Source organism: Cetorhinus maximus, chromosome 10, assembly GCF_964194155.1.
Source record: "Cetorhinus maximus chromosome 10, sCetMax3.hap1.1, whole genome shotgun sequence".
Taxonomy (NCBI): Eukaryota; Metazoa; Chordata; class Chondrichthyes; order Lamniformes; family Cetorhinidae; genus Cetorhinus; species Cetorhinus maximus.
Window position 1 is genome coordinate 24,621,736 of NC_135888.1, and position 69,444 is coordinate 24,691,179.

Genomic DNA, 69,444 nt, shown 5'->3' on the forward strand with positions numbered 1-69,444 from the left:
GAGGGAGTGCCGCACTGTCGGAGGGTCAGTACTGAGGGAGTGCTGCACTGTCGGAGGGTCAGTACTGAGGGAGTGCTGCACTGTCGGAGGGTCAGTACTGAGGGAGTGCTGCACTGTCGGAGGGTTAGTACTGAGGGAGTGCTGCACTGTCGGTGGGTCAGTATTGAGGGAGTGCTGCACTGTCGGAGGGTCAATACTGAGGGAGTGCAGCACTGTCGGAGGATCAGTACTGAGGGAGTGCAGCACTGTCGGAGGGTCAGTACTGAGGGAGTGCTGCACTGTCGGAGGGTCAGTACTGAGGGAGTGCAGCACTGTCGGAGGGTCAGTACTGAGGGAGTGCTGCACTGTCGGAGCGTCAGCACTGAGGGAGTGCTGCACTGTCGGAGGGTCAATACTGAGGGAGTGCAGCACTGTCGGAGGGTCAGTACTGAGGGAGTGCTGCACTGTCGGAGGGTCAGTACTGAGGGAGTGCTGCACTGTCGGAGGGTCAGTACTGAGGGAGTGCTGCAGTGTTTTGCATGCAATTTGCGCACGGGAAGATCCCACAAAAAAGCGACATTATGGTAAAGGATTACGTTACTTTTTATTGATGGGAGACCCTCCCCCCGCGTCTTGTTTGCAATGAACCTCACGATCCTTTAATAATAATGAAAATAGAAAATGCTGGAAATACTCTGCAGGTCTGGTTAACGTTTCGAATCTGTATGACTCTTCGTCAGAGGCTCCTTCATCCGGCAAGGGGCTTTGTTTAAATTCTCACCTGGGTCACCTAAACTGAAGGCACTGAGGCCAGCTGCAGTCAGCACAGCCTCAGGTATGGTCACTGCCTCTCCCGGTGCCGCTAGCCCCGCTCCCCGGGCCTACTCGCTGCCCGCCCGAGGAAGCCGACAATTCTCAACCGGGCCCGTCAACTGGCTGCAACCAAACCTGCGCCGCCCTGAATTCCCGCCTCAGCTCGCAGTTGATTGGTGGTTTGGCTGAAGGCTGACTAATCCCGCCATCTGAATGGCTAGCTGGGATGTCAATCTAACGTGATAGAATCGCCTCTCAAGCTCGGTTGAGCGGTGGGCAGCCAGCCAATAGAAGGAGCCATACTGGGGCATGTGATAGATCACCGCCATCTTAGTAAGGTCAAGCCTTCTTGTTAAAGGAGAACATCAACAAGGGTGGGAAGAATAGGGTTATTATGCCCAAATCTGCAAAAGGTTGGAAAACTTTGGGACAAAAGCACATAACTGTCTTTTAGCTCATGTGAATAACTTGAATTCAGAAGTGGTCAAACCAGGAAGGCCACTAGATCCAGAAGTTACAGACTGTACTACAGACCAGTGAGTCTCATGTCAGTGGTAGGGAAACTATTGGAGAAAATTCTGAAGGAGAGAATCTATCTCCATTTGGAGAGGCAAGGTTTGATCAGGGATAGTCAGCATGGCTTTGTCAGAGGGAGGTCATGTCTAACAAATTTGATTGAATTTTTTGAGGAGGTGACCCGGTGTGTAGATGAGGGTAGTGCAGTTGATGTAGTTTATATGGGTTTCAGCAAAGCCTTTGACAAGGTCCCACATGGGAGACTTATAAAGGCACATGTGATACATGGTAATTTGATAAGGTGGATTCAAAATTGACTTAGTTGTAGGAGACAAGGTGATGACAGAAGGCTGCTTTAGTGACTGGAAGCCAGTGTCTAGTGGCGTATCACAGGGATCTATGCTGGGTCCCCTATTATTCGTCATTTATATAAACAACATAGATGACTATGTGGGGTAGGATTTGTAAGTTTGTGGATGACACAAAGATTGGCCGGGTGGTTAACAGTGAGGCTGAGTGTCTTGGGCTACAGGAAGATATAGACGGGATGGTCAAATGGGCAGATAAGTAGCAGATCGAATTTAACCCTGAAAAGTGTGAGGTGATACAATTTGGAAGGAGTAATTTGACAAGGAAGTATTCAATGAATGGCATGACAATAGGAAGTCCGAAGGAACAAAGGGACCTTGGCGTGTGTGTCCATAGATCTCTGAAGGCGGAGGGGCATGTTAGTTGGGTGGTGAAAAAGGCATATGGGAAACTTGCCTTTATCAATCGAGGCATAGATTACAAAAGTAGGGTGGTCATGTTGGAGTTGTATAGAACCTTGTTGAGGCCACAGCTGGAGTACTGTGTGCGGTTCTGGTCACCACATTATGGGGAGAATGCGATTGCACTGGAGGGAGTGCAGAGGAGATTCACCAGGATGTTGCCTGGGTGAAACATTTAAGCTATGAGGAGAGGTTGGATAGACTTGGGTTGTTTTCGTTGGAGCAGAGAAGACTGAGGGGCGACCTGATCGAGGTGTACAAGATTATGAGGGGCATGGACAGGGTGGATAGGGAGCAGCTGTTCCCCTTAGTTGAATGTCAGTCACGAGGTGCATAAGTTCAAGGTGAGGGGCAGGAGGCTTAGGGGGATGTGAGGGAAAACTTTTTTACCCAGAGCGTAGTGACAGTCTGGAATGCGCTGCCTGGGATGGGGGTGGAGGCGGGTTGCCTCACCTCCTTTATAAAGTATCTGGATGAGCACTTGGCACATCATAACATTCAAGGCTATGGGCCAAGTGCTGGTAAATGGGATTAGGTAGGTAGGTCAGATGTTTCCCACGTGTCGGTGCAGACTTGATGGGCCGAAGGGCCTCTTCTGCACTATGTGATTCTGTGTATTGGACAAGATCCATCAGTGGGCAGAACAAAGGCAGATTAAATTGAAGGGCAGGGCATTGAATGTAATGTGCTAAATTGAGCAAGAAAACAGACGACAACTTACATTTATTCAATGCCTTTCACAAACTTGGGCGTTCCAAAGTTGTTCAGACACTGAAGTACTTTTAACGAGTGGTCACTTTGAAATATAGTAAGTGTGTAGTGGTACATTTTGGCAGGAAGGAGCTGTTTTCAAGCTGTTCCAGAACAGCTACAACACTGGCATCAACCTGGCTATGTGGAAAATTGCTGTCGAGGTCGGGCTATATGACTCACAATGAACTTATGCATTGAATACTAAATGTGTCATAATTGTACTGAAGCACCTCAGAGTGCAACATAATGTATGTCGATAACTCCAATATCATTGCACTGTCTGATTGTCTGTAATGACCTTATTGAAATGACTGTAATATTCATTGATTGTATTGAAGCACCTTGTGATCCATATGTAAAAGTTGAATTTGAGTACACTTTTTGTGATAACCATTTAGAAATGTTTTGTAATGTTCTTTCAGATATTTTATGAATAAAGTATATTTTTCCCCCAAAACAATTGCCCTCGAGGTGGCTGTGGTGGGGAAGAGACCGTTGTTCACCTCCTTGTGGAATGTGCCTTTGCAAAGAAGGTCTGACGGGAGATGCAGTGGTGTCTGTCCAGGTTCATCCTGAGCAGTGCTGTGACACAGGACTCTGTGCTCTACGGGCTGTTCCTAGGGACACACACCGAGACAAACACCAACTGCAGCTGGACGATCATCAACTCGGTGAAAGACGCTCTCTGGTCTGCCCGAAACTTGTTGGTCTTCCAGTGCAAAGAGTTGTCCCCAACTCAATGTTGCAGACTGGCACGTTCCAAGGTCCAGGACTACGTGCTGAGGGATGCACTAAAGCTTGGGGCAGCCGCCGCAAAGGCACAATGGGGATGGGTCGCTGTCTTAGATCTTTCTGCCATAGTGCACCGAGGGGCTGGGAATTGTATAGACCCCTCGGGCTGTCTGACGCTCAATGAATGTATACAGTGAATATTAAATGTATCATAATTGTATTAAAGCACCTCAGAGTGCAACATGATCTATGTTGATAACTTGAATACCATTGCACTGTTTGACTGTATGTAATGACCATGTTGAAATGTGTGTAATGTTCATTGATTGTATTGAAGCACCCCGTGATCTATGTGGAAAAGTTGAATATGAGTGCAGTTTTTGTGATGGCCATTTTGAAATGTTTTGTAATGTTCTTTCAGATATTTTATGAATAAAGCATATTTTTCCAAAAAAACAATTGCCCACGTAAGCCCTGTCCACAAAAAGCAGGACAAATCCAACCTGGCCAATTACAGTTATAACAAAAGCAAAATACTGTGTATGCTGGAAATCTGAAATAAAAACAGAAAATACTGGAAAAACTCAGCAGGTCTGGCAACATCTGCGGAGAGAGAAACAGAGTTAACGTTTCGTGTCTGTATGATTCTTCTTCACAGTTTAAGAGAGGTAGAAATGTGATGGATTTTATACTGTTTAACAGGGGTGGAGCAGATGGAGCAAAATAGAAGGTCAGGAATGGGTGGGAGTTCAGGAGAGATTTATTTAACAAAATTTCATTTGACAAATTTATTAGAATTCTTTGAGGAGGTAACAAGCAGGATAGATAAAGGAACCAGCAGATGTAATATATTTGGATTTCCAAAAGGCGTTCGATAAGGTATTACACCATAAGGTTACTTAATAAGATAAGAGCCCATGGTGTTGGGAGTAGTATATCAGCATGGATAGAGGATGGCTAACTAATACAATAGAGTTGGGATACAGGGGGCATTTTCAGGAATGCAACCTGTAACTAGTGGAGTGCCACAGGGATCAGTGCTGGGGCCACAGTTATTTACAATATATATTAATGACTTAGATGAGAGAAATGAATGTACTATCGCCAAGTTTGCAGATGACACAAAAATAGGTGGGAAGACAAGTGGTGAGGATGACACAAAGAGTCTACAAAGGGATATAAATAGGTTGAGTGAGTGGGCAAAAACTTGGCAGGTGGAATATAATGGGGGAAAATGTGAGGGGTTATGCACTTTGGCAGGAAGAATAGAGGAGCTGAATATTATTTAAATTGAGAAAGACTGCAGAAAGCTGCAGCACAGGGGGATTTGGGGGTCCTCTTGCATGAATCCCAAAAAGCTAGCATAAAAGTTCAGCAGGTAATAGGTAAGGCAAATGGAATGTTGACCTTTATTTCAAAAGGAATGGAGTATAAAAATAGGGAAGTCTTGCTAAAACTATACAAGGCACTAGTTAGACCACACCTAGAATACTGTGAACAGTTTTGGTCCCCTTATCTAAGAAAAGATATACTGGCATTAGAGGCAGTCCAGAGAAGGTTCACTAGGTTGATCCCAGGTATGGAGGGATTTTCTTATGAAGAGAGGTTGAGTAGGTTGGGTCTGTGCTCATTGGAGTTTAGAAGAGTGAGAGGTGACCTTATTGAAACACATAAGATCCTTTGGGGGCTTGACATGGTGACTGAGAGGTTGTTTCCTCTGTGGGAGAGTCTAGGACCAGAGGGCATAATCTCAGAGTAAGGGGGCGCCCATTTAAAAGAAAGATGAGGAAGAATTTCTTTTTTCAGAGGGAAGTCAATCTGTGGAATTCTTTACCGCAAAGGGCTGTAGAGGCTGGGTCGTTAAGTATATTCAAGGCAGAGATAGACAGATTTTTAATCAGTAAGGGGATCAAGGGTTATAGGGAAAAGGCAGGAAAGTGGAGTTGAAAATGATCAGTTCAGCCACGATCTCATTGAATGGCGGAGCAGACGCGATGGGCCGAATGGCCTACTTCTGCTCCTAGGTCTTATGTGACAAAGATGTCATGGGCACAAGACAAAGTGTTAGAATCATATCTCAAAACTGTTTTTCTCTTTTAGAAAATGGAAGGATTTAGCATGATCTTCACATTTAGATGTTAACCTGGGATTTTTTTTTTAAAAAGGTCATAAGTTCATCTTGGAACTGTCAGCTTGTAGTCCTCTTCCAAGAAATCACCTGACCTTTATGGTACTTGAGGAAGGTCTGGTTGTTTGTTTTAAACTGCAATCATTTTAATTGATGGAGGCAAAAAGCTGAAAAGGAAGGGTGATAACTTGCTGGAAATCACACGGGAGAAAGGAAAATAACCTTAAGTTGTGAACCTGCTTGTTTTGAAGGCAGTCTTGTTGGAGAACAAGCTAAGGAAAGAAGGCTACCTTGACTGGCTCCCTCTCTCTACCTTGCCTAAAATTGTGTGTGGCTATCAACCTGTAGCCAGAGAACCCTCATTTGAGTGTAACTGGTCTGCATTTGGACCTGCAAAGCTGAGCCAAGCTGGTGGGAATTTCCAGGCGTCCACTGGGACCTTCTTCACATGAGAGAACTCCAGTCGACAGCGTCGAGACCCTGCGGACTTTATCCTTTATTTTATAACACCCAACCTCTAGAGCCCATCTCTGCAGAGAGACTCTGTCTATTTGTCCTTTGTTTGTCTGTCTGTCTGTACGCTGGGGGAATTCTTTAGGAAGAGACAGATAGTTATACTTCCCAATTACAATTGTGTGTTAACCAGTACATGCAACTTGTTAAAAGAAGTTTTGCTTTAAAATAAATTAATCATTCTGAGTGTTTGGAAGAAGCCTGGTCTGAGTCTCTTCTGGGTATGAGAGGTATAGGTACACAATTGGCCATTTCAGTGAGAAAATCAAACATTTAAATTAATGGTACAGCCTGCGGAGTAGTGGGTCTTGATAATTGCAAACTCCTCCCATCCTGGTCGTAACAAAAGAAAGTGTTAATGGTTGTGTTAAAGACTAAATAAGGTGCTGACAGTGGCATAAAGGTAAGAGCAGAATGTATTAATAGCAGACCAGGTGTCAGCACTCTTGTGAAAGCAAAACATAAGAGCAAGTGACAGATGGCTCTGTAGGGGAGGTTGGGGGAAAAAAATTGGATAAAGAACGAGGTAAAGATGGAGGAGAGAGTTCATGTTCTGAAGTTGTTCAACTAATGTTAAGTCCAGAAGGCTGTAAAGTGCCTAATCGGAAGATGAGGTGCTGTTCCTCCAGTTTGCATTGAGCTTCACTGGAACATTGCAGCAGGCCAAGGACAGACATGTGAGCATGAGAGCAGGGTGGTGTGTTGAAATGGCAAGTGACAGGAAGATCTGGGTCATGCTTGCGGACTGAGCAAAGAGGGGTTTGGTGGTGGCATTGTTCTGGAGTTGGTGGAAATGGTGGAGGATGATCCTGTGAATCTGGTGGGGTGAAAAGTAAGGATGAGGGGGACCCTATCATGGCTCTGGGTAGGAGGGGAAGGTGTGAGGACAGAGGTGAGGGAGATGGATCAGGCACAGTTGAGGGCCCTGTCAACCACAGTGCGGGGGAAACCTTGGTTAAGGAAGAAAGAAGACATGTCAGAAGCGCTGTTTTGGAAGGCAGCACCATTAGAACAGATGCAGTGGAGGCGAAGGAACTGAGAGAGTGGGATGGAGTCCTTACAGGAAGCAGGGTGTGAGGTGCCGTAGTCGAGGTAGCTGTGGGAGTCGGTAGGCTTGCAATGAATATTGGTGGACAGCCTATAAACAGAAATGGAAACAGAGGTCAAGGAAGGGAAGGGAAGTGTTGGAGATGGACCATGTGAAAGTGAGAGAGTGGTGGAAATTGGAAGCTACATCGATAAATTTTTCCAGGTCCAGACGAGTGCAGGAGGCGGTACCGAAACAGTCATTTATGTACCGGAGAAAGGGTTCTGGCAGGGGGGGTGGGGGGTGGCCTGAGTAGGGTTGGAACAAGGAATGTTCCACATACCCCATAAAGAGACAGGCATAACTGGGGCCCATGCAGGCACGCAGAGCCACACCTTTTATTTGGAAGAAGTGAGACAAGTTAAAGCAGAAATTGTTCAGTGAGAGAACAAGTTCAGCCAGGCAGAGGAAGTGGTGGTGGATGGGGATTGTTCAGACCTCTGTTCGAGGAAGAAGCGGAGAGCCCTCAGATCATCCTGGTGGGGGATGGAGGTGTAGAGGGATTGGGCGTCCACAGTGAAGAGGAGGTGGTGAGGGCCAGGGAGCTGGAAATTGTTGATATGATGTAGGGCATCAGAGGAATCGCAGATGTAGGTGGGAAGAGACTGGACGAGGAGAGAGAGAATGGAGTCAAGATAGGAAGAAGTGAGTTACGTGGGGTAGGAGCAGGCTGACACGATGGGTCTACCAGGACAGTCCTGTTTGTGGATTTTGGGAAGAAGGTAGAAGCAGGTTGTGTGGGGTTGGAAGACTATGAGCTTGGAAGCTGTGGAAGGAAGATCTCCTGAGGAGATGAGGTCACTGACAGTCCTGGAAACAATGGCTTGATGTTCGATGGTGGGGTCATGGTCCAGCGGGACGTAGAACGAACTGTCTGAGAGTTGGCGCACAGCCTCTGCGAGGTAGAGGTCAGTACGCCAAACAACAACAGCACCACCCGTCAGCAGGTTTGATAACAAAGTCAGGGTTGGACCTGAGAGTCAGGGTTGGACCTGAGAGAACGGAGTGCAGCAAGTTCAGATGGAGTGGGTGAGGGGAGCAGAGAAATTAAGATGGCCGATGTCACGTTGATAGTTCTAAATGAAAAGATCAAGAGCAGGTAAGAGGCCGGGGGCGGGGGGAGGGTGTGGTCCAGGTAGAGGGAGAATACAGGAGGCGGGACACAGGATCTGTTGAATGGGGGAGGACTGCTATCCAAAGAAGCAAGCACAGAGATGAAGGCGGCAGAAGAAGAGTTCAGCATTGTGACTAGCCCAAAATTCATTGAAGTGAGGGTACAATGGGATGAAACTGAGTCCGTTGGTGAGTACAGGATGTTCAGCCTCAGAGAGGTGAATATCAGAGGATACAGTGAATACATGGCAAGGCCTGGGATTAGGAGAAGGGATGGGATCAGAGGGACAGGAAGGAGTGGAGGGTCCCGGATTGGCATTGGAATCATTGCATTCCTTATCACCTGAAAGGAAGAGAAAAAGTTTCTTGTTAAGGCGGGTGAGTTGAAGAATGAGATGGAACGGGAGACAAGGACAGCTTTGAGATAGGGTGAGTCAGCGTTGCTGGAGAGAGAGGTCGAATGTGGTCAATGGTAAACTGAAGTCAATGGGAATCTGGGGGAAACCTTTCCACTGGTTGGAGTCATACCTATCACAAAGGTTGATAGTTATGGTTATTAGAGGTCAATCATCTCAATCCCAGGACTTGGCTGCAGGATTTCCACAGGGTAGTGTCCTAGGCCAATTACTACCCCATCAGTCTACTCTCAACCATCAGCAAAGTGACTCGACAGTGCTATCAAGCGGCACTTAGATAGCAATAACCTGCTCACAGATGCTCAGTTTGAGTTCCACCAGGGCCACTCAGCTTCTGACCTCATTATAGCCTTCGTCCAAACATGGACAAAAGAACTGAACTCAAGGTGCAGTGAGAGTGACTGCCCTTGACATCAAGGCAGCCATAAGACCATAAGACGTAGGAGCAGGAGTAGGCCATTCAGCCCATCGAGTCTGCTCCACCATTCAATGAGATCATGGCTGATCTGATAATCCTCAACTCCACTTTCCTACCTTTTCCCCATAACCCTCAATTCCCTTGCTGATTAAAAATCTGTCTATCTCAGCCTTGAATACACTTAACGACCCAGCCTCTACAGCCCTCTGCGGTAAAGAATTCCATAGATTCACTACCCTCTGAGCGAAGAGATTCCTCCTCATCTCTGTCTTAAATTGGCGACCCCCTTACTCTGAGATTATGTCCTCTGGTCCTAGACTCTCCTACACGAGGAAACAGCCTCTCAGCATCTACCCTGTCAAGCCCTCTAAGAATCTTATAAGGTCACTTCTCATTCTTCTAAACTCCAGTGAGTACAGGCCCAACCTACTCAACCTCTCCTCATAAGAAAATCCCTCCATACTTGGGATCAACCTAGTGAACTGGACTGCCTCCAATGCCACTATATCTTTCCTTAGCATTTGACCAAGTGTGGCATTAAGGAGCCCTAGCAAAACTGAAGTCAATGGGAATCAGGGGGGAAGCTCTCCACTGGTTGGAGTCATGCCTAGCACAAAGGAAGATGGTTGTGGTTGTTGGAGGTCTGTCATCTCAGCTCCAGGACATCACTGCAGGAGTTCCACAGGGTAGTGTCCTAGGCCCAACCATCTTCAGCTGCTTCGTTTTTAAAATGTATTTATTTGTTTATGGCATGTGGGCATTGCTGGCTAGATCAGCATTTATTGCCCATCCCTAATTGCCCTTGTTCAGGGGCCATTAAGAGTCAACCACATTGCAATGGGTCTGGAGTCACATGTAGGTCAGACCTGGTGAGGCTGCCAGATTTCCTTCCCTAAAGGACATTAGTGAACCAGATGGGTTTTTACAGCAATCAACAATGGTTTTATGGTCAGCAGGGGCTGTTTGCTAGTGCTGTCGGGGAGGGTTTAAACTAGAATGGCAGGGGGATGGGAACCTGAGCAGGGAGACAGAGGAGGGGGAAACAAGGATAGAAGCGAAAGACAGAAAAGAAGCAAAAGTGAAAAGCAGAAAAAACAAGGGTGAAAAACAAATAGGGTCATAGTGCAAAATAAAACTAAGATGACTAACAAGGTTAAAAAGACAAGTCTAAAGGCATTGTATCTTAATGCATGGAGCATTCACAATACAGTAGATGAATTAACAGCGCAAATAGATATAAACGGTTATGATATTGTTGCAATTACAGAGACATGGCTGCAGGGTGACCAAGGATGGGAACTGAACATCTAGGGGTATTCAATATTTAGGAAGGACAGACAAATAAGGAAAGGAGGTGGGGCAGCATTGTTAACAAAGGCGGGAATCAATGCAATGGTGAGGAAGGATATAGGCTCAGAAAATTATGATGTAGAATCTGTTTAGGTGGAGATAAGAAACACCAAGGGGCAGAAAACATTGGTGGGAGTTGTCTATAGGCCCCCAAACAGTAACGGAGATGTAAGGGAAGGCATTAAAAAAGAAATTAGAGATGCATGCAAAAAGGGTACAACTGTAATCATGGGTGACTTTAATCTGCATATAGATTGGACAAACCAAACTAGCAATAATACTGTGGAGGAGGATTTCCTGGAGTGTGTATGTGATGGTTTTTTAGACCAATACGTTGAGGACCAACTAGAGAGCAGGCTATCCTAGACTGGGTATTGTGCAATGAGAAAGGATTAATTAACCATCTTGTTGTGCGGGGTCCCTTGGGGAAGAGCGACCATAAAATGATAGAATTGTCCATTGAGATGGAGAGTGAAGAAATTGAATCCAAAACTAGGGTCCTGAATCTAAATAAAGGGAACTATGAGGGTATGAGGCGCGAGTTGGCAATGATGGATTGGGGAACCTTACTAAAAGGGGTGACGGTGGATAGGCAATGGCTAATATTTAAGGAATGTATGCAGCCTCAACCATGGATTACAAAATAAATTAGGGATAGTATTAGATCCAAAGAGGAGGCATATAAAATTGCCAGAAAAAGCAGCAAACTTGAGGATAGGGAGCAGTATAGAATTCAGCAAAAGTGGACAAAAATATTGATCAAGAAGGGGAAAATGGAGTGAGAGTAAACTTGCAGGGAACATAAAAACTGACTGTAAAAACTTCTATAAATATGTGAAGAGAAAAAGAATAGCAAGCACAAATATAGGTCCCTTACAGTCAGAAACGGGGGGAAATTATAATGGGGAACAAAGAAATGGCAGAAGAATTGAACACATATTTTGGTTCTGTCTTCACAAAATCGGGCAAAGTCAGCATGGTTTCATCAAGGGGAGGTCATGCCTGACAAATCTGTTAGAATTCTTTGAGGAGGTAACGAGTAGGTTAGACAAAGGAGAGCCAATGGATGTTATCTACTTGGACTTCCAGAAGACCTTTGACAAGGTGCCGCACAGGAGGCTGCTCAGTAAGATAAGAGCCCATGGTGTTAGAGGCAAGGTACTAGCATGGATAGAAGATTGGCTGTCTGGCAGGAGGCAGAGAGTGGGGATAAGGGGGTCCTTCTCAGGATGGCGGCCGGTGACTAGTGGAGTTCCGCAGGGGTCAGTGTTGGGACCACAACTTTTCACTTTATACATTAATGATCTAGATGAAGGAACTGAGGGCATCCTGGCTAAGTTTGCAGATGATACAAAGATAGGTGGAGGGAGAGGTAGTATTGAGGAGGCGGGGAGGCTGCAGAAGGATTTGGACAGGTTAGGAGAATGGGCAAAGAAGTGGCAGATGGAATACAATGTGGGGAAGTGTGAGGTCATGCACTTTGGTAGGAAGAATAGAGGCATAGACTATTTTCTAAATGGGGAGAGAATTCAGAAATCTGGAGTGCAAAGGGACTTGGGAGTCCTAGTCCAGGATTCTCTTAAGGTTAACTTGCAGGTTGAGTCGGTAGTTAGGAAGGCAAATGCAATGTTGGCATTTATTTCGAGAGGACTAGAATATAAAAGCAGGGATGTGCTGCTGAGGCTTTATAAGGCTCTGGTCAGACCACATTTAGAAAATTGTGAGCAATTTTGGGCCCCGTATCTCAGGAAGGATGTGTTGGCCCTGGAGAGGGTCCAGAGGAGGTTCATGAGAATGATCCCAGGAATGAAAGGCTTAACATATGAGGAATGTTTGAGGACAATGGGTCTATACTCGATGGAGTTTAGAAGAATGAGGGGGGATCTGATTGAAACTTACAGAATACCGAGAGGCCTGGATAGAGTGGACGTGGGGAAGATGTTTCCATTAGTAGGAGAGACTAGGACCCGAGGGCACAGCCTCAGAGTAAAGGGAAGACCTTTTAGAACAGAGATGAGGAGAAACTTCTTTAGCCAGAGAGTGGTGAATCTATGGAATTCATTGCCACAGAAGGCTGTGGAGGCCAGGTCATTGAGTGTATTTAAGACCGAGATAGATAGGTTCTTGATTGGTAAGGGGATCAAAGGTTACGGGGAGAAGGCGGGAGAATGGGGTTGAGAAACTTATCAGCCATGATCGAATGGCAGAGCAGTCTCGATGGGCTGAATGGCCTAATTTCTGCTCCTATGTCTTATGGTCTTATGGTCTAAGAGGACACAAATAATTTCCCAGAAATGTTACGGAACCAAGGGTCTAGTGAGAGGGAGGAATTGAAGAAAATCAGAATAAGTAAAAAAAATGGTGCAGACAAATTAATGGGGTTAAAGGCTGAAAAATCCCCAGGGCCTGATAATCTACATCCCAGAGTACTAAAAGAAGTGGCCATGGAAATATTGGATGCATTGGTGGTCATCTTCAGAAATTCTATAGACTCTGGAGCAGTTCCGGATTGGAGGGTGGCAAATATAACTCTACTATTTAAAAAAGGAGGGTGAGAAAAAACAGAGAATTACATACCAGTTAGCCTAACATCAGTAGTGGCGAAAATGCTAGCATCTATTATAAAAGACGTGGTAAAGAACACTTGGAAAGCATTGACCAGATTAGACAAAGTCAGCATGGGTTTATGAAAGGGAAATCATGCTTAACTAATCTACTGGAGATTTTTGAGGATGTAACTAGTAGAATAGATAAGGGAGAATCAGTGGATATGGTGTATTTGGATTTAAAGAAAGCTTTTGATAAGGTCCCACATAAGAGGCTAGTGGGCAAAACTAAGGCACATGGGATTGGTGGTAATATACTGGCATGGATTGAGAATTGGTTGACAGTCCGGAATCAGGGAGTGGGAATAAATAGATCTTTTTCCGGATGGCAGGTGGTGACTAGTGGTGTACCGCAGGGATCAGTGCTTAGGCCCCAGCTATTCATGATATTTATAAATGACTTGGATGAGGAAACCAAAATGCAATATTTCCAATATTTTTATATTAGACCTGCTGAGTTTTTCCAGGTATTTTTGTTTTTGTTTTGGATTTCCAGCATCCGCAGTTTTTTGCTTTTATCTGCAATATTTCCAAGTTTGCTGATGACACAAAACTGGGCAGGATTGTGAGGAGGATGCAAGGAGGCTTCAGGGCAATTTAGACAAGTTGTATGTGTGGGCAAACAATGCCAGATGCAGTACAATGTGGATAAGTGTGAAGTTTACACTTCGATGTGGAAAACAGAAAGGCAGAGTATTATTTAAATAGTGATATATTGGGAAATGTGGATGTACAAAGGGATCTGGGTGTCCCCGTATCAATCAATGTAAGTGAACAGGCAGGTGCAACAAGCAATTAGGAAGGCAAATGGTATGTTGGCCTTCATTGCAAGAAGATTTGAGTTCAGAAGTAGAAATGTCTTACTGCCGTTATACAAGGCCTTGTGAGACCGCACCTGGAGTATTATGTGCAGTTTTGGTCTCCCTACCTAAGAAAGGATATACTTGCCATAAAGGGAATGCAGCAAATGTTCACTAGGCTTATACCGGGGATTACCTGGAAAAACTCAGCAGGTCTGGCAGCATCGGCTGAGAAGAAAAGAGTTGACGTTTCGAGTCCTCATGACCTTCAACAGAACTGAGTAATATTAGGAGAGGGGTGAAATATAAGCTGGTTTAAGGTGGGGCGGGGGGAGAGAAGTTGGGGTGGGGGGGTAGTTGTAGGGACAAGCAAGCAGCGATAGGAGCAGATAGTCAAAAGATGTCACAGACAAAGGAACAAAGAGGTGTTGAAGGTGGTGATATTGTCTAAACGAATGTGCTAATTAAGAATAGATGGCAGGACACTCAAGGTACAGCTCTAGTGGGGGTGGGGTGGAAAGACTAACAGGGCATTAAAGGTGTAGATTTAAAAATAATGGAAATAGGTGGGAAAAGAAAAATCTATATAAATTATTGGAAAAAACAAAAGGGAGGGGGAAGAAACGGAAAAGGGGTGGGGATGGAGGAGGGAGTTCAAGATCTAAAGTTGTTGAATTCAATATTCAGCCCGGAAGGCTGTAAAGTGCCTAGTTGAAAGATGAGGTGCTGATCCTCCAGTTTGCGTTGGGCTTCACTGGAACAATGCAGCAAGCCAAGGACAGACATGTGGGCAAGAGAGCAGGGTGGAGTGTTAAAATGGCAAGTGACAGGGAGGTTTGGGTCTTTCTTGCGGACAGACCGCAGGTGTTCTGCAAAGTGGTCGCCCAGTTTACGTTTGGTCTCTCCAATGTAGAGGAGACCGCATTGGAAGCAACGAATGCAGTAGACTAAGTTAGGGGAAATGCAAGTGAAATTCTCCACTAGAGCTGTACCTTGAGTGTTCTGGCATCCATTCTTAATTAGCACATTCGTTTAGATAATATCACCACCTTCAACGCCTCTTTGTTCCTTTGTCTGTGACATCTTTTGATTATCTGCTCCTATCACTGCTTGCTTGTCCCTACAACCACCCCCCCCCAAACTTCTCTCCCCTCTCCCCCCCCCCCCACCACCTTAAACCAGCTTATATTTCAACCCTCTCCTAATATTACTCAGTTCTGTTGAAGAGTCATGAAGACTCGAAACATCAGCTCTTTTCTTCTCCGCCGATGCTGCCAGACCTGCTGAGTTTTTCCAGGTAATTCTGTTTTTGTTTTGGATTTCCAGCATCCGCAGTTTTTTGTTTTTATACCGGGGATGGCAGGACTGTCATATGAGGAGAGATTGGTTCGACTGAGCCTGTATTCACTAGAGTTTAGAAGAATGAGGGGGGATCTGATTGAAACATATAAAATTCTAACAGGACTAGACAGACTAGATGCAGTGAGGATGTTTCCCCTGATTGGGTAGTCTAGAACCAGGAGCAACAGTGTCAGGATACGGGGCAGGCCATTTAGGACTGAGATGAGGAAAAATTTCTTCACTCAGACGGTGGTCAACCTATGGAATTCTCTACCACAGAAGGCTGTGGAGGCCGGGTCACTGAGAATATTCAAGAAAGAAATTGATAAATTTTTTGGATATTAGGGGCATCAAGGGGTATTGGAGAGAAAGCAGGAATATGGTGTTGAGATAGAGGATCAGCCATAATCATATTGAATGGTGGAGCAGGCTCAAAGGCCTACTCCTGCTCCTAGTTTCTAACAGACTTTTAATTCCAAATTTTTATTGAATTCAAATTTCACCATCTGCCATGGTGGGATTTGAACCTGGGTCCACAGAGCATTATCCTGGGTCTCTGGATTACTAGTCCAGTGACAATACCACTATAATGACAATGCCACTATGCCACCACCTCCCCCTCCATCAGAAGGTCAAAAGTGGGATGTTGGCTGATGATTGCACAATATTCAGCACCATCCACACGTTCTCAGATACTGAAGTAGCCCGTGCCCATCTGCAGCAAGACTTGGGCAACATTTTGGCTTGGGTTGATAAGTGGCAAGTAACATTCGTGCCACACAAGTGCCAGGCAATGACCATCTCCAACAAGATAAAATTAAACCAGCTCCCCTTGACATTCAAAGGCATTACCATCACTGAATCCCCCACTATTAACATCCTTGGGATTACCATTGGCCAGAAACTGAACTGGACTAGCCATATAAATACAGTGGCTACAAGAGGAGGTCGGAGGCTGGGAATTCTGTGGCAAGCAACGCACCTCCTGACTCTCCAAAGCCTGTCCACCATCTACAAGGCACAAGTCAGGAGTGTGATAGAATACTCCTCGCTTGCCAGGATGAGTGCAGCTCCCACAACACTCAAGAAGCTTGACACCATCCAAGACAAAGCAGCCCGCTTGATTGGCACCCCATCCACAAACACTGACGCACAGTGACAGCAGTATTTACCACCTACAAGATGCACTGCAGAAACTCACCAAGGCTCCTTAGACAGCACCTTCCAAACCCACGACTGCTACCATTAAAAGGACAAGGGCAGCAGATACAAGAGAACACCACCACCTGGAAGTTCCCCTCCAAGCCACTCACCACCCTGAATTGGAAATATATCGCCTTTCCTTCACTGTCACTGGGTCAAAATCCTGGAACCCCCTCCCTATGAGCACTGTGGGTGTACCTACACCACATGGACTGCAGCGGTTCAAGAAGGCAGTTCACCATCACCTTCTCAAGGAGCAATTAGGGATGGGTAATAAATGCTGATTTTGCCAGCAACACCCATATCCCGTGAACGAATAAATAAAAATAGATGCGCATTGAATGACCTCCTTAGTGCCATAAATCTTTCTTTGTTTTAATAAGGAGGCCACCTACTCTTTGGAAAATAAGTGTCTAAATGGGATAGTCAAGGTGTAGTGGAATCTGGGGGAACAGATATACAAATCACGAAAAGTAGTGGCACAGGTTAATAAAGCCAGAAAACAGCAAACAAGGTATGGGTTTCTTTCCTAGAGGAATAGAATTGAAAAGTACAAAATTTATGCGAAACTTGTGTTGAATCTTGCCTAGACTGCCCTTGGAAGCACTGTACACGTTTCTGGCCTCCATATTATAAAAAGGATATAGAGGCACAGCTGAAGGTGGAAAAAGATTTACTAGAATTATAGCAGAACTGAGAGGTTATAACAATCAAGAAAGATTGAACAGGCTTGCACTCTTTTATCTAGAAAAGAAAGCACAGAGGGGTGACCTGATAGCGATCTTTAAAATTATGAAAGGGTTTAGTAGCATTGACATAGAGAAAATGCTTTCACTTGCAGGTGAGACCAGAACATCAAGATAGTCACCAATAAATCCATTTGGGAATTCAGGAGAAATTTGAAATCCAGGGAGTGGCGAGAATGTGGAAATTGCTACTATAAGGAGTGGTTGGGCTGAACATTACTGATGCATTTAAGGGAGAGCTGGTGAAGTACATAAAGAAGAAAGGAATAGAAAGATATGCTGTTGGTAATATGAAGTAGGATGGGAGGAAACTCGGATGGAGCATGAGCACCAGTGTGGGCTAGTTGGGCTGAATGGCCTGTTTCTGTGCTGTAAATTCTATGCAATTCTGGGAAAAGAATGATCAAAGCAAGGGTGGTGCTGATTAGGGACCAAAAGCATCTTTCGGAGTAAGTGGATGTGGCTGAGGTACTGAATGAATACTCTACATCGGTTTTCACTAAAGATGTTACCAGTGTCACAATAACGGAAGCAGTAGAAAAATTGACTCGGATAGAAATAATTAAAGGGGCTTTTAAAAAGTTGACAGTGCTCAAACTAGGAAAGGCACCCATTCGAGATGGGATGTGTCCTAGGTTATTTAGAGAAAGAAGGGTGAAAATAGCAGAGGCTCTGGTCAGAACCTTCCTGTCCTCCTTTGGTATGGGAGTGGTGCCAGAGGACTGGAGAATTGTAAATGTCTAACCCCTTTTCAAAAAAGGGGAGAGGGATAAGCCCAGCAACCATAAACCCATCAGTCTAACATCAATGCTGGGAAAATTTAGAGACACAATCATCCCAGGCAAAATTAATTGTCACTTAGAAATTATAGATTAATGATGACAAGCCAGGACAGTTTTGTTAAAGACAAATTATGTTCGACTAACTTTGCTTTGCATCCCTTGCTAAAGTAACAGAGAGGGATGATGAGGGTAGTGTGGTTGATGTGTACATGGAATTTCAAAAGACACTTTATAAAGTACCACATAATAGACTTGTCAGCAAAATTGAAGCCTGTGGGATTAATGAAACAGTAGCAACCTGGATACAACGTTGGCAAAGGGATAGAAAACAGGAAGTAGTGAACAGTTGTTTTACAGGCAAGTGTTTTTTTTAATCCTTTCACAGGATGTGGGTGTTGCTGGCTAGGCCAGCATTGCCCATCCTTAATTGCCCTTGAGAAGATGGTGGTGAGCTGCCTCCTTGAACCGCTGCAGTCCCTGTGGTGTAGGTACACCCACAGTGCTGTTAGGGAGGGAGTTCCAGGATTTCGACCCAAAAGTGCAGTGTTGCTACTCAGGAGTTGGTATTAGGATCACTGCCCTTCCTGACATGACATGAAACTCAGCAAACTAGTAAACAGTGAAGGGAACATTAAGAGGCTTCAGTACGACAAAGACAGACTGATGAAATGGGCAAACATGTGGCAGATGAAATTCAACAGAGAAATGCAAAGTGATGAATATTGGTAGGAAGAGTAAGGAGAGGGAACATGAATTAAATGATACAATTTTAAAGGGGTGCGAAAACAGAGAGAACTGGGATGCATGTACACAAATCTTTGGAGGACAAGTTGAGAAACCTGTTAAAAAAGCCGATGGGATCTTGGGCTTTATAAATATAAACTGAATCGCCCCAGCCGGATTATTGTATCCAATTCCGGGCACTGCAAACTTTAGCAAGGATGTGAAGATCTTGGAGATGGTGTGGGGGAGATTTACTAGAATGGTTCCAAAGACAAGGGACTTCAGTTAATGTGGAGAGACTGGAGATGTTGGGGTTGTACTTGGAGCAGAGAAGGTTAAGGAAAAGATTAATAGAGATGTTTAAAATCATGAAGAATTTTGATAAAGGAAATAAGGAGAAATTGTTTCCCGTGATAGGAGGGTCAAAAACGAGAGGATACAGATTCAAGGCGATTCGCAAAAGAACTGAGGGGAGATGAGGAGAAAATAGACTGGAAATGCAAATGGTGGAACCCGTACATATTCCAATATCGATACCATAGACAAAGGGACAAAGGGGTGTTGACGGTGGTGATATTATCTAAAGGATGTGCTAATGGGGACTTTAAAGGTAGCAAGCAGGACAAGCTAGTGGCAAATGGCCCTAGTGTGGGTGGAGTGGGGGGAAGGGATCAAAATGGGCTAAAAGGTGGAGATGAAACAATAGATCGAAATAAATTTAAAAATAGGTGGGAAAAGAAAAATATATTTGTAAAAAAATTATAAATTATTGGAAAAAAGGGGGATCGGAAAGGGGGTGGGGATGGAGGAGATAGTTCATGATCTGAAATTGTTGAACTCAATATTAAGTCCGGAAGACTGTTAAGTGCCTCGTCGGAAGATGAGGTGCTGTTCCTCCAGTTTGCGTTAAGCTTCACTGGAACATTGCAGCAGGCCAAGGACGGACATGTGGGCATGAGAGCAGGGTAGTGTGTTGAAATGGCAAGCGACAGGGAGGTCTGAGTCATGCTTGTGGACAGACCGAAGGTGTTCCGCAAAGCGGTCACCCAGTCTGTGTTTGGTCTCTCCAATGTAGAGGAGACCACAGTGGGAGCAGCGAATGCATTAGACTAAATTGAGGGAAGTGCAAGTGAAATGCTGCTTCACTTGAAAGGAGTGTTTGGGCCCTTGGACGGTGAGGAGAGGGGAAGTAAAGGGGCAGGTGTTGCACTTTCTGCGGTTGCATGGGAAGGTGCCGTGGGAGGGGGTTGAGGTGAAGGGGGTGATGGAACAGTGGACCAGGGTGTCCCGGAGGGAACGATCCCTGCGGAAAGCCGCCGGGGGGGGTGAAGGGAAGATGTGTTTGGTGGTGACATCATGCTGGAGTTGGAGTAAATGGTGGAGGATGATCCTTTGAACGCGGAGGCTGGTGGGGTGATAAGTGACTTATGAACACACTCAACCTCTCCCTCCAGCAGCACCGACGCACCCTATTTCTAAACTGTCCTTGCCCCCAGTTTCATTTTATTCTTCGTCTCATCCGATGCCTCAACAAGAAACTTTGTCTCTTTCTTTCAGATGCAAAGGAACGCAAGCTCCAACAACTCATCGACACCAATACCCATCCAGGACCCTCCACCCCTGCCTGCCCCCATCCCGTCTTCCAATCCCAGCCCCAGCCGTGTATTCACTATACCCCCTGACCTTCCCCTCTCTGATGTTGAATGTTCAGTACTCAGTGAAGGACTCAGTTTCATACCCTTATGCCCTCACTTCAATGAATTTCGGGCTCGGCACGATGCTGAACTCTTCTTCCGCTGCCTTCGTCTCCGTGCTCACTTCTTTGGGCAGGAGTCCTCTCCCTGTTCAAAGGATCTTTTTACCCACCTCCAATATTCTCCCTCCACCTGGACCCTTCCCTCTGGATTTTTACCTGCTCTTGATCTTTTCATTGAGAACTGTCAGCGCGACATCAGTCATCTCAATTTCTCTGCTCCTCTCACCCACTCTAACCTGTCTCCTTCTGAACTTGATGTACTCTGTTCTCTCAGGTCCAACCCTGACTTTGACATCAAACCTGCTGACAAGGGTGGTGCTGTTGTTGTCTGGCGCACTGACCTCTACCTGGCAGAAGCTGAGTGTCAACTCGCAGACACTTCCTCCTCCCTCCCCCTGGACCATGACCTCACCACTGAACATCAAGCCATTGTTTCCAGGACTGTTACTGACCTTATGTCCTCTGGAGATCTTCCTTCCACAGCTTCCCTCAGTTTCCCAACCTCGGACGGCCTGCTTCTACCTCCTACCCAAAATCCACAAACAGGACTGTCCCGGTAGACCGATCATGTCAGCCTGTTCCTGCCCCACGGAACTCATTTCTTGCTATCATGACTCCATTCTCTCTCCCCTTGTCCAGTCTCTTCCCACCTACATCCGCGATTCCTCTCATGCCCTACATCATATCAACAATTTCCAGTTCCCTGGCCCCAACCGCCTCCTCTTTACCATGGACGTCCAATCCCTCTACACCTCTATCCCCCACCAGGATGGTCTGAGGGCTCTTCGCTTCTTCCTCGAACAGAGACCCGAACAACCCCCATCCACCACTACTCTCCTCCATCTGGCTGAACTTGTTCTCTCACTGTACAATTTCTCCTTAAACTTGTCTCACTTCCTCCAAATAAGCGGTGTGGCTATGGGTACCTGCATGGGCCCCAGTTATGCCTGTCTCTTTATGGGGTATGTGGAACATTCCTTATTCCAGTCCTACTCAGGCCCCCTCCCACAACTCTTTCTCCGGTACTTCAATGACTGCTTCGGTGCTGCTTCATGCTCTCGTCTGGATCTGGAAAACTTTATTAATTTTGCTTCCAATTTCCACCCCTCCATCATTTTCACATGGTCCATCACTGTCACTTCCCTTCCCTTCCTTGACCTCTCAGTCTCAATTTCTGGTGATAGACTGTCCACCAATATTCATTACAAGCCTACCAACTCCCACAGCTACCTCGATTACAGCTCCTCACACCCCGCTTCCTGTAAGGACTCCATCCCATTCTCTCAGCTCCTTCGCCTCCGTCGCATCTGTTCTGATGATGCCACTTTCCAAAACAGTTCTTCTGACATGTCTTCCTTCTTCCTTAACTGAGGTTTTCCACCCACGGTGGTTGACAGGGCCCTCAACTGTGTCTGGCCCATCTCCCACGCATCTGCCCTGACACCTTCCTCTCCCTCCCAGAACCATGATAGGGTCCTCCTTGTCCTCATTTATCACCCCACCAGCCTCCGTGTTCAAAGGATCATCCTCCGCTATTTCCGCCAACTCCAGCATGATGCCACCACCAAACACATCTTCCCTTCACCCCCCCCAGTGGCTTTCCGCAGGGATCGAACCCTCCAGGACACCCTGGTCCACTCCTCCATCACCCCCTACACCTCAACCCCCTCCCAAGGCACCTTCCCATGCAACCGGAGAAGGTGCAACACCTGCCCCTTTACTTCCCCTCTCCTCACCGTCCAAGGGCCCAAATACTCCTTTTAAGTGAAGCAGCGCTTCACTTGCACTTCCCTCAATCTAGTCTACTGCATTCGCTGCTCCCAATGCGGTCTCCTCTACATTGGAGAGACCAAACGCAGACTGGGTGACCGCTTTGTGGAACACCTTCGGTCTGTCCACAAGCATGACCCAGGCCTCTCTGTCGCTTGCCATTTCAACACACCACCCTGCTCTCATGCCCACATGTCCGTCCTTGGCCTCCTGCAATGTTCCAGTGAAGCTTAACGCAAACTGGAGGAACAGCACCTCATCTTCCGATGAGGCACTTAACAATCTTCCGGACTTAATATTGAGTTCAAAAATTTCAGATCATGAACTCTCTCCTCCATCCCCACCCGCTTTCCAATCCCCCTTTTTCCAATCATTTATAATTTTTTAACAAATATATTTTTCTTTTCCCACCTATTTTAAAATTTATTTCGATCTATTGTTTCATCTCCACCTTTTAGCCCATTTTGATCCCTTCCCCCCGCCCCACCCCCACTAGGGCCATCTGCCACTAGCTTGTCCTGCTTGTTACCCTTTATGTCCCATTAGCAAATCCTTTAGATAATATCACCACCGTCAACACCCCTTTGTCCTTTTGTCTATATCTTTGGCAGTCTCTTCTTGGCCTCCACCTATCACTGGCCCCCTATCGAGCTTCACCTGTCCTACCCCCCTCTACCAGCTTATATTTCATCTCATTTCTATATTTTTTAGTTCTGATGAAGGGTCATACGGACTCGAAATGTTAACTGTATCCCTCTCTGCAGATGCTGTCAGACCTGCTGAGTTTTTCCAGGTATTTTTGTGCTTGTTCTAGATTTCCAGCATCCGCAGTATTTTGCTTTTATTCCAATATGGATAGATGGCTGGAAAAGCTCGATATTATGGTGAATACAGCCGAAGTAGGAAACACATCAGAACTTTGGGCTGTCATATAGGATCCGTATTTAGTAATTGGAATCATATTAAGAAAATTCATTCAACAGCTTAATTCCAATGTCGGTTGGAGAGCATTTAGCTCCCAGCTTATCAGAGATCAAGAAGTGAATGACAACACAAATGCGTATCTCATGTGCTGTTTTATTCTAACTCTACACCGTGATCATAAATAGTAGGGTAACCATGTTCAGATGTGGCCTTCATTATCCTTGTGTTCAAATTTATGTCATATCTATGTCCTCTCCCCTTCCTCCCTCTGTGTAACCACCTCTGGCTCTAAAATCCTCCAAGATATCTGTGTTCCTCCAATTCTGCCCTTTTGCGTGTTGCTGATTTTAATCATTCCACCATTGGTGGCTGTGCCTTTAGCTGCCGAGGCCCTAAGTTCTAGAATCCCTTCCTTAAATCTCTCCACCTCTCTTTCTTCCTATAAGACACTTCTTAAAACCTATCCCTTTGACCAGGCTTTTGCTGACTGTCCTAATATATTCTTAGGTGCCTTAGGGTTGATAATGTTCCTGTGAAGCACCAAGGGATGTTTTACTACATTAAAGAGGCTATATAAATGCAAGTTGTTGTTGCTGTTGAGTACGACATAACCCAGTCAGCAATAGAGACTCAGCCGTTTCTGTAGTCAGCTCAATTTCACAGTGGTGCTTTGTTTTAAGGCTTACATTGTTTGTGGTATAACACAGCATCTGATAGTGTCTGTGTGCTCACTATTTAAACCCGTGGTGTTAGGAAAGAGGCTTTGGAATTCCTTGTTTTAGAAACAGTTGCACCATTGGATGAAATTAATTCCCCTCTGTGCTATTACAGTGGGACTGGCCTCTTGTTGAGTAATTTCCTAGATTGGTTAACAGGCAGATCGACTCCCCAATATTCTGCCCTCAGCTGGCTTTACTAACAGGTCTCTTTTAATAAAATAAATATTTAGAAAAACATATCTCTAGCTTGCATGGAGTAATTTCTCCCAAGATTCACTGAGGTGTCGGTGGGCTGCGTCTGATATAAATCAGCTGCAGTTATTTAAATTTATTTATATGATTTTATCCCTTAGGTGGAATCTCCCTCATACCATCACCATGATTGTTCTCCATCAATTAGACCTTCTATGCTGGAGACAGGATTAGGATTTAGGTTGATCTCCAGAGCCTAGGGCATCTTTAGAACTGTTCTCCTCAGATAACTCTCCAGGTTTGTTGTGGGCAATTCCCCCTGTGGTAATTTCCAGCAAGTCTTCACCAACCACACGTTGAACCTTCTCACCTCTTGCAGCCAATATTTCTTCAATATTCCTGATGATGCCAATGAGAATGATAGTTTTATGTTAAAAAAAAAACACTTTGTAAACTTTTAACACATTTTATAAATACTAGATAGTGGGTGCAGGAGCAGAAAGACCTGGGTGTATATGTGTATAGATCATTGAAGGTGACAGGACAGGTGGAGAGAGCAGTTAGTAAAACATACAGTATCCTGGGCTTTATTAATAGAGGCATAAAGTACAAGAGCAGGGAGGTTATGCTGAATTTATGTAAGACACTCGTTAGACCTCAGCTGGAGTCTTGTGTACAGTTCTGGGCGCTACGTTATAGGAAGGATGTGAACACATTGGAGAGAGTGCAGAAGAAGTTTACAAGAATGGTTCCAGGGATGAGAAACTTCAATTACAAAGATAGATTAGAGAGGTTGGGACTGTTCTCCTTAGAGAGGAGAAGGCTAAGAGAAGATTTGATATTGATGTTCAAAATCATAAGAGGGCTAGACAGAGTAGGTAGGGAGAAGTTGTTCCCACTTGTGAAAGGATCAAGAACGAGAGGAGATGAGAACATTTTGTGCACAGCGAGTTGTGGTCTCCCAGTTCCCCAGTCTGTATTGCAGAGAAACATCCCTACTTATCAAAAACTCTGCTTCCTAAATTGCTGTTTTTACCATTTAGTTGATAGATATTGTCAATATGTATCATAAATTTAAAGTGATTTGCAAAAGAAGCAAATGTGACGTGAGAAAAAACTTTTTCACGCAGCAAGTGGTTCGGCTGTGGAATGCACTGCCTGGAAGTGTGGTGGAGGCAGGTTCAATTCAGGCATTCAAGAGGACATTAGATGATTATTTCAATAGAAACAATGCGCAGGGGAACAGGGAAAAGGCAGGGTAATGGCCCTAGGTCATAATGCTCATTTGGAGAGCCAGTGCAGACACAATGGGCTGAATGGCCTCCTTCTGTGCCATTAAAATTCTGTGATTCTGTAGATGTACAGGTGCAGCCCGAGAGCAAGTGTCGCCTTCAGGTGAAGTGGGGTTAGAGGGTGGGGGTGGTTGGTCTAAGGTATGAAGGCAGAATTCAGACTCCATTTTAAAGTGATATATTCTGAACTTATTATTAAAAGCATTAAATTAAAGTATGTATCAATAAGTGGTAAACCTAACAGCAATTTAGGAAGCAGAGTTTTTGGTAAGTAGGGATGTTTCTCTGCAATACAGACTGGGGAACTGGGAGACACAAAACTGAGGCTCTACAGTGCCACCACTGGCAGGAGCATGTAATCACAGTGTGACATGTTTACACAGGTAGATTACATAATAAATGTGGACCTGGGAATTTATTATAGAAACAGTTGACAGGAATTCATGGATGATACAACACAGTAGGAAGCCTTCAGCCCAGTGTGCCTGTGCCAGCATTTTGAAAGAGCATTCAGTTAGTCCCATTCTTCCCAGTTCATTCTTCCATAGCCCTGCTAATTTTTCCCCTTTGAGTATTTCTCCAATTCCCTTTTGAAAGTTACTCTTGGCTCTGCTTCCACTGCTCTTTCGGGCAGTGCATCCTAGATCACAACTCGCTGTGCACAAAATGTTCTCATCTCCTCTTGGTTCCTTTGCAAATGATCATAAATAGTGTCCTTTGGTTACCAATCCATAAGTGCAGCTTTTTCCCAGGCATATCACATTGATAGTCACAAGGTTTCAGGGAACAGTACAAGCTCCTAGTCATCAGTTTGTTTTAGCCACTGGCTACATCAAGCACAAACTTGCATTCACATAGCACCTTTAATGTAGTAAAAATCTGCCAAGGTGCTTCACTGGAGCATTATCAGGCTGAAGCAAATTAAGAGATATTAGGACAGGTGACCAAACATTTGGTCAAAGAGGTAGGTTTTAAGGAGCATCTTAAAGGAAGAGAGACATAGAGGGAGAGAGGTTTATGGAGGGAATTCTGGAGCTTAAGGCCTTGGTGGATGAAGGCACAATCACCAATGGCGGAGCAATTAAAATTGTGGATGCTCAAAAGGCCAGAATTGAAGGAACACAGACTCAGAGGAGGCTGGAGGAGGTTGCAGAAATAGGGAGGGTTGTAGGGGCTGGAGGAGGTTACAGAGATAGGATTGTAGGGGCTGGAGGAGGTTACAGAGATAGGGAGGGTTGTGGGGCTGGAGGAGGTCACAGAGATAGGGAGGTTTAAGATTAGGGAAGGATCTGTGAAGGAGGATGAGAGTTTTAAAATCAGGGTATGTCTGGATGTTACAGCTATAACAGTTCCCTCAAAAAAGAGAAACTAACACAGAAACATTATACTAGACAATGCTGGGTTGGGGGTGGAGGGGGGAAGAAGGGGAAATGCAGGGGTCATTCAGTGTTGGTTACTTCATTCATTAGGCTAAGAAGTCACAGGGAAAAGCTGGGATCATGGTTAGTTACAGAATTCAGCCAATTGAATCAAACACAGAGCATTAAACAGAGCTTACTTTTTTCCATCAAGGTCTGAAAACCATCCCAAATTGTCTGCTATGATGTGGTGATTGCTACAGCCAGGACACTTTACGATGACAACTCCCTTATGATAGGCAAGTTTGGAGATCCTCTTCATAGATCGTGTTTGGCACACCTGAAACAAGACAAAATGTTTGTCTGTAGAGTAACAGGGCATGGCCAAATGCCTACTTCCATTGGCCTTCTGTCTGGTTCTATTCAGCCTTTCTGTGTATTTCCTATTTTTATTCCTGTTTGGTAGCTAGCCCTCCCTGTCATCACACACTTGAAGCTGCTGCAGAGCCCAGACAAACAGTTCTCCAGACTCAGAGCCACAGCACTGATCATAAGAACATAAGAAATAGGAACAGGAGCACGTTCTCCTCAATTGCTTCGGGGTTGGAGAGGAATTCTCCATCCTCCCACTCCAGTATTTGGCCTGGGATTTGTTTTCCGCCGCTTCCAGGGGATTATACTTTTGGGGTGGGTGGGGAGTGTCTGTATTCTGATGCACGAGGCATCATAACTGTGTGGGACACATTGGCTGAATCAGTAGGCCCTTTCCTACCTGCCATTTTCCACATATACACGTATCTACCTCATTGCAACCTGTTAAATTGAGTCAAGCTTAGCGTTTTATATCCATTACCTCCTTCTACTGTCCAAAACTTCATTTCTAAAACCACATAAAACAGCACTGATAAAAACCCAAGAGGCATTTATTTGACACAGTCAAGAAATGGTGCCTGAGGATCCCCAAATACTGTTAAAGGAATAAAGAAAGATTTGCTTTAATATATTCTTTAATGAGTTCAGAACACCCATAGCATTTCATAGCCAATGAAGTGCAGGCACTACTATAATGTGGGGAAAAGGCAGCCAACTTGCAAATAGCAAGATCCCACAAACAGCAATGAGATAAATGACCAGATATTCTGTTTCTAGTGATGTTGATTGAAGGATAAATATTGACCTTTGAGAACACTCCTGCTCTCCTTCAAAGTAGTAGCTGGGGGGTCCTTTATATCCACCTGAGCGAGCAAATTGGACTTTGGTTTAACATTAAATCGGCAAGACAGCCTCTCCGACAGTGCAGCACTCCCTCATTACTGACCCTCCGACAGTGCAGCGCTCCCTTATTACTGACCCTCCGACAGTGCAGCACTCCCTCGGTACTGACCCTCCGATTGTGCAGCACACCCTCAGTACTGACCCTCCGACAGTGCTGCACTCCCTCATTACTGACCCTCCGACAGTGCAGCACTCCCTCAGTACTGACCCTCCGACAGTGCAGCACTCCCTCAGTACTGACCATTGGACAGGGCAGCACATCCTCAGTCCTGACCCTCCGACAGTGTAGCATCTCCCTCATTACTGACCCTCCGGCAGCGCAGCGCTCCCTCGGTACCAACCCTCTGACAGTGCAGCACTCCCTTGGTACCCTCCCTCCAAACGTGCAGCACTCCCTCAGTACTAACCATTGAACAGGGCAGCGATCCTCAGTACTGACCCTCTGACAGTGCAACACTCCCTCATTACTGACCATTGGACAGGGCAGCGCATCCTCAGTACTGACCCATCAACAATGTAGTGCTCCCTCAGTACTGACTCTCTGACAGTGCAGCACTCCCTCAGTACTGACCCTCCGACAGTGCAGCATTCCCTCAGTACTGACCCTCCGACAGTGCAGCACTCCCTCAGTACTGACCCTCCGACAGTGCAGCACTCCCTCAGTACTGACCCTCCGACAGTGCAGCACTCCCTCAGTACTGACCCTCCGACAGTGCAGCACTCCCTCAGTACTGACCCTCCGACAGTGCAGCACTCCCTCAGTACTGACCCCCCGACAGTGCAGCACTCCCTCAGTACTGACTCTCCGACAGTGCTGCGCTCCCTCAGTACTGACCCTCCGACAGTGCAGCGCTCCCTCAGTACTGACCCTCCGAGAGTGCACCCTCAGTACTGACCCTCCTGAAAAGTGTGCCTGTTGGTGCCCCCGGGAGTCTCTCTATTGAGTTTGTCTTTAAACCAATATTGATTTTTATCATTTTGATTGGTTGATGTAGAAGCGACTGATCAGATCATTCCTTGTGAAGGGGAGAGAGATGCAGATGGAGCCGGGGCCTGAAGCTGGTCCCAGAGCCGGGGCCTCACCTTGCAGGTGTAGACCAGCTGGTAGTGGGTGGCGGCAGCCTGAACCAGGCCGTTCCCGGCCCTCACTCCCGGGGCCGTGTGCAGGCAGCCACCGCTCCGACTGAGGAAACTCCGGCTCGCAGAGATCCTCCGCCCCGCAGAGATCACCCGGCCCGGCGCCGCTCCCAACAGCCTGGGGACCGCGGCCGCTGCTTTCCCCAAGCGGCCGAACGCGAGGCCCAGGCTCATGGCTCGCAGCTAGGCCGCAGCTCCGTTTCTATGCCAACCTGAGCTTTCCTGCCAAGGCCGGCACTTCCGGACAGCCGGCGTCATCGTGTCATTTCCGCCTGACGTATTTGGCGGGTTCTTTCCCAGGGATAGCATGAGAGGGACGGGCCGAATGTCCTGTTTCTTTGTTGTCTGGATGATTCCTTCAAAAGAAAATTGTGGTTTGAGTGAAACCTTGCAATGTTTAATACAGAAGAAGACGTTTGAGGTTCATTGTTGTTGGAGCGTCAAAAAATAGAAGAAAAAGACAAGTGATTCAGCAAGCAGTGATATGTTTGGATTTTTATACTCTTGATAAGCAGCAGAATAGGAAGCCTAAATAAATTATTTGATGTTAAGTTTAGTTTTTAAAACATTACATATCCAGTATATACATGACAAAAACAGGCCAGTCAACTGGTTTATGCCAAAAGCAAAATACTGCAGTTGCTGGAAATATGAAATAAAAAACAGAAAATGCTGGAAAAACTCAGTAAGTCTGACAACTTCTATGGTGAGAGAAACAGCAGAGTCATATAGACTCAAAACATTAACTCTATAAGACATTAAAACGTAGTAGCAGAAGTAGGCTATTTGGCCTATCGAGTCTGCTCCGCCATGCAATAACGTCATGGCTGATCTGATAATCCTCAACTCCAATTTCTTGCCTTTTCCCCATAACCCTTGATCCCCTTACTGATTAAAAATCTGTCTATCTCAGCCTTAAATATAGTTAGTGACCCAGCCTCTACAGCTCTCTGCGGTAAAGAATTCCACAGATTGATTTCCCTTTGAGACAAGAAATTCCCCTTCATCACTGTTTTAAATGGGCGCCCCCTTACTCTGAGATTATGCCCTCTGGTCCTAGACTCTCCCAGAAGAGGAACCAATCTCTCAGCATCTACCCTGTCAAGCCCCCTAAGAAAATCTTATAGGTTTCAATAAGGTTGCCTCTCATTCTTCTAAACTCCAATAAGCACAGGCCCAACCTACTCAACCTTTCCTCATAAGAAAATCCCTTCATACCCGAGATCAATCTAGTGAACCTTCTCTGGGCTGCCTCTAATGCCAGTATATCTTTCCTTAGGCAAGGGGACCAAAACTGTTCACACTATTCTAGGTGTGGTCTAACTAGTGCCTTGTATAATTTTAGCAAGACTTCCCCATTTTTATACTCCATTCCCTTTGAAATAGATATCAATATTCCATTTGCCTTCCCTATTACCTGTTGAACATGTATGTTAGCTTTTTGGGATTCATGCACAAGGACTCCCAAATCCCTCTGTGCTGCAGCTTTCTGCAGTCTTTCTCCATTTAAATAATATTCAGCTCCTCTATTCATCCTGCCAAAATGCATAACCTCACATTTTCCCACATTATATTCCATCTGCCAAGTTTTTGCCCACTCACTTAACCTGTCTGTATCCCTCTGTAAACTCTTTGTGTCATCCTCACCACTTGCCTTCCCACCTATTTTTGTGTCATGCGCAAACTTGGCGATAGTACATTCATTTCCTTCATCCAAGTCATTAATATATATTGTAAATAATTGAGGCCCCAGCACTGATCCCTGTGGCACTCCTGAAGGTTGCCACCCTGAAAATGCCCACCTTATCCCAACTCTCTGTCTTCTACTAGTTAACCAATCCTCTACCCATGCTAATATACTACCCCCAACAGCATGGGCTCTTATCTTATTAAGTGGCCTTATGTGCGGTACCTTATCAAACACCTTTTGGAAATCCTCTGTTTTTCTCTCCCCACAGATGCTGTGAGACTTGCTGCGTTTTTCCAGAATTTTCTGTTTTTATAACAGGTTTATGCTGTTGTTCTGCTCCACGTGATCCTCCTCCCATCCCCTCTTCATCTTCACCCTATCAACATATCCTTCTATTCCTTTCTCATTCATGTGTTACAGCTGTATAAAACTCTGGTCAGTGTCCTTCTTAATTCAGTCCACGTTGCCTAGTGTTATCAAACCCATGAGGTGACACTGTTCCAATGTTAAAACAACAAATGTGCCTTTAAACCAGGTTGTCAATAGAAAATTAAATCAAGACAAATGAGGCTTGTCAAATTTACTCAGTTCTCAACTGGAATGAGAGAGTAATTTGAGTCAGGTCTGAGTGAGGACTGTCCCTTTAAGTTGAAATATCGCGGTGGCCGGCTGACGTCAAGCGAGAGTTTGGGCCGCGATATAAGCGTTTCCCGGCAGCCCCCGCGTTCTCTGTCCGCCATGGTAAGTCCTGGCTTGTTATGTGCAGCCGATCGCAATCCGCCGCCATCCGCCAGCAAGTTCGCGCTGCCGCTCCAATACCGCCCCGACACCCATCCGACCCCGTCCCACAACACGCACAGGCCGCAACGGGGGCGCGATGGTGTCCGGAGGCCGGGCTTTGAGGGGATGCCGAACTCGGCGCCCAAAGCCGTCTTTCCGCCGCGGATATCCCGACACCCCGTCAATGGGAGGCCCGACACCCCGGCAGTGGGAGGCCCGACACCCCGGCAATGGGAGGCCCGACACCCCGTCAATGGGAGGCCCGACACCCCGTCAATGGGAGGCCGGCGCCGGGGGAGGGGCCTGGGATCCCCTCGGCCTCGCCAGGCCTTTGGCTTCTCGGCCTGTCTCCGAGCTGGGCGCCGGGGATCAGAGCATAAGGGCCAGCGACAACCTGCGTTTATATAGCGCCTGTAGCTGTAATTTACTTGAGGTGGGGCGGGGGGTGGGGGGGGGGATCTCGGTGAGCCTGGGACGCTGGGGTGGCAGATTTTTGGGTGAGTTGGAGTTTATTGACGGTGGGAGAGCGGCCAGTAGAGGGCTGGAATGAATCTGGAGGTAAGTGTTTCAGTGATCGTGTGGGGCTCCAGCACAGGGCCGAGTGGCCCATTTCTGTGTTAATTCTATAGTGAAAATTGGGCTGAGTGGTGGATGCTAAGGACAGATATCCAGTCACTGTGTGGATAGTAAATGGTGTAGAGGGCTCTGTTTCAGAGAAGCGCATGGTAATTCTCCCTGGTGACCTGATCTGTGTTTAAACATTGTTTTATTGATGTTGGTTAGTCAGCTGGTCGTTGTTAGTGTGATCTTGCTGTGCAGAAATGGACTACAATGTCCTGTCCGTGTGTCTGATAGAAATACAGTCCCTTTCAGCCATGCTGGCTGTTCGAGCAAAAGCTGGAAAAACTCAGCATGTCTTACAGCATCTGTTAGAGAGAGAAACAGTTAATGTTTTGAGGCTGTGTGACTTCTCTTCAGAGCGATTTCCATCATCTGCAGTAGTGGTCTGGTGACACTGGTTCAAATCCCACCACGGCATTTACAACTCAATTATTAAATCTGTAGTCTAAAGCTAGCCTGAGTAATGGTGATCATGAAACTATCAAAGTTTGTTTTAAAAACTCACCTGGTTCACTTAACATCCTTTAGGGAAGGAAATCTTGCCTTCCTTACCCGCTCTGGCCTACATGTGACTCCAGACCCACAGCAATGTGGTTGACTTAGCTGCCTGCTGAAATGTCCTAGCAAGCCAATAGCTAGGGCTATTAGGGATGAGCAACAAATGCTGGCCTGGCCAGTGACACCCACATCCCATGTAGGAATGTAAAAATAAATCAATAGTTGCTGTTCTGCTTGGGGGAGGGGTGGGGGTTGTGTGTTTGAGTGGGTTGGGTGATGGTGAGCTTTGCTGTGCCCTCATTAATTTGTGGTTTCTGCCTTGTTTCAGCCGAAGGGGAAGAAAGCCAAGGGGAAGAAGGTGGCCCCGGCTCCTTCTGTCGTAAGGAAGCATGAGGTGAAAAAGGTCGTGAACCCTCTGTTTGAGAAGAGACCCAAAAACTTTGGGATTGGTGAGTTCAGGAATCTGAAAACTGCAATGAGCATGATTCAACTGTGAATCAGCAACTGCATTGGTGAAGAAAGCTTTCCTCAAAATTGATGCTACTGTTTAAAAAATAATAGCTTTGGGTTTATCCTATCAAGTGGCCCTTCCTCCATATTGAGGCTTGATTGTTTGAGTTTGATGATCATTCTGGTAGTGTAATATTAACACACTTGATGGGGATCCAGTTTTTTCAGGTTCATATTGTCTTAAGTCCTTGTAAGGGAGAAGTTGTGGGAAACTAGCAGTAATGAGGTTGCAGGTGTTGGAGATCTGAAACAGGAAGTGCTGGAAAGCCCAGCAGTTCAGTCAATGGAGAGCGGGGAGTTAACTGAGGCACAGCGGCAAATCTTACAGATTAGTGGTGTTAAAAATGGAACATAAATGTATATGAAGCGCTCGGGGAGCTTAATAAAGTGTGGCATTCCCCCCTCAGCATGTTTAATATTCCAATTCTTTCCATAGGTCAGGATATCCAGCCCAAGAGGGACCTGACGAGATTCGTAAAATGGCCGCGGTATGTCCGACTTCAGCGTCAGAGGGCCATCCTGTACAAGCGTCTGAAGGTGCCTCCAGCAATTAACCAGTTCACCCAGGCCTTGGACAGGCAGACTGGTGGGTCATGGAAATGAAGGAAACTTTGAACAGGGTGGGGTGGGTAGTATTAAGGTAGCACCACCCAGGGTGGATTCTCCCACTTCCTCGGATCCAGAGATTCCAAGTTTAATGACCTCCGTTATTATTCCTGGGGTGTTGGAGATTGTACAGGGTTGGGCTGGGGTTCTCAAGTTTGTGGGCTATGGCAAGGGAAGGTTGGATGGTTGGGATTCTGGAGCCTGCAGATGATGTAAACAGAATATTTGCTATCTGAGCTTAACGGATGACATTACCCACCAAGATCGCTGATGCACTCCAAATCCCCACTCCTTGTGCTCTGAGACAACACCCTTTGTATTGCAGTCCCAATAACACTGCCTGCTCTCTTCACAGCCACCCAGCTCTTCAAACTGGCCCACAAATATAGGCCTGAGACTAAACCGGAGAAGAAGCAGAGACTACTCGTCCGGGCCCAGCACAAGGCAGCTGGGAAGGCTGATGCTCCAACAAAGAGACCGGCAGTTCTGCGAACAGGTGTGTAAGTTAACACTGCTGCCTTGGGGTGGAGGGGTGGTGTGGGAGCCTTCTGTTTCTGAAATTCAGTCGGCTTGTGTTTAACCCTTGATGTAAAGGAACTGAATGAATCTGCCTTTGCCTATTGATTCCCTGCGCTGAAAGTGTGTGTGTGTGGATTCGAGGAGATGGTGCTGCTGTTGTGGATGTTCTGCTTCAAAGGCTTGTTTGTGCTCAAACCGTCGTGTAGGTCAAGCAGTGCTGAGCATTGACTCTGTCTGTCCTCTGTGTGCAGGTGTGAACACTGTTACCACACTGGTGGAGAATAAGAAAGCTCAGCTGGTGGTTATCGCACACGATGTTGATCCCATTGAGGTAAGAAGGCAAGGCGGGTAGCCTCCTGGCTGCTGGCACTCAGTGACCCAGAGCCTAATAACTGGCAGAGCTCATGCCTCCTCTATCAGAGACACCCTGTACTCTGTTTCATTGATGTTTCTGGGGAGTGAAACTGATCCCACAGCTGGCTGTCCTGGAGTTGATTACTGCCCAGCTCCTGATCTGTCCCCCAGCACAGGAAGATCCCACTTCTCACCCTACCCCACCTTTTGAATGGTGCTGGTCTGGGTGATGTTGCGATGATGACTGAATTTCTTCACCTGAAGCTCAACATGTAGAGCAAATAAATGAGCTTTTTAACCCTGAGCAACATCCATGACCGCATCTTATACCTGGATCAGGACTCTTTGGTGGTGGTGTGTACCTGTTAAATCCCAATTCCCTCCCAAGGTGTCTCCTCCTCACAGCTTTGCATGTTTGAATGTAGCTCCTGCTACTGGTTGATTTGACATTGAATTCCCTCGATATCTGCCATAATCTTTTTTAATCCTAACTTTTGTCCCATGACATCCAGGGTTCTCTGGTCTTGGTTCCCCCCCACCCCTTGTCTTTACAGGAACATATTTGCCCTGTGTACACGCTATTATTTCCTTGAATGTTTCCCACTGCTCTGACACAGTTTCATCTGCAAGTAGCTGTTCCTAGTCCACTTGGGCCAAATGGTATCTCATCTCAGTAAACTTAGCCTTTCCCCAGTTTAGAACTTGTATTCCTGACCCAACCTTATCCTTTTCCATAACTATCCTAAATCTAACTGAGTTATGGTCATTATCTCCAAAATGCTCCCCTGCTGATACACCTTCCACCTGCCTGGGCTCATTTCTGAATATTAGGTCCAGAACTGCCCCCTCCCTTGCTGGGCTTTCTACCTACTGCCTAAAAAAGTTCTCCTAGATGCCACGTAAGAATTTTGTTCCCTCCCTGCCTTGCACACTAAACTACCCAAATATTAACTGGGATAGTTTAAAATCCTCTATATTACTGCCCTTATGATGGTTACACTTCTCTGAAATTTGATTACATATTTGATCCTCTATCTCTCCCTGATTGTTTGGGGGCCTATAGTACACACCCAATAGTGTTTTTGCCCCCTTATGCCTACCCATATGACCTCATTTGATGATCCTTCCAGAATATCATCCCTCCTCACTGCTATAATTGGTTCCTTGATCAATATTGCAACCCCCCCACCCAATCCTCTTCTATCCCCCTCTCTATCTTGTCCGAATACCCTATAACCAGGAATGTTGAGCTGCCCTTTTACCTAAGTCTCGGTCATATCTATGATATCGTGTTCCCACGTGCCTATCTGTGCCCTCAGCTATCTGCCTTATTCCTCAGGCTCCTTGCGTTAAATTATATTCCATTTAGCCTTGCTAAGTTCACTTCTTTCTTATCCAGCCTGTTTCCCCTGCCTTCCAGACTCTCTTACTAGTGTTTTAACTTCTAATTCCATCTCAGCTTCTCTCTCGTCTGAAATACTTTTCAGGAACCCACCCCCCTGCCAATTTAGTTTAAATCCACCCCGACAGCATTAGTAAACCTCCCTGTAAGGATGTTGGTCCCGTTCCTTGTTCAGATGTAACCCATCCAACTTGTACAGGCCCTGCCTCCCCCAGAAACGGTCCCAATGCCCCAGGAATCTTAAGCCCTCCCTCCTTCACCTCTCTACCTCTTATTCCTCTTCCAAGATGAGCATTAACCTCTACCTCTGACTGTTTGGTCATCTATACTAATCATTTGAGGCCTATCTGATAATTGCTGCCGTGAAGCACTGTGGGATCTTTCACTCGGTTGATGCTACATAAATCTAAGTTTTTGTTGTTGATCTATTTGTCATGTTGCCCCTCAGCTGGTTGTGTTCCTGCCTGCTCTCTGCCGTAAGATGGGAGTTCCTTATTGCATCGTCAAAGGCAAAGCCAGGCTCGGGCGACTGGTGCACAGAAAGACTGCCACCTGCCTTGCCCTGGCTCAGATCAACCCGTGAGTACCCTGTTTGTAATCTCAACACTCACCTGAGGTGGGAGGGGTGTACGGTCTCAAACAGGTGATGTGTCTTTGTTGGAAATATTTGTTGCTGTTTCATCAGCTGCTTAAACCACTTCCTACACCTTGTGCTGAGGAATATCACAGCAACACATCACTGGGATCCCAGCCCCTCATTCCTGATGTCCAAACACTGAGTAAATGGGAAAGGGAAGTTGCAGTCTGACCCTCTAGCACACCTAGCAACAATTTCATCCTCTCTGCTCAGTGTCCAGGCATATGGGGGCAGGGGGGTGGGGTTAACCCTAACCCCACTCATTAACAGGGTGGCATTGCTGATGTAGCTATTGTCAGGTTGAACTGGATCTGCAATGATGTCCAATGAATTTCTTCACCTGAATGACCGTGTGGCATTTTGAGCTTTTTAACCCTGAGCAGTCAGTTCACCTGGACGCTGGTCCCCAATCTGTGTGCCTGTAAGTACAGTGTGTAATAACTGTTTCCTTTTCACAGTGAGGATAAGGGTGCGATGGCCAAATTGATTGAGGCTGTGCGGACAAACTACAACGAGCGGTTTGATGAGGTACGGGCCCGTTACCTTGTAGCAGCTTTGTGTTGAGCGGTGGGCGAGGCTCTTGTAGGGTTTGAGGTGCTTTGCAGCAACCCATCAATGCAAGGTTAATCTGAAAACAACCCTTAAGATGGGGATTGTTGAAAGACAACTGCATGGTGTCCAAAGTTGTGTGTGGGATAAGGGGCTAATTAAATGGCAACACACGGGTTCCCAAATGCAAGCAGAGTGTGTATACTGGCCTGAGGGGTGGAGGGGGTGTTTATGTGTTTCACATGGGTTCCTGCTCCCCTCCCCCCATGCAAAACCTGCATGGTGGACTCTAAGCCACTGCAGACAAATCAGCTCCAGCACAGGAGGGAGGGGGTGCCATTTAGCCCATCATGTCTATGCTAGCTCTTTAAAAAGAGCATTGCAGATCCAATGATAGACAGTGGGTGAAACCAGTAAGATTTCAATGGCTTTAATGCACTTGGTGCGATGTGGGAGCTGTCAGCACAGTTTGCCTTTAGCAGTTGATAATACTGTATGTACTGGGGTGCTACGGGATTGTTGCTTGTTGGCATGGTTTGACCTGTGACTCATCCCTCCCTCTCTTTCAGATCCGTCGTCATTGGGGCGGTGGCATTCTGGGCCCCAAGTCCGTGGCTCGCATTGCAAAGCTGGAGAAGGCCAAGGCTAAGGAGCTGGCAACTAAACTGGGATAACCTCCTGTCCACATGGCCTGTTGTATATAAAAAAAGTAAAACCAATTGTATTTAAAAAAAAATCTGCCTCATTATTGATCCGAGAAATTGTGCTGAAACAGCTCTGCTTAATCCATAATGCAAAATCCAGGTGAGCCTCCATTACCCAGTGTTGAGAATGTGGAACTCGCCAGCACAGTTGTTGAGATTACTATAGATAAATTTAAGTGATTAGAAGGATATGTTTATATAGGGTGTGATCAAGAAGAGTGGGAGGAGGCTTGTTTGGAACATAAACAGATCAGTTTTATTTGTTAGAATTTACAGCATCATATTTCCCACAGAGGGGAGACAGAAAAAGATTCATAACAGGGAAGTTAATTTCCATGGAGAAGCTGCTGAACAGGTCACTAGACAGCGATTTTCCGTACAAACTTCTGGAACCACATGTAGGACGTTGCTGCGCACAATCCATACCTTCCAAATAAAAAATACAACATTTATACAGTAATAGTGAAGCTGCTAATCAAACCTCATACTTGATCAGACAGGAGACAACTATCAAGAAAGATTGAACAGGCTTGGGCCTCTTTATTGGGTGAAAGTAGCAGAGAGGTGACCAGAAGGTCTTTCAATTTATAAAAGGGTTTGCATTTAGGTGCAACCAGAACTAGGCTGGAAATGAGCTAGTCACTACTGAATAGGGAGTTTAGGAAGTGGTGAGAATGTAGAACTAGTTACCACAGGGAACAGTGAAGATGAAAAGGGCGAGGGGGATGGGAGACGGCTTATTTGTGCTGTAAATTGTGTAACGTTTAGACACGTTGAGGCTATAAGCAAGACTTGGCTGTACAGTACCTGCCCTATAATCTTACCAGGTTAGGATATACTGCAGATGTTCATTCCTCAAGGTGACTCTTGTCTGCCCGCCAATTGGACCTCCAGGGACTGTGCTATCTGTGAGAGATGGCGATGCAATCAGCTCAATGTTCAAAGAAACCAGTGAGATTATCAGATTAGTCAGAATCACATCAAGAATATCAGCCTAGCCTGATACAGGCAGTGTGTTTCCCATCTCAATAAGTTAGGTGGCACAGTTTGATAGGATGGAGAGAGGCCACACATTCCTTGGAAAATCTAAATGAGGCAGAGGGATAGAATTGAAAAAGTTTAACTTGTAAAACCCCTTCCATATTATAAAAAGGATAAAACTGGAAAAGGTGCAAAGATTTTCAAGAGCGATAGCATGAAATGAGGTTATAAACGATAGGGAAAGATTGAAGAGACTACCGCGAGAGAGAACCTGACAGAGGATTAAAGAAAATGTTTCTATACTTGTGTGTGAAATCACAACTAGGAGCAATCAATAAAAGTCACTAATAAATCCAATCGGGAATTCAGGAGAAACTTCTTTAATCAGGGTGTGGTGAGAAATGTGGAACTTCAATACAGTGACTAGTAGAAATGAACAGCATCTATGTGTTTCTGGGGAAGCTGGAGAGAGAACGGAATTATGCACGTACAAGTGTAATCATGGTCAGGAAATTCAACCTAAGCAGCAGCACAGCTGAGCTCCCTGCCCTCACCTGAAGGGCAGTCAAATGTTATGAGCAGGTACCCTGAGCTGTTTTCTATCCACTCAGCCAACTGCACCACCTGTCAACAGGGTTGAGGATAACTCCAACCCTGGTCAGTATGGTTCAATACGACGTCAGGTCAGTACTCCTTCAGTACTGACTAAGCCATAGAGGTGAGGGCACATAGCAGATCCCATTCACATTGGGAAGAACTGGCTGGTGGCTTTGTGGAGGAGTTGAGGAACGACCTACAAAAGGGCTGCTGAAAGGAAACATTTAATTAAAGTCCTATTTCTAATAACCTGTTGCACCTTTCGCAATCGCAGGACATCCCAATATCCTTTATAACCAGTAATGTACTTTTTGAAGTGTAGTCAGTGTTGTAATACCAGAACTGTAGCAGCCAATTTGCACACAGCTAGATCCCAGAAACAGCACTTGGATAATGACCAGATCAGCTGTTTCAGTGATGTTGGTTGAGGGATAAAAATTAGCTAAGACACTGCTTTTCCTCAATAGTGGCTGAGATCTTTTATATCCACCTAAGAGTAAGAGATCCCACCCAAAAGACTGCTTCCTCAGTACTGACCCTCCGACACTGCAGCGCTGCCTCAGTACTGACCCTCTGACAGTGCAGCACTGCCTCAGTACTGACCCTCCGACAGTGCAGCACTGCCTCAGTACGGCACTCGAAACGTTAGCCTGGATTGTGGGCTCAAGTCACCGAAGTGGAAGTTGAACCCACAACCTCCAGATTTGAAGGAGGTGAGTGCTACTCATTGAGCAGTTTTCACCAAGCCTTACCTAAGTCTGCATCGATGAGGATCGGTTCGGTGCCCACAACTTGTGCCATTGTCTCCAAATCCCGGTAATGCCAGCAGTTCTTCTTAACGTCATTCTGAGGGATGAACGGTTTGCGAGTTTCCGAGAGTCGAACAACCCCAACGAGCTCAACTTCTCCTGTAATCTACGGGGAGGAGACAACGAACAACACTGCTTCCTAAAGCTTTATTGTTCCCATCGCCAACACAAAACTGCAAACAATTCCCCACTCATACTGAGTATACAGACTGTCCTATTCAACCCCTTCGTCACCCCTACCTACCCCATCCATACCTGCCTCCCCCCACCTGTTTGCACCTGTCTAGAATTTTGGCCTAAGCATTTTGATCTAGAGGCCAATACACAGGCAATTTGTATTGGTCGACACAGGTAACAAAAGGCGCAAAGTTTCCACCACCACAAACTGTCACATCACAGATAAGAGGCCATTCAGCTTATAAATCCCACAGTCCATGTACACTATCCCCTGTCATGGAGTTTACCCACCCTCACCTGCCTGTTTCCTAGGATCCTCTCACCTGTCCTTTGCTCCGTGTTTCTGGCTTGATCCTCGTTCTGGGTACAAAGCCCCTGTTAACAAGAATCCTCACCCTGAAATACATAAATTCATGGGCAGTTAATCCAGAGGTACAACATCCGAGGAGAGTGGTGGTTTTTTTTACAAGCTCCTCTACAATGGAGCTGATGGCTGGAGCCATGGGCTAGACACAGATTAATGGGCTGAGCGATCTGTCTGTAAACTTGCAGTTTGCTCTCAGTGCTGTTCTCCCAAGCCAACATCAAAACCAACATATATTTGGACTAATATGAAATACTACTCTGAAAGACCTGCTGCGGCTAACAGAAAATAACACACTGATACATTAAGAGGGGCATAACCTGTGCTGTTCCTGGGAGTGTTTGATGAGGACAGCGTAGAGGGAGCTTTACTCTGTATCTAACCCCGTGCTGTACCTGCCCTGGGAGTGTTTGATGGGGACAGTGTAGAGGGAGCTTTACTCTGTATCTAACCCTGTGCTGTACCTGTCCTGGGAGTGTTTGATGGGGACAGTGTAGAGGGAGCTTTACTCTGTATCTAACCCCGTGCTGTACCTGTCCTGTGAGTGTTTGATGGGGACAGTGTAGAGGGAGCTTTACTCTGTATCTAACCCCGTGCTGTACCTGTCCTGGGAGTGTTTGATGGGGACAGTGTAGAGGAAGCTTTACTCTGTATCTAACCCCGTGCTGTACCTGTCCTGTGAGTGTTTGATGGGGACAGTGTAGAGGGAGCTTTACTCTGTATCTAACCCCGTACTGTACCTGCCCTGGGAGTATTTGATGGGGACAGTGTAGAGGGAGCTTTACTCTGTATCTAACCCCGTGCTGTACCTGTCCTGGGAGTGTTTGATGGGGACAGTGTAAAGGGAGCTTTACTCTGTATCTAACCCCGTACTGTACCTGCCCTGGGAGTGTTTGATGGGGACAGTGTAGAGGGAGCTTTACTCTGTATCTAACCCCGTACTGTACCTGCCCTGGGAGTATTTGATGGGGACAGTGTAGAGGGAGCTTTACTCTGTATCTAACCCCGTGCTGTACCTGTCCTGGGAGCGTTTGATGGGGACAGTGTAGAGAGAGCTTTACTCTGTATCTAACCCCGTGCTGTACGTGCCCTGGGAGTATTTGATGGGGACAGTGTAGAGGGAGCTTTACTCTGTATCTAACCCCGTGCTGTACCTGTCCTGGGAGTTTTTGATGGGGACAGTGTAGAGGGAGCTTTACTCTGTATCTAACCCCGTGCTGTACCTGTCCTGGGAGTTTTTGATGGGGACAGTGTAGAGGGAGCTTTACTCTATATCTAACCCCATGCTGTACCTGTCCTGGGAGTGTTTGATGGGATATAGTATGTCAGACAGTGGGAGTAAACCACAGTTTGAGATTGGCTGTACAGGCTAAATTAAAGACCCTAATAATGGGTTGAATGGACCCTGTGATGCCTCCTGTAACTCTTAACACCTCATGGTCCCGATCCAGACAGGTTAAATTACCGGACAAACACAGACAGAATGCTGATAAGTTTCCCCAAAACTGCCACTTTGAGGATAGAAACCATCGTATCAGCAGCTTTTTTGTGTCGTTAAAAATAGGCTTTAATATAAAATAGCTTAGTGCGAGGTGTTGATAGGTGTTGGAAGATGCAAAAGGAGTTAGCTGTGAGAATGTGTGGTCAGTAACTGCACCACTGCCCTCTCAATTTCCATACTCTCAATATCTTAACCAAATGGTGTAAGAAGCATGAATGGCCTCCTCCTGTTCCTGTGTAACAGGCTCAAGGGGCTGAATGGCCTCCTGTTCTTGTGTATGGCAATCTGTTACGTACCCCAGGTCTGTGCAGTTGAATGGTGTGACTACATTGGCCCCGGTCTCTGTGCTGGACATCAGACGCCCAGCTTCTTGCGCCTCCTTATCCGGATCCACCCGTGATCGGGGCATAATGTAGAGCTCCGTGGAGTGGTCAAACCTCCCTCGCACCCTCACCCGTCGGAACTCCAGCTCCTTCAACTCCAGCTGACTGGACAGAGAGGACACAAAGGTTACAGTTTGTGTTACCGTGTTAGACCCCCCTCTCCCTCCCACAATACACAAACAGGACAGAGCCGAAGGGCCAAGCCTGCTGCCCTTCAAACATATTAGGTCATTACTCTCTCGACCTTGGTGTCCCAACCATCCAAACACAGACCAGGAGACAGTGGAGAGGGACAAAGGTCAGTGCGACTCCTGGGATGAAGTGGTTTGTCTTATGAAGAAAGGTTGAGCAGGTTGGGCCTATACTCATTGGAGTTTGGATGGGCTCCCCCATCATTGAGGATGGGGATATTTCTGGACTCTCCTCCTCCAGTGAGTTGTTTAATTGTCCATCACCATTCATGACTGGATGTGGCAGGACTCCAGAGCTTAGATCTGAACCGTTGGTTTTAGGATCGCTTAGCTCTGTCTATCACTTACTGCTTTTGCTGTTTGGCACACAAATAGTCTTGTGTTATAGTTTCACCTGGTTGACACCTCATTTTTAGGTATGCCTGGTGCTGCTCCTGGCATGCCCTCCTGCACTCTTCATTGAACCAGGGCTGATCCCCTGGCTTGGTGACAATGGTAGAGTGGGGGATATGCCAGGCCATGAGGTTACAGATTGTGGTCAAGTACAATTCTGCTGCTGCCGATGGCCCACAGTGCCTCATGGATGCCTAATTTTGAGTTGCTAGATCTGTTTAAAATTTATCCCATTTAGCACGGCAGTAGTGCCACACAATATGATGGAGGATATCCTCAATGTGAAGGCGGGACTTCGTCTCCACAAGGACTGTGCGGTGGTCTCTCCTACTGATACCGTCATGGACAGATGCATCTGTTACAGGCAGGTTGGTGAGGATGAGGTCAATTATATTTTTCCCTCTTGTTGGTTCCCTCACCACCTCCTGCAGACCCAGTCTAGCAGCTATGTCCTTTCAGACTCAGCCAGCTCGGCATCTAATGGTGCTACCGAGCCACACTTGGTAATGGACATGCAAGTCCCCCACCCAGAGTGCATTCTGTGCCCTTGCCACCCTCAGTGCTTCCTCCAATTGGTGTTCAACATGGAGGAGCACTGACTCATCAGCTGAGCGAGGGCGGTATGTGGTAATCAACAGGAGGTTTCCTTGCCCATGTTTGACCTGATGCCATGAGGCTTCATGGGTCCGGAGTCAATGCTGAAGATGTCCAGGGCAACTCCCTCCTGACTGTATACCGCTGTGCCGTCACCTCTGTAAGGTATGATTCCGTGAGTGTGACTATGTCAGACAGTGTGACAGCTCTCCCTATTTTGGCACAAGCCCCCAGATGTGAGTCAGGAGGACTTTGCTGGGTTGACAGGGCTGAGATTTCCGTTGTCATTTCCGGTGCCTCGGTCAATGCTGGGTGGTCCGTCTGGTTTTGTTCCTTTCTGTAGACTCTGTCGTGGTTTAATACAACTGAGTGGCTTGCTCACCCATTTCAGAAGACAGTTAAGAGTCAACCACATTATTTTGAGTCAGGAGTCACATGTGGGCCAGACCAGGTGAGGACGACAGATTTCCTTCCCTAAAGGGCAATAGTGAACCAGATGGGTTTTTACAACAATCATCAATGGTTTCATAGTCACTATTACCGAGACTAGCTTTTTATCTCCAGATTTATTAACTGAATTTAAATTCCAACAGATTCAAACCCACGTTTCCACAGCGTTAGCTTGGGCCTCTGGATTACTAGTCCAGCGACAATACCACAACGCCATTGTCTCCCCCTAGGGCATACTCCTGCTCCTAATCCTTATGACTCTGGGGCACCAGAGGGCTCATGCAACTCCAGGGGGTCTGTGTTACTCACTCTAGGGGAAGGGGCAGGGGGTCAGAGTGTGTTCTCTCCTTCAGTTCCTTGATAAGCTGCAGTTTCCATTTCCGACGTTGAATCTGAAGAGAGAGAGAGAGAAATAATCAGACCCTTCCAACATCCTTCAGCCATGCCCACACTCCCCTGCCCACCTGGCCCTCTCCAACATCAATCCCAGGGCTATCAGGGGTTTTGAAGTACTCAAGGTTTCTTGATTATTTTTGTCCATGTCAACATCAGTGCGAATATTGGGAGCACTGAACCCTGCACGGACCCTGCCCCCCCCAATCTCCACGCCCCTCAAGTTTACCTGCCAGGTTCCGAGGCCAAAGGTGGCGACTGGGATTAGGAGCAGAGCCCACTTCAGGAGTGAATCTTCAGCACCTGCGGCAACCGCTGCCGTGGAGATGTACACCCCATTGTGTTTCACAACAATCCCTGCAGCACAAACACAGACACAGCATCAACAACCCACCCGAGTAACTGCAGGAGCCGAGACTCCCCATCGCTATAACCTCCTCCAGACTTACAACCCTCTGAAATCTCAGCGTTTCTTTAATTCTGGCCTCCTGCACATTCCAATTTTAATCACCACCATTGGCTGCTCTGCCTTCAGCTGCCTGGGCCCGAATCTCTGGAATTCCCTCCCTAAACCTCTCTGCCTCTTGTAGAGGCTCCTTCAAACACACCTTCTGCTTACCTGCCCTAATATCACCTGACGTGCCGCAGTGTCAAGTTTTGTTTGAATTAGCCTTCTCTGTATCACCTTGGGATGTTTTCAATATGTTAAAGGTGCTACATAAATGCAAGATGTAAATACTCCGTAGCTGTGATTGCGGAGTGAGGGGGAGCTCCTTACCTTTAAACTTTGCTCTGACACAGGGCGAGATCAGGTGAGTCCCAGTGACCACCTCTGTCGTGCAAACATTCAGTACCTGAGAGAGGGGAAAAAACCGGAAAGATTTAAAAGGGCTCAACACCAGGGTTTTCTGTGGGCCCCACCAATACCACTGCTGATGTCTCCCTTTCACAGTGACTCCATGCTTAATTCGAGACACACATTTCAGAAGGACAGGATTCAGCCCATTCTGCAGTGCTGGCTCTTTGAAAAAGCTATGCAATTACATAACAAATCTGACCAGGCCAGAACATTAAATGCAGCAAGAATCCAAAAAATTGAGACATTCAGCCTGTCTGATAAATTTAATCTGAATTACAAGGGGCCCTAGTGGCAGAGTCTTATTCAGTGACAAATCTGTATTCATGAGTTCTATTTCCCAGTGCAAAAGATAAGGCCAAATCATTTGCAACCATCTTCAGCCAGAAGTGCCGAGTGGATGATCCATCTCAGCCTCCTATGGAAGGTCCCCAGCATCACAGATGCCAGTCTTCAACCAATTCGATTCACTCCACATGATATCAAGAAACGGCTGAAGGCACTGGATACTGCAAAGGCTATGGGGCCTGACAATATCCCGGCCGTAGTACTGAAGACTTGTGCTCCAGAACTTACCGCGCCCCTAGCCAAGCTGTTCCAGTACAGCTATAACACTGGCATCTACCCGGCTATGTGGAAAATTGCCCAGGTGTGTCCTGTACACAAAAAGGACAAACCCAACTCGGCCAATTCCTGTCCCATCAGTTTACTCTTGATCATCAGTAAAGTGTTGGAAGGGGTCATCAACAGTGGTATCAAGCGGTATTTACTCAGCAATAACCTGATCACTGACGTGCAGTTTGGGTTCCGCCAGGGTCACTCAGCTCCTGACCTGATTACTGCCTTGGTTCAAACATGGACAATAGAGCTGAACTCCAGAGGTGAGGCAAGAGTGACTGTCCTTGACATCAAGGCAGCATTTGACCGAGTGTGGCATCAAGGAGCCTTAGCAAAACTGGAGTCAATGAGAATCAGGGGAAACCTCTCCATTGGTTGGAGTCATACCTAGCACAAAGGAAGATGGTTGTGGTCATTGGAGGTCAATCACCTCAGTTGCAGGACATCACTGCAGAAGTTCCTCAGGGTAGTGTCCTTGGTCCAACCATCTTCAGCTGCTTCATCAATGACCTTCCTTACATCATAAATTCAGAAGTGGGGATGTTCGCTGATGATTGCACAATGTTCAGTACCATTCGCGACTCCTCAGATACTGAAGCCGTCCATGTCCAAATGCAACAAGACCTGGACAATATCCAGGCTTGGGCTGACAAGTGGCAAGTAACATTTGCGTCATACAAGTCCCAGGCAATGACCATCTCCAACAAGATAAAATTAAACCGGCTCCCCAATCCCCCACAATCAACATCCTGGGGGTTGCCATTGACCAGAAGCTGAACTGGACTAGCCATATAAATACTGTGGCTACAAGAGCAGGTCAGAGGTTAGGAATAGTACAACGAGAACCCACCTGACTCCCCAAAGTCTGTCCACCATCTACAAAGCACAAGTCAGGAGTGTGATGGGATACTCCCCATTTGCCTGGATGAGTGCAGCTCCCACAACACTCAAGGAGTTCGACATCATCCAGGATAAAGCAGCCCCGCTTGATCGGCACCACATCCACAAACATTCACTCCCTCCACCACCGACACACAGTAGCAGCAGTGTGTACCATCTACAAGATGCACTGCAGCAACTCACCAAGGCTCCTTAGACAGCACCTTCCAAACCCACAACTGCCTCCATCTGGACGTACATGGGCAGCAGACAGATGGGAACACCACCACCTGGAAATTCCCCTCCAAGCCACTCACCATCCTGACTTGGAAATATATCATCGTTCCTTCACTGTCACTGGGTCAAAATCCTGGAACTCCCTCCCTAACAGCACTGTGGGTGTACCTACACCACATGGACTGCAGCGGTTCAAGAAGGCAGCTCACCACCACCTTCTCAAGGGCAAATAGGGATGGGCAATAAATGCTGGCCTAGCCAGTGAAGCCCATGCCTACTGAATGAAGGCAGGAAGTGTTACTGTGCTTCCCTGAGACAGTCCGTCGCCGTGGATTGTTCCTGATCCCTGCCTTCTGCACAGTGTGTGTGCACTGTCAGCGGAGCAGACCCCCCACCGGGGGGGGGGGAGAGAGACACCGGGTGGGGGGAGAGACGGGGGAGGGGTGGGGGGAGAGACGGGGGAGGGGTTGGGGGGGGGAGAGACACGGGGGAGAGACGGTGGGGGGGGACACCGCGGGGGTGGTGGGGGAGACACGGAGGAGGGGTGGGGGGAGAGACGGGAGGGGGTGGGGGGAGACACGGGGGAGGGGTTGGGGGGGGGAGACACGGGGGGGTGGGGGGGAGACACGGGGGAGGGGTTGGGGGGGGGAGACACGGGGGAGGGGTGGGGGGAGAGACGGGGGAGGGGTGGGGGGAGAGACGGGAGGGGGTGGGGGGAGACACGGGGGAGGGGTTGGGGGGGGGAGACTCACCCGCCGGCCGACAAGTCGCAGCATCATCACCCGGAACCGGAATCTCGGCTACAGTTCCGGGTCACGTCACCCGGGCCGCCGCACTAGAAAGGTGCCATATTGTTTAAACATCCGGGGCCTGGTCTCTGGGGGCGGGGTCTGGTCTCCAGGGGGCGGGGCGGGGCGCGGGCTTTGCCTGCCCGGCTTCAGTTGTCTCTGTACTGATTGTTCCTGCAGGATGTGCAGCTGAACCAATGCCGGGAACTGTCAACACTTTCATTCTCCAGCAAGAATGCAGTTTGCTACCGCGCAAAGCCCAAGACAAAACATCTACTGCTGGATCCGATTCTGCAATTGGGCAGCACTTGCTGGAAAATCCTGAGTGCACTAATAACTACACTAACAACCACTTTAAGATCATCAGTCAAACTCCTAACGTAGCTCATTTATGCTTGCTAGAAGCAACATATTGTATATTCATGTGCAGGGCCCCGTTCTCTGCGAACAAAAGAAATATGTCCAAGCCTTGTGGCTATTTTGAATTACCCGGGAACTTCAGGAGCCTATAGTTCCCCATTGCTTTCTCCATGGCAGTGCCTTGGCCAATCAGAATTGACTTGTTAATCAATCTGTACCCTTTTCTCCTGTAGTATAAATTGTTGCCATCATTTGGAATTTGACATTCTTGTTTCTCCCGATGAGTGCAAGACAAAAAGCTTCAGCAACATGTCTCTCTTTTCAGTCATATTCAAGAAAGTTAAAAGCAAAATGCTGTGGATGCTGGAAATTTGAAGCAAAATCAGAAAATCCTGGAAAAACTCAGCAGGTCTGACAGCATCTGTGGAGAAAAAAAAACAATGTTAATGTTTCGAGTCCTTATGACCCTTCTTCAGAGCTGAAGAGAAGTGGAAATGTGATTAAATTTATACTGTTTAAGGGGGGTGGGGCAGACGGAGCTGGATAAAAGATCAGTGACAGGTGGGGACAAAGGAGGGATTGACAAAAATGTCATGAACAAGGGGACAAAGGGATTGTTAATGGTTGTGCTAAAAAAGGTACTCATAGCGGCATAAAGGTAAGAAAGAAATGTGTTTTATTTTTATTCATTTATCCGTAGTTTTATCCCATCTTCTATCCTTTTTTCCCCCCCACCACCCCAACCCCTACAGGACCATCTGTCACTTGTTCCATGTTGCTCGTTCACACAATGCTAAACTTGTTCTGCTATAATCACATTCTGCTTTCTTATCTTTACGCCACTATTAGCACCTTTTTTAAGCACTAACCACAACCATTAACAATCCCTTTGTCCCCTTGTTCATGACATCTTTGTCAATCCCTCCTTTGTGCCCACCTACTGCTGGCCTTCTATTCAGCTCCACCTGCCCCACCCCCCCTTAAACAGTATAAATTTAATCACATTTCCATTTCTCTTCAGCTCTGAAGAAGGGTCATATGGACTCGAAACGTTAACTTTGTTTTTTTCTCTCTCCACAGATGCTGTCAGACCTTCTGATTTTTTCCAGCATTTTCTGTTTTTGTTCAAGAAAGTTAAGCCTTGTCATTTCAGTCCAAGTACTCATCTAACAATATGATAACCATTAATTACTATCAAACAATCTCTTTGGCACTGTCAATTAACTGTTACAAGTGTGGAATCTCATTCCTCCAGATATTGATTGTTGTGATATTAAAAAAATAGAAATTAAAATGATTTTACTTTGTGTTCTCTTTTTTCTCTCTCAATCCAATATTTCTTTCCATCTTTCTATTTCTATATGTGGACCTTACTTGAAATTGAACTCCTCAATTCCAATTTACACTTAGAATGGTGAGAGCACAGGAGGCCATTCAGACTATCATGTCTGTGCTGGCTCTCTGAAGGTGCAAATCATCTAGTGCCATTCCCCTGACTTTTCCCCATAGCCCTGCAAATTTTTTCCTTTTCAGATAATGATTCACTTCCCTTTTGAAAGCCTGAATTGAACCTGCCTCCACCATACTCTCAGGCAGTGCATTCCGGACTAATTGGCCAGCCAGTGTGAAATCGTGGTTAGGGGCTGATTGTGGTCGGGGGTCCATTTCCCGGCTGCTTCCAGACCCACTAAACTAAAAATCTTGCCCCAGGCTGCTTGTGTCCCTTTTATTCCATGAGCTATAACTTTGTTCAAAAGTCGGTTGTGAGGCACTTTATCAAATGCCTTTTGGAAGTCCATGTACACCACATCAACAGCAATACCCACATCAACCCTGTTACCTCATCAAAAAATTCAAGCAAGTTTCTTAAACACAATTTGCCCGAACTAATCTGAGCTGTTTTTCCTTAATTAACCTTAAGGGGAGGCGATGGTGTAGCGATATTATCGCTAGTGTGGCGATATTATCGCTAGACTAGTAATCCAAAGACTGAGGTTAATGCTCTGGGGACCCGGGTTCGAATCCTGCCATGGCTGATGGTGGAATTTAAATTGAATAAAAATCTGAAATTAAAAGTCTGATGATGATGGTTCACTACTGCCCCTTTAGGGGGCCTGGCCTACATGTCACTCCGGACCCCCCATGGCAATGTGGTTGACTCTTAAATGGCCTCATATGTAACAAACTGCTTCCTGAAGCTGGACAGACCACCTGGCATCGACCTAGGGACTGGATCTCAGTGAATCAGTGCTCCTCCACTTGAACACCACTTGGAGGGAGCACTGAGGGTGGCAAAGGTGCAGAATGGATTCTGGGTGACTTCAATGTCCATCACCAAGAGTGGCTCGGTAGCAGGCCCAGCCCTAAAGGGCATAGCAGTTAGACTGGGTCTGCGGCAGGTGGTGATGGAAAAACATGCTTGACCTCGTCCTCACCAACCTGACTGCCGCAGATGCATCTGTCCGTGACAGTATCAATGGAATGACCTCTGTACAGTCATTGTGGAGATGAAGTATCACCTTCACACTGAGGGTACACTCCATCGTGTTGTGTGGCACTACCATCGTGCTAAATGGGATAGATTTCAAACAGATCTAGCAACTCAAGACTTGGTACCCGTGAGGCAATTGGCAGCAGCATTATACTCGAACACAATCTGTAACCTCATGGCTTGGCACATCCCCCATAACCATCAAGCCAGGGAATCCACCCTAGTCCAATGAAGATTGTAGGAGGGGATGCCAGGAGCAGCACCAGGCATACCTAAAAATGAGGTATCAACCTGGTGAAGCTATAACACAGGGCTACTTGTGTGCCAACCAGTATAAGCAGCAAGTGATAGACAGAGCTAAGCGATCCCACAACCAACAGATCAGATCTAAGCTCTGCAGTCCTGCCACATCCAGTCGTGAATGGTGGTGGACAATTAAACGACTCATGAGGAGGAGGCTCCACAAATATTGGCATCCTCAATGATGGAGGAGCCCAGCAGAGCAGTGCAAAAGATAAGACTAGAGCAGTTGCTACAATCTCCAGCCAGAAGTGCTGAGTGGATGATCCATCTCGCCCTCCTCAGGAGGTCCCCAGCATCACAGATGCCAGTCTTCAACCAATTCGATTCACTCCACGTGATATCAAGAAACAGCTGAAGGCACTGGAAAGTGCAAAGGCCAAGGGGCCTGACAATATTCTGGCAATAGTACTGAAGACTTGTGCCCCAGAACTTGTCGCGCCCCTAGCCAAGCTGTTCCAATACAGCTACAACACTGGCATCTACCCGGCTATGTGGAAAATTGCCCAGGTATGTCCTGTACACAAAAAGCAGGACGAATCCAACCCAGCCAATTACCACCCCATCAATCTACTTTCCATCATCTGTAAAGTGATGGGAGGGGTCATCAACAGTGCTATCAAGCACCACTTGCTTCACAATAACCTACTCACTGAGGCCCAGTTTGGGTTCTGCCAGGGCCATTCAGCTCCTGACCTCATTACAGCCTTGGTTCAAATATGGACAAAAGAGCTGAGCTCCCGAGGTGAGGTGAGAGTGACTGCCCTTGACATCAAGGCCGCATTTGACCAAGTGTGGCATCAAGGAACCCTAGCAAAACTGGAGTCAACAGGAATCGGGGGAAAACTCTCTATTGGTTGGAGTCATACTTAGCACAAAGAAAGATGGTGGTGGTTGTTGGAGGTCAGTCATCTCAGCTCCAGGATATCACCGCACGAGTTCCTCAGGGTAGTGTCCTTGGCCCAACCACCTTCAGCTGCTTCATCAATGACCTGCCTTCTATCATAAGGTCAGAAGTGGGGATGTTCGCTGATGATTGTACAATGTTCAGCACCATTCGCGACTCCTCAGATACTGAAGCAGTCTATGTCCAAATGCAGCAAATGGACAACATCCAGGCTTGGGCTGACAAGTGGCAAGTAACATTCGCGCCACACAAGTGTCAGGCAATTACCATCTCCAGCAAGAGAGAATCCAACCATCTCCCCTTGATGTTCAATGGCATTACCAACACTGAATCCCCCACTATCAACATCCTGGGAGTTACCATTGACCAGAAACTGAACTGGACCAGCTTTATAAATACTGTGGCTACAAGAGCAGGTCAGGGGCTTGGAATCGTGCGACGAGTAACCCACCTCCTGACTCCCCAAAGTCTGTCCACCATCTACAAGGCACAAGTCAGGAGTGTGATGGAATACTGCCCACTTGCCTGGATGAGTGCAGCTCCAACAACTCAAGAAGCTTGACACTGTCCAGGACAAAGCAGCCCACTTGATTGGCACCACATCCACAAACATTCAATCTCTCCACCACCGAAGCACAGTAGCAGCAGTGTGTACCATCTACAAGTTGCACAAGACTCCTTAGGTAGCAACTTCCAAACCCACAACCACTACCATCTAGAAGGACAAGGGCAGCAGATAGACGGCAACACCACCACCTGGAAGTTCCCCTCCAAGTTACTCACCATCCTGACTTGGAAATATATCACCGTTCCTTCACTGTCGCTGGGTCAAAATCCTGGAACTCCCTTCCTAACAGCACTGTGGGTGTACCTACACCACATGGGCTCCAGCAGTTCAAGAAGGCAGCTCACCACCACCTTCTCAAGGGCAACTAGGGATGGGCAATAAATGCTGGCCCAGCCTGTGGCGCCCACATCTCATGAATGAATTTTTAAAAGAACCTGCATTTGCCCAAGTGACCATTAATTTTGTCCCAAATTATCATTTCTCCAAGGTTAAACTCACTGGTCTATAGTTCCTGGGTTATCTTTACATCCTTTTTTCACAAGGGTAGTATTTGCAATTATCCAGTTCTCTAGCACTGCCCCTGAGGCTAAGGAATATTGGAATATTATGGCCAGTGCCTCTGCAATTTCCACTCTCACTTCCTTCAGTATCCTTGGATGCATCTCATCTGTTCCTGGTTCCTTATCAACTTTTAAGTACAGACAGCCAATCCTTATCAATTCTAAACCCTTGAAATGTCTGAACTATCTCCTCATTCACCACGACCTGGGCAGCACCTTCTTCCTTGGTAAAGACAGATGGAAAGTATTTATTTAATACCTCAGCCATACATTCTGCCTCCATGTGTAAATCCCCCTTTTGGTCCCTAATCAACCCCACCTCTCCTTTTACTATTTGTATGCCTATCAAAGACTTCTGGATTCCCTTTTATGTTAGCTGCCAGTCTCTTCACATACTCTCTCTTTGCTTACCTTATTTGCTTTTTCAATTCCCCTCTGAACCTTCTACCTTACAACCTCCAGAGCAAAATATAATTGGTATTAAAAAGACAAAGACAAGTCTACTAATGACAGGCACTGTTTGTTGGCCTGTCACAGGACATTTTGAGCCTGTACATCTACATTGCATTATTCACAATAATGTGCACAATATTTTCAAGCAACATATTTATTTGGCCATGTTCTATTCACGTTCTTACAAAGAATCATGAGATGAAAAAGCTTAGAAGTACTACATGAGACAAGCAGTTTCAGAAGCACCAGCATTGATTGCCTGCCATGATAAATCAGCTTCTTTCCTCCTTGTTAAACCTAAAATGCAAGGCACACACAACACATGTAAAACTATTTCTAAAACATCTTTTAATTTAATGAACTTTCCCCACGGTGCTTCCTTCCAGGGACCGACACTCACTGCTGATTTTCTTTTTTTAATCAAAATGGTGCTCACAGCGTCACTTGGGGCCAATTTCTCTGACATTCATCAGGAGAGATGTTGCTGTGCACATTTCTAGCATCCTTTCCTGGTTTGCCTAGCTGGGGATATTGATAATTAGAATTAGCTTTATTTCCTTTCTCTAGACCTGGGGTGGGGGGTGGTACAGTACTTAAAGTTCACAATGCTTATGGTTTACAGTGCTTCGGGGCTCTATTGTTTAGTGTTTGGGGGTTCTAGTGTTAGGGGTTTACAGTATTTGTGGTTCAATGTTTCGGGTTCCTAATGTTTGGGGTTCAGTGGTTGGGGTTTGTAGTGTTTGAGGTTCAGTAGTTGGAGTTTATAGTGTTTGGGGGTCAGTGTTTGGATTCCAGTGGTTGGGGTTTATAGTGTTTAGATTTCAGTAGTTGGAGTTTATAGTGTTTGGGGGTCAGTGTTTGGGTTCCAGTGGTTGGGGTTTATAGTGTTTGGGGTTCAGTGGTGGGGTTTACAGTGTTTTGGGGTTTACAGTGTTTGGGGCTCAGAGTTTAGGGTTTATGGTGTTTAGGGTTCAGTGTTTGGGATTTAGTGTTTCTCTTCACTGTTTGGTGTGTGTATAAAGCAGGAAAACTCACATTTTCAGAAACCCACTTTGCTTAGACTGACCTTTTGAGTAACATCAATAAACACCGATAAATTGTTTTTAACAGGCTGTTAACTTTATGCCTTTGGGCTTGGTCAGTGCCTGGTCTTCAGAAACACAGGTGGGTTATTTGAATTAAATTGTTGGGGAGGCTCCCAAGCACAGATCCACATCCCATCTGGGAAAGCATGTTGCAGCATTCCTGAGTGCAGTCTTTGAGGATGGCTGCCTGGGACTGCAAGGCTCGACAAAAACATACAATCCTGTTCTTCAGCTCTACATTAACTCTGTATTCAGCCCAGTCAATCTCATTTCACTTTGATGCCTGGGTCTGTGGATAATTATTATTTATTAATGTATCGAAAAAGACAAATTCACATGTAGCATTTATCCTCCTATAACATCTCTATTGTAATTTAATGAGCATGGTATCATTGGGCTTGAACAACAGGTGCGCCAGATGTCACTGGATTGGAAATACAGCTGCTCCAGATGTTATCAGCGTTGGCAGTACTGGTGCTCCAGGCGTGATTAACTCACCATATGACAAAGACATCAATAGAAAGAAGCCTGTATGAATGAGCAGAATAATCACATTCAGAAAACAAAGTAAGAGCAGCAGAAGCCTGCTGTGAAAAGGAGTAACAATGGAAGGAATTGTTTGCCATGGGGCTCATTTTGATTCAATTCCTATCCACAGAGTGAAATTTAGAACATTTGCTACTTCACTTTAGCTAGCTCCACTTTCATGCCCTCATAATTGCCCTTATTTAAGCTTAAAACACTAGTTTTGGATGCACTCGTTTCTCCCTGAGAATTAATGTAAAATTAACACAGGGAGAACAGTCACTTGAGTGTGTGTGAAACACGTACCCCAGTGAGAGTCAGTGAGTGTGAAACACGTACCCCAATGAGAGTCAGTGAGTGTGGGACCCGTACCCCATTGAGAGTCAGTGTTTGTGGAACACGTACCCCAATGAGAGTCAGTGAGTGTGAAACACGTACCCCAATGAGAGTCAGTGTGTGTGGGACCCGTACCCCATTGAGAGTCAGTGTATGTGGGACCCGTACCCCAGTGAGAGTCAGTGTGTGTGGGACCCGTACCTCAGTGAGAGTCAGTCTGTGTGGGACCCGTACCCCATTGAGAGTCAATGTGTGTGGGCCCCGTACCCCATTGAGAGTCAGTGTGTGTGAGACCCGTACCCCATTGAGAGTCAGTGTGTGTGGGACCTGTACCCCATTGAGAGTCAGTGTATGTGGGACCCGTACCCCAGTGAGAGTCAGTGTGTGTGGGACCCGTACCTCAGTGAGAGTCAGTCTGTGTGGGACCCGTACCCCATTGAGAGTCAATGTGTGTGGGCCCCGTACCCCATTGAGAGTCAGTGTGTGTGAGACCCGTACCCCAGTGAGAGTCAGTGTGTGTGGGACCCGTACCCCAGTGAGAGTCAGTGTGTGTGCGACCCGTACCCCAGTGAGAGTCAGTGTGTGTGGGACCCGTACCCCATTGAGAGTCAGTGTGTGTGGAACCCGTACCCCATTCAGAGTCAGTGTGTGTGGGACCCGTACCCCATTGAGAGTCAGTGTGTGTGGGACCCGTACCCCAGTGAGAGTCAGTGTGTGTGGGACCCGTACTTCAGTGAGAGTCAGTCTGTGTGGGACCCGTACCCCATTGAGAGTCAATGTGTGTGGGCCCCGTACCCCATTGAGAGTCAGTGTGTGTGGGACCCGTACCCCAGTGAGAGTCAGTGTGTGTGGGACCCGTACCCCAGTGAGAGTCAGTGTTTGTGGGACCCATACCCCATTGAAAGTCAATGTGTGTGGGCCCCGTACCCCATTGAGAGTCAGTGTGTGTGGGACCCGTACCCCATTGAGAGTCAGTGTCTGTGGGACCCGTACCCCAGTGAGAATCAGTGTGTGTGGGACCCATACCCCAATGAGAGTCAGTGTGTGAGGAAACCGGATACAGTGAGAGTCAGTGTGTGTGGAAACTGTAACCCAGTGAGAGTCAGTGTGTGTGTGGGACCCGTACCCCAGTGAGAGTCAGTATGTATGGGACCCATACCCCAGTGAGAGTTAGTGATTGTGGAACCCATACCCTAGTGAGAATCAGTGTATGTCAGACCCCAACCTGAGTGAGGGTCAGTGTGTGTGGGACCCGTATCCCAGTGAGAGTCAGTGTGTGTGGGACCCGTACCCCAGTGAGAGTCAATGTGAGTGGGACCTGTATGCCAGTGAGAGTCAGTGTGTGTGTGGGACCCGTACCCCAGTGAGAGTCAATGTGAGTGGGACCCGTACCCTAGTGAGAGTCATTGTGTGTGTGTGGGATCTGTACCCCAGTGAGAGTCAGTGTGTGTGTGGGATCCGTACCCCAGTGAGAGTCAGTGTGTGTGGGACCCGTATCCCAGTGAGAATCAGTGTGTGTGGGACCCGTACCCCATTGAGAGTCAGTGTATGTGGGACCCGTACCCCAGTGAGAGTCAGTGTGTGTGGGACCAGTACCCCAGAGAGAGTCAGTGTGAGTGGGACCTGTACCCCAGTGAGAATCAGTGTGTGTGTGGGACCCGTACCCCAGTGAGAGTCAATGTGAGTGGGACCCGTACCCTAGTGAGAGTCAGCGTGTGTGTGGGATCCGTACCCCAGTGAGAGTCAATGCCTTCAGCAGCAAGAAAATTAGTTAAAAAATGAAAGAATAACAGTCAAACCATTCAAGCAGGTGATTAAAATAACAAGTCCTCAACTGATATCTTCCATTTTATCTTCTAAACTGACCATTATTTCTTCAATTCTTCCCACGATGTGAAAAATAGAATAGGCAGACATGCAATAGCCTAGTGTTTTTATCAGACATCGAGAATGCTACCAACTGATCCACAGATGATGAGGGAGTGTTGACTGTCAGAGGGTCAGTACTGAGGTAGAGCTGTACTGTTGGAGGGTCAGTACTGAGGGAGTGCTACATTGTCAGAGGATCAGTACTGAGGGAGTGCTGCACTATCAGAAGGTCAGTACTGAGAGTGCTGCACTGTCGGAGGGTCAGTACTGAGGGTGTGCTGCACTGTTGGAGGGTCAGTACTGAGGGAGTGCTGCACTGTTGAGGGGGAGTATTGTGAGGGTGCTGCACTGTTTGAAGTGCTATCTTTAGGATGAAATTTTCAACTAAGGCCTGTCTGCATTGCAGCCACTAATTTTCCTTAGTTCTGCACAGCCGATTTGTTTAAGTTCACAGGCATTTTCAATATTTTTGCACTGCTGTGCACACATGGTAACTTAAAGTCGACTTGTGCATGTTGTGCGTATGGAGTGTGGGGTTGCTGCATACCTGTGCAGCTTACAGGGGAACACTGTCTGTCTGCCCTCTCAGGTTGTTGTAAAAGATTGCATGCAATATTTGAAGGAGAGCAGGGATGTTCTTTATCTTTTTACTTGCAGTAAAGTCAATGTTTGAATGAAATCCTTGATTTTAATACTTTAATACTGTAACTGTATCGATATCACATGCTTTCCCATGTTTCTTTTGCTTGACATCAAACTCTGTTGTTACTATTGGTACTGAATTGCCTGAGAACTGATCGTTGACTAGGTTGCAGGGGTGGGGGTGACATTTAGTAGATTTTTTCTCTGCAATTAATGCCCAATCCCTCCTGAAGACACTGGAGTAATGGTTTCATGGCCACTTGTGTCAGGCAGAGAAATCATAGAATCTTACAGAATAGGAGGCCATTCAGCCCCTTGTGCCTGTATGGGGCCTTTGCTGGCTCTTTGAAAGAGCTATCTGAACAGTCCCCCGCCTTGTCCTTTCCCCATAGCTCTGCAAATTGCTCCCTTTCAAGTATTTATCCAACTTGCTTTCGAAAGTTATTACTGAATCTGTTTCCATTGCCTTCTCAGGCAGCACATTCCAGATCACATCTCTTTGCTTAAAAACATTCTCCTCAACTCTCCCTCTGGTTCTTTCATCAATTATCTTGAATCTGCGCCCCTCTGTTTACCAACCCTCTCGCCATTGGAAAAAGTTACTCCTTACTTCTATCAAACATGTTTATGAATTTGTACACCTCTATTAGATCTCCTCTTAACCTTCTGTGCTCTAAGAACAATCCCAGATTGTTCCCAGAGGGGCCCTTAAACAGGAGTTAGCTCCTTCATTTACACACACATAGGGCCTGACTAATTTAGCAGTGGCTCAATTGGGTTCTCTCACTCCTACGTTTACATACGAATTAGGAACAGTAGACCATTCGGCGATTCAATAAGATCATGTTTGACCTGATTGTGGCCTCAACTCCACATTCTGATAACATAAGAACATAAGAACTAGGAGCAGTAGAAGGCAATTCAGCCCCTCAAGCCTGCCCCGCCATTCATTACGATCATGGCTGATCTCATTTTGGCCTCAAATCCAATTTCCCCCCCTCTCCCCATAACCTTTCAACCCATTACTAATTAAAAATCTGTCTATCTCCTCCTTAAATTTATTCAGCGCCCCGGCATCCACTGCACACTGAGGCAGTGAATTCCACAGATTCACGACCCTTTGAGAAAAGTAATTCCTCTTCATCTCTGATTTAAACCTACTACCCCTTAGCCTAGAACTATAGCCTTTGACTCCATTGTTAGTCATGAATCGATCTACCTTTGCCTTAAAAATATTCATTGACCCTGCCTGTTCCAAAGACTCTCAACCCTCTGAGAGAAAAAATTTCTTCTCATCTCCATCTTAAATGGGAGACTCCTTATTTTTAAACTGCGTCCCCTAGTTCTAGTCTGCCCAAAAGGGGAAACATCCTTTCAGCATCCACCCTGTCAAGTCCCCTCAGGATCTTATGTTTCAATAAGATCATCTCTCAATCTTCTAGACACAGGCCCAGGCTGTCCAGCCTTTTCTCATAAGATTAATGGAGGCGGTGACATAGTGGCATTGTCACTGGACTAATAATCCAGAGACCCAGGGTAATGCTCTGGGGACCCAGTTTCGAATCCCATCGCAACAGATAGCGAAATTTGAATTCAATAAAAATCTGGAATATAATGTCTGATGATGACCATAAAACCATTGCTGATTGTCGTAAAAACCCACCTGGATCATTAATGCCCTTCAGGGAAGGAAATCTGCTGTCCTCCTTACATGGTCTGGCCTACATGTGACTCCAGACCCATAGCAATGTGGTTGCCTCTTAAATGCCCTCTGAACAAGGGCAATTAGGGATGGGCAATAAATGCTGGCCTAGCCAGTGATGCCCACATCCCATGACCAAATAAAAAAAACAAAAAAAATCCCCCATACCAGGTATCAGTTGAGTGAACTGCTTCTAACGCATTTATTAAGAATATAAAATTCAGACCAAGGTCAGAGTGGCGTGGAGAGTTCAAATAACAGGCAACAGGGGGCTCGGAACCATTCTTCCTTAAATAAGGAGACCAAAACTGTACACAGTACTCTAGATGTGGTCTCACCAATGTCCTGTACAAATGAAGCAAAACGCGCCAACTTTTATTTTCCATCCTCCTTGCAATAAACGACAACATTCCATTTCTGAATGCTCTGAAGAAGAGTCATACAGACTCAAAACATTCAACCCTGTTTCTCTTTCTACAGATGCTGCCTGACCTGCTGAGTTTTTCCAGCATTTTCTGCTTTTACAACATTCCATTTGCCTTCCTAATCACTTGCTGCACCTGCATACCAACTTTTCCTGATTCATGTACCAGGACACCCAGATCCCTCTGTACCTCAGTTCTGCAATCTCTCTCCATTTAAATAATATGCTTCTTTTCTATTCTTCCTGCCAAAGTGGACAAGTTCACATTTTCCCAAATTATACTCCAGCTGCCAAATTTTTGCCCACTCGCTTGTCCCTTTGCAGACTCCTTGTGTCCTCTTCACAACTTACTTTCCTACCTATCTTTGTGTCATCAGCAAATTTAGGAACCATAAATTCAGTCTCTTCATTTGTCATTGTTGTCCCAGTTTTACAAGCAAATTGGGCCCTGTGCACACCAATTCCTAGCCCTATAGTGTCCTGCCTTCTAGCTTACGCAAAGCCCTCTGTCACATCCTGGATGAACAGCATGAGGTCTTTATCTGTGACATTGTGTGGTTACCTGGACGCTTCTCGTTTTCTGTGAATATCTACCAGAGTGTTTGCAGAGTAGCTTTTCAGGGCTCAGAATAATGTACGGCTCAATGATTAATCCGGTATCAATGTACGAAGACAGAAGTATCCTGTAGCAAAAGTGCAGCAAAGTACAGATTATTGACAAGTTGACAAGGCTGTTAAAAAGGCACATAGAATCCTAGGCTTTATATGTGGAGGCATAGAATACAAAGGCCAAGAAGATAAATCTCTCTACCTCTCTTTCTTCTTTTAAGACACTGCTTAAAACTATCTCATTTCATCAAGCTTTTGGTCATCTGCCCAATTATCTCCTTATCTGGGTCATATAAACATATGAATTAGGAGCACTCAGCCCTTCAAGCCTTCTCCGTCATTCAATAAGATCATGACTGATCTGAATGTAACCTCCCGTCTACCCCCAATAACCTTTCACCCCCTTGTTAATCAAGAATCTATCTAGCTCTGCCTTGAAAGCACTCAAAGACTCTGCTTCCACCGCCTTTTGAGGAAGAGAGTTCCAAAGACGCACAACCCTCTGAGAGAAAAAAATTCTCCTCATCTCTGTCTTAAATGAGCGACCCCTTATTTTTAAACAGTGAACCCCTAATTCTAGATTCTCCCACAAGAGGAAACATTCTCTCCACATCCACTCTGTCAAGACCCCTCAGGATCTTAAAGGTTTCGATCAAGTCACCTCTTACTCTTCTAAATTCCAGTGGATACAAGCCTAACCTGTCCAACCTTTCCTCATAAGACAACCCGCTCATTCCTATATTAGTCGAGTAAACCTTCTCTGAACTGCTTCTAATGCATTTACATCTTTCTTTAACTAAAGGAGACCAATACTGTGCACAGTACACCAGATGTGGTCTCACTAGTGCTCTGTATAACTGAAGCATAACCTCCCTACTTTTGTATTCAATTCCCCTCACAATAAACAATAACATTCTATTAGCTTTCCTAATTACCTGCTGTACCTGCATACTAACCTTTTGTGATTCATGCACTAGACACCCAGATCCCTCTGAATCTCAGAACTCTGCAATCTCTCACCATTTAGATAATAAGATTCTTTTTTATTCTTCCTGCCAAAATGGACAATTTCACATTTGCCCACATTATACTCCATCTGCCAGGTCTGCCCACTCACTTAACCGATCTATGTCAATTTGTACACTCCTTACATCCTCCTCACAACTTACTTTCCCACCTATCTTTGTGCCATCAGCAAAGTTAGCAATTGTACCTTCTGTCCCTTCATCCAAGTCATTTATATAAATTGTAAAAAGTTGAGGCCCCAGCACTGATCCCTGTGGCGCACCACTCGTCACATCCCACCAACCTGAAAAAGACCCATTATGGCTAACCTCTGTTTTCTGTTAGCTAGATAATCTTCTATCCATGCCAATATATTACCCCTACACCATGAGCTTTTATTTTCTGCAATGACCTTTGATGGTTGATGCCAAATTTTGTTCAATAATCGCTCTTGTGAAGCACTTAAGGGCGTTTTACATTGCACTATATAAATACAAGTTGCCAATGTTCTGCTAAGCCTTTATAAAACACTGGTTAGGCTGCAGCTGGACTATGAAGGATTAAGATGGAGAGGCATTGGAGGAGGATGGTGTGGTCAACGTGTCAAAGGCTATAGAGAGGTTGAGAAGGATGAAGGGGGTTAAGTTTACCATGGCCATAGTCATATAGGTGTTATTTGTGACTTTGATAATGGCTATTTCAGCGCTGGGGGGGGGGCAGCAGGGAGTGGTTGGGATGGGGGCACCCATCTGTGTTAATTGTGCTTCAGTTGGAGCACTCTCGCATCTGAATCCAAAGGTTCTGGGTTCAAGTCCCACTCCAGGACTTGAGCACAAAATCAAAACTGACACTCCACTTCACAGCTGTGCTTTTGAAGGAGTCGCCTTTCAGATGAGACATTAAACTGAGGTCCGATCTGCCTTCTGAGGTAACTATACCAAAAAACAGCAGGGGAGTTCTCTCCAGTGTCCTGGACAATATTTATCCCTCAATCCACATCACAAAAGCAGACTATCTGGTCATTATCACATTGCTGTTTCAGGGAGTTTGCTGTATGTAAATTGGCTGCTGCGTTTCCTACATTACAACAGTGGCTATGTTTCAAGATTTACTTCATTGGATGTAAAGAGCTTTGGGACATCCTGTGGTTGTGGCAGGCACTATAGAAACATAAATCTTTCTGATTGGAGAGATTCAAACATGGAATTGTGGGAAAGATGGGCATTGTTTGGGAGGTGACATTCAAAGGCTTTGGAGAGGAGAGTAAGGTTATCCTCACTGCAGGGCTGCAGGGTAGATTATTAGGACAGAAGGTTAAGGATGGATTTTTTTAATGTATGGGTGATGATGGCATATTTGAAGGGTGGGGGGAGGACAGTACCTAAGGAGATGGAACCATTAACAGTATCAGCTAACATGAGGGCCAGGAAGGAAAGTTGAGTATTATAACAGAGCCTTACAATGGAGGGAGGGATGTAACACAGAGAATGGGCTGGATTTTATGCCCAGCTATTGATGTGCGGGGGAATTTCCTTTGGGGGTTCCCCTATGCCCATCGGAGGCAGCCCTGCCCAAGCTCATTCCTTCAAATTATTTATGGAATGGGCTTCCATCACCTCTTCAGGCCAAGCACTCCAGATCCTGACAACTCTCTGAATGAAAACAACTCTCCTGATCTTCCATCTAGATCTTTTAAGTCTCTGACCTCTGGTTACTGACCCACTTGCCAGAGGGAACTTTTGCAAATACTGAGAGTCTTTTAATGAAGATGTAAAGGAAATACTAATGCACATTCATGCCATGTTCTGACAATAGCTGACTTAACATCTGTTAAATTCAGCGCTGTTCCTAACCTGTTGGCAGAGAATGGAGCTGAGGTTCGGGCTGGCTTTTTTTGTGTGTTTTTATTCCCAACTGTGACTGTTGAATTTTCCTGAATTCTGCCAGTTGCAGTTTCAGTTCTGTACTGTCCTCAACAGTGCCAAGAAATGATTTCACAATGAATATTGTGTGGAGAGCAAGTTAGAAAGCAGTGTTGAGTTTTTTTATAAGTGATTTGCTAGGCCTTTTCAGGGCTGTTTAGAGTTGGCCACATCGCTGTGGATCAGGAGTCACACTAGGCCAGACCGGGTAAGGATGGCAGATTTCCTTCCCTAAGGGACATTAGTGAATCAGATGGGTTTTTACAACAATCTGATAGTTTCAGAGTCACCATACTAGCATTTTTTCTCAAATTTATTAGTTGAATTTAAATCCCCCAGCTGCCACGGTGGGATTTAAACTCATGTTTTCAGATGATTATTGCAGGCCTCTGGATTACTAGTTCAGTATTATAACCACTAGGTTACAGTTCCCTGTACTGTCATCTGAAAGACTTGTTGTAATAACTAAACAAACTTGAAAATGAAATCATATGGATAGCAGGATGCTAGGGCAAAGAAAGGAACAGGAGCTTGTATGTCTATAGTACCTTTCAGGTCCCCAGGATGCCTCAAGATGTTTTACAGCCAAAGCAGCACCTTTGAAGTGTGGGGCAGCAGAGGAGGGCGCAACGGGTCAGAAACCCGAAAGTTCAAAGAGCACATTTTGCTGTGACTCTTTAACTCAGCCATGATGATGGCATCCTGTTTCCAGGTTTCCCGACCAATCGGAGAGAGTGGGCACGATCAGGACTTGCACCTGGCTGTGCAATCCAATGGTTGACACAAGTTAGCTCAGTTAGGTGCGCAAATGCAAAGTGTGGTGTCAAAAGCTCATCAAATAAAGAATTTTAAACCACTGGTGAAGGAAGGTAAGTTGGTGCAAAATACAATTGGGGGGGGTCAGGAGATTGCTTGAAGAGTTTAAAACTGTAAAATTATCGGGACAATAGTTTCCTTCAATTCCTTCCCTGCTCAGGTCTCCCCTGGTAGTCTAGTGAGGGGTTCTATTCAATAGTTAAGCCACACAGGCAAAGGAGGCTCCGTGTTTTAATTTTTAGTCTGTGTTGAATTGGAAGGGAAGAGGGGGCTCTTTGGGGTGGGGAAGGGGATTGATTGCAGGGGACTGCTCTATCCTGGAGGGAGCGAATTGGAGAGGTCAGTCGAGGCATGGCTGATTGTGGAGGCTCCTCCGGCTGGCACCTGGATCCAGGAGGTAGGTATAAAGGCACTCACCTCTTGAATCTGCCAGCTCCTCACCTTGATGGAGCTGTTGGGTTTCACTATGCTTGGGAAACCTGGCTGACAGCAGTTAAGGTTAAGAACATAAGAAATAGGAACAGGAGTAGACCATCCGGCCCCTCGAACCTGCTCCGCCATTCAATAAGATCATGGCCGATCTTCTTGTATTTCGATTTCCACATTCCTACCTAACCCCGATAACCTTTGATTCTCTTTCCTAACAAGAATCTATCTACCTCTGCCTTAAAAATATTCAATGACCCTGCCTCCACCGCCTTCTGAGACAGAGAATTCCAAAGTTGCACAACCCTCTGAGAGAAAAAATTTCTCTTTATCTCTGTCCGAAAAGGGTGACCTCTAATTTTAAAACAGTGCCCCCTAGTTCTGGACTCACCCACAAGAGGAAACATCCTTTCCACGTCCACCTTGTCAAGGCCATTTGGGATCTTATATACTTCAATCAAATCACCCCTCATTCTTCTAAACTCCAGTGGAAACAAGCCTAGTTTGTCCAACCTTTCCTCATAAGACAACCCACTCATTCCAGGTATCAATCTAGTAAACCTCCCCTGATTCGCCTCCAATGCATTTACATCCTTTCTTAAATAAGGAGACCAAAACTGCACACAGAATTTGAGATGTGGTCTCACCAATGCCCTGTATAAGTAAGCATAATGTCCTTACTTTTATGTTCAATTCCTCTATAAAGGATAGCATCCATTAGCCTTCCTAATCACTTGCTGTATCTGCTTACTAACTTTTTGTGACTCATGTACTAGAACACCTAGATCCCTCTGCACCTCAGAATTATGCAGCCATTCTCCATTTAAGTAATACTCTGCTTTTTTGTTCTTCCTGCCAAAGTGAACAGCTTCATCTTTGCCCGCTCACTCAACCTATCTATATCCATCTGCAACCTCCTTATGTCCTCTTCACAACATACTTTCCTAGCTTTGTGTCATCTGCAAATTTAGCTACCATGTCTTCCTCCCCTCATCTAGGTCAATGATGTAAATTGTAAAACATGGAGGCCCCTGCACAGACCCCTGTGGGACTCCACTCATCACATCCTGCCAATCCAAAAAAGACCCATTTATGCATACTCTCTGCTTTCTGCCAGCCAGCCAATCTTCTATCCGTGCTAATACGTTACCCACTACACCATGCACTTTTATTTTCCTTAATAACCTTTGATGTGGCACCTTATCAAATGCCTTCCAGAAATCCAAGTACAGTACGTCTACAGGCTCCCCTTTATCCACTGCGCATGTTACCCCTTCAAAAAACTCCAGTAAATTGGTTAAACATGATTTTCCTTTCACAAAACCATGCTGACTCTTCCTTATTGCTTTGAGCTCTTCTAAGTGCCCAGCTATAACCTCCTTAATGATCAATTCTAATAACTTCCCACGGCAAACGTGAAAGGTTGAAAGACTGAATGACAATTAGGTGGGATGTTCGCTTGCCCACCTTCCACCTCACTTAAAGCTGGAACTGGGAGACTTGAGGTTGTTTATAGGTTAAAGTTCCCCCTGTAGTTACTATTGTAAAGCAGGGATATATGGATGATTTTTGGATTGGTGGGTAAACGTATTAAAGGATATGGATCAAAGGTGGGTAAATGGAGTTAAGGACAGATCAGCCATGACCTAGCAGCACTGTGGGTGTACCTACATCACATGGACTGTAGCAGTTCAAGAAAGTGGCTCACCAATGCCTTCTCAAGGGACAACTGGGGATGGGCAATAAATGCTGGCCTTGCCAGCGATGCCCCCAACTGGCGAAGGAATAAATAAATTTCAGGAAATCACATCTGCTCACAGCAACTGTGTGTTCCCACTTTTCTGCAATCCACTGATTTGATCACATCTTTCAGTTTTTGTCCTCGCACCTTGTCTGTGGCTGGTTGGTTGTTGGTGGGACTGGAGATTGATTCAGAGGTTGGTACAGGCCAGCAGTGCAAATATTGTGTCATGGGGATGAAGATTTGGAATTGAAGATGTGGCAACCTGCAGCACAATTAGTTTGCAAACATTCACTTCCACTGATGTAGAGGAAAAGCTGGGTGATGCTCTAAGGCATTAGTTTCGTCTTATTCATATCCCATTTTCACTGCCAAAGTCAGGCCTGGTGTCAGCAATGCAGTTTAACATAAATACAACAAGCAACATGAATTAGCTGCTGCTATTTTGAGCTCTGATGTGGGCGTCTTGTCTATTTATCTATACGTGATACTGTGGGCTGTAAGTTCACTCACTGAGATGAACCCTCACTGCCCTGGTAGCAAATGGCAATCAACAATTTCAGCACAGCAGCAGAAGGTGCCCAGATGATGTTGGGGAAACAGATCAATGCAAGTTGAGGCTTTGCCCATAGCAAGGCCTGGGCAACAATTGATGCGCTGTCCATCACAACAATTGAATTATATTCACAAAGTGTGCAATGTGAAGAGAGCACCAAACCCAGCAATTTGAGGTCACGATGTTTACCTGATTCTCAAGCCTCAGAGGTTAAAAACACAAAAGACAAACCCCTCAATTAGGATTGCTTCAGTTGTTTGGTTTTCCTGGGCACTGTAGTGAAATACGGATATTAAACAGAAGCAAGCTGTGAGCCTGTGGTGAGAACTGAAGCTAACTTTAGTATCTGACCTGTAATTAGCTACTGTTCACGGTGTGGGAACTGACCCTGCTCTGTAGGACTCAGTACCACACCAGGTGATGTCTTTATTTAGTAAATCATTAGGAGAGCATGAACAGACCGATCTGTGGTAGGCACAATAAAAGCAAATTATATACTGTCTTGCATAAACTGATAAGACCATGCCCACTCTTACACCATATTTATACAAGTTTACATTTGTTAAGGTGGTGGTATTTGTTTCAGGAAATCACATCAGCTCACAGTAACTGTGTGTTCCCACTTTTCTGCAATCCACTGATTTGATCACATCTTTCAGTTTTTGTCCTCGCACCTTGTCTGTGGCTGGTTGGTTGTTGGTGGGACTGGGGATTGATTCAGAGGTTGGTACAGGCCAGCAGTGCAAATATTGTGTCATGGGGATGAAGATTTGGAATTGACACCTCCTTCTACAGCAAGGTGCAATTCTACTCAGGCTTTGCTTCTGATTTATCCTTTCTGGCTTGGAACTCAGTAAAGGAGAGGCAGCTGGTATTAGGACAGCTGGCAGATTGATGGGGGAGCATCCTCCCAACAAAAACAGGAACAGCATTTAACAGTGGACTACTGCACTACCCTCAATATATTTGGTATTATTGTTAGAAATGTGAGGTTTTATAAGATTGTTTTGTTTTGGGACTGTGTCTTTAATTTAGGGTAAAATGGAGGAATGAAGGGGGTCATGTGATCTGTTCTGCATTCTGCTGACAAGAAGCCTGGGTGGCTTGGTTGTTAAAGATTAAAGAAGGAGGGGGCCCAGATTGTCTTACTAAGAACAAAGTAGGAGATATTTACGCCTGTAAACAATGGCCACAGCGGATGTGTTGGCAGTGGATAGCCTGTATTTCTCCAAGCCCCAGGGAGATGTTAGGAATGTCACATTTTGTAAACGATCATATTTTAAACTGTCTATCTAATTCTAAGGTAGAATGAAGTTCGGGGTCTAGTGGATAGTTAATTAGCATTTCTATCTCGATACAAGGCCCAAGTGATTCATGTTGCCATAGAGATGGGCTTTAAGAGAGGAAAGAGTCCATAGGAAGCCATTGTAGGATCTGGTTACAGGCTTTCCTAAAAATATCCCTGAATCTCACAGACAGGTCAGTCTGCAAGAACCTGAGAGATAGAGAGAGCAGAGAGATAGAGTCTCTGTTGTTCACCAAAAAAGCAGGTGGGAGATCGTGCTCGGGCTGAAGAGACCAAGGTTGTGAGGGTTTAAATGAAGCTAGAACATTTGCCTAACTTTGGCTAGAGGGAGGGATCTCCAGGGTAACCCTCACTGTGAAAGTCAGTTCGCGGGTTAGAAGTTATCCAGCTGGAAAAGGAAGTAAGGCATCGGGAGCTAAGAATCACCATGGATTGGTTCCTGGAGAATGAAGTGTCCACTTAAGGGACAGAGTAAAGTGTTATCATGGAAGGAGATTTTTGGTTGTTTTAATTGTTAAAAAGATCTTTTCTGTTGTTTTACGTTACTT

At 46.1% G+C, this 69,444-nt stretch overlaps 5 protein-coding genes, 1 long non-coding RNA gene and 3 other non-coding genes across 11 annotated transcripts in view; 5 read left to right on the forward strand and 4 right to left on the reverse strand.

Moving 5' to 3' along the window:
• med22 (mediator complex subunit 22) overlaps window positions 1-922 on the reverse strand; it is a 21,516-nt gene extending 20,594 nt beyond the window's left edge. For all 3 annotated transcript variants that reach the window (XM_078550233.1, XM_078550232.1, XM_078550234.1), the window contains exon 1: window positions 761-922. The gene's annotated coding sequence lies outside the window, so the exon portion shown is untranslated. The remainder of the gene's footprint in view (window positions 1-760) is intronic.
• A 22,454-nt stretch (window positions 923-23,376) lies between these two features.
• dnlz (DNL-type zinc finger) lies at window positions 23,377-29,452 on the reverse strand. The gene is made up of 3 exons (XM_078550240.1): window positions 29,159-29,452; window positions 27,001-27,140; window positions 23,377-24,549 (listed from the first exon to the last, which is right to left on the reverse strand). The coding sequence occupies exons 1-3, from the start codon at window positions 29,384-29,386 to the stop codon at window positions 24,381-24,383; spliced, it is 537 nt and encodes a 178-aa protein (XP_078406366.1). The 5' UTR covers window positions 29,387-29,452; the 3' UTR covers window positions 23,377-24,380.
• A 2,776-nt stretch (window positions 29,453-32,228) lies between these two features.
• On the forward strand, window positions 32,229-36,503 carry rpl7a (ribosomal protein L7a). The gene is made up of 6 exons (XM_078551280.1): window positions 32,229-32,240; window positions 33,130-33,250; window positions 33,748-33,897; window positions 34,273-34,413; window positions 34,688-34,767; window positions 36,480-36,503. Exons 1-6 carry the CDS (start codon window positions 32,229-32,231, stop codon window positions 36,501-36,503), a joined length of 528 nt encoding a protein of 175 aa, XP_078407406.1.
• Window positions 32,831-38,114, forward strand: LOC144685580 (large ribosomal subunit protein eL8-like). The gene is made up of 7 exons (XM_078550243.1): window positions 32,831-33,250; window positions 33,748-33,897; window positions 34,273-34,413; window positions 34,688-34,767; window positions 36,641-36,771; window positions 37,288-37,357; window positions 37,948-38,114. The coding sequence occupies exons 5-7, from the start codon at window positions 36,674-36,676 to the stop codon at window positions 38,050-38,052; spliced, it is 273 nt and encodes a 90-aa protein (XP_078406369.1). The 5' UTR covers window positions 32,831-33,250; window positions 33,748-33,897; window positions 34,273-34,413; window positions 34,688-34,767; window positions 36,641-36,673; the 3' UTR covers window positions 38,053-38,114.
• LOC144686173 (small nucleolar RNA SNORD24) lies at window positions 34,120-34,192 on the forward strand. Its single transcript, XR_013577870.1, has one exon. It is a non-coding gene; the product is annotated as a small nucleolar RNA SNORD24 (small nucleolar RNA).
• Window positions 35,023-35,099, forward strand: LOC144686171 (small nucleolar RNA SNORD36). The gene has a single exon (XR_013577868.1). It is a non-coding gene; the product is annotated as a small nucleolar RNA SNORD36 (small nucleolar RNA).
• LOC144686172 (small nucleolar RNA SNORD36) lies at window positions 37,141-37,213 on the forward strand. The gene has a single exon (XR_013577869.1). It is a non-coding gene; the product is annotated as a small nucleolar RNA SNORD36 (small nucleolar RNA).
• Window positions 38,115-38,312: 198 nt separating the features above from the next.
• surf1 (SURF1 cytochrome c oxidase assembly factor) lies at window positions 38,313-48,362 on the reverse strand. The gene is made up of 9 exons (XM_078550231.1): window positions 48,258-48,362; window positions 45,694-45,769; window positions 45,145-45,272; window positions 44,832-44,914; window positions 42,808-42,999; window positions 40,970-41,042; window positions 40,413-40,575; window positions 38,907-38,988; window positions 38,313-38,508 (listed from the first exon to the last, which is right to left on the reverse strand). The coding sequence occupies exons 1-9, from the start codon at window positions 48,282-48,284 to the stop codon at window positions 38,442-38,444; spliced, it is 891 nt and encodes a 296-aa protein (XP_078406357.1). The 5' UTR covers window positions 48,285-48,362; the 3' UTR covers window positions 38,313-38,441.
• Window positions 48,363-55,305: 6,943 nt separating this feature from the next.
• Window positions 55,306-68,373, reverse strand: LOC144685581 (uncharacterized). The gene is made up of 3 exons (XR_013577744.1): window positions 67,978-68,373; window positions 61,078-61,198; window positions 55,306-55,545 (listed from the first exon to the last, which is right to left on the reverse strand). It is a non-coding gene; the product is annotated as an uncharacterized LOC144685581 (long non-coding RNA).
• Between the last annotated feature and the right edge of the window lie 1,071 nt (window positions 68,374-69,444).

What these genes read in the sequence shown, in the direction of transcription:
- rpl7a (XM_078551280.1), top strand. An exon ending in ACCCAAAAACTTTGGGATTG is followed by an intron (nt 33,251 to 33,747) that starts GTGAGTTCAGGA and finishes TTCTTTCCATAG; the next exon opens with GTCAGGATATCCAGCCCAAG. An exon ending in ACGATGTTGATCCCATTGAG is followed by an intron (nt 34,768 to 36,479) that starts GTAAGAAGGCAA and finishes TCCTCTTCCAAG; the next exon opens with ATGAGCATTAACCTCTACCT.
- dnlz (XM_078550240.1), bottom strand. Translation starts at nt 29,386, where the DNA reads ATGAGCCTGGGCCTCGCGTTCGGCCGCTTGGGGAAAGCAGCGGCCGCG. An exon ending in AGCTGGTCTACACCTGCAAG is followed by an intron (nt 27,141 to 29,158) that starts GTGAGGCCCCGG and finishes GTCTTGTTTCAG; the next exon opens with GTGTGCCAAACACGATCTAT. An exon ending in TCAGACCTTGATGGAAAAAA is followed by an intron (nt 24,550 to 27,000) that starts GTAAGCTCTGTT and finishes TGGCATCATCAG; the next exon opens with GAATATTGAAGAAATATTGG.
- LOC144685580 (XM_078550243.1), top strand. Translation starts at nt 36,674, where the DNA reads ATGGGAGTTCCTTATTGCATCGTCAAAGGCAAAGCCAGGCTCGGGCGA. An exon ending in GCCCTGGCTCAGATCAACCC is followed by an intron (nt 36,772 to 37,287) that starts GTGAGTACCCTG and finishes TCCTTTTCACAG; the next exon opens with TGAGGATAAGGGTGCGATGG. An exon ending in ACAACGAGCGGTTTGATGAG is followed by an intron (nt 37,358 to 37,947) that starts GTACGGGCCCGT and finishes CCTCTCTTTCAG; the next exon opens with ATCCGTCGTCATTGGGGCGG.
- surf1 (XM_078550231.1), bottom strand. Translation starts at nt 48,284, where the DNA reads ATGATGCTGCGACTTGTCGGCCGGCGG. An exon ending in CCCCTGCCCCTTCCCCTAGA is followed by an intron (nt 43,000 to 44,831) that starts GTGAGTAACACA and finishes CTCTCTGTCCAG; the next exon opens with TCAGCTGGAGTTGAAGGAGC. An exon ending in CCTCATCGATGCAGACTTAG is followed by an intron (nt 38,989 to 40,412) that starts GTAAGGCTTGGT and finishes CATCTCTCACAG; the next exon opens with ATAGCACAGTCCCTGGAGGT.